The sequence below is a fragment of the Nymphaea colorata genome, chromosome 6 (assembly GCF_008831285.2).
Source record: "Nymphaea colorata isolate Beijing-Zhang1983 chromosome 6, ASM883128v2, whole genome shotgun sequence".
Classification (NCBI taxonomy): Eukaryota; Viridiplantae; Streptophyta; class Magnoliopsida; order Nymphaeales; family Nymphaeaceae; genus Nymphaea; species Nymphaea colorata.
This window is the reverse complement of record NC_045143.1, coordinates 5,067,601-5,122,899: the sequence shown is the minus strand read 5'-3', so window position 1 is coordinate 5,122,899 and position 55,299 is coordinate 5,067,601. Positions and strand designations below refer to the sequence as shown.

The window sequence follows — 55,299 nt, the reverse complement described above, 5'->3', positions numbered from 1 at the left end:
TGCATTAATGAAGAAAATGGAAGAATGAAATATACAGAAAGGAAAATAAGTCTACTAACCTTATTAATTATTGTACTGCTTTTAGTATCTTTATAATTTCATCTATCATTGTTCATTGTTATATCCATTGTTTCATCTTCTAACCTTAAGTTGAAATTGTATAACTTTCAATTCATCAGGAAACATTTCCAGTGGGCGTCAATATCCAAACCAAACCTGAGAAACCACATAGCAATGGAGCTGAAGAAAACCGGGGGAGCTTCAACTAGAGAGTAACCAACCTCTGGAGCCACCTCCATTGATTGTTCAATGAAGAATGCTGGGATCCATTGGTTGCTTTCTCTCTAGTTGGAGAGGTTGATAGGCTCTCCTAGTTTTCTTCGGCTCCACTGCTACGTGGTTTACCAAGTCTGGTTCGGATATTGACGCAGATAGTAAATGGTTTCTAATGGAATGAAAGGCATTGTCACCTTCCGGTCATGAAAAGATAACGAAAAATGAATGAAACAAAGAAAGAAAAATGAAATAAGTGTACTAAAAACAATATAAAAACTACCATGGTCAGAATCCCAGGAGCTAACTTTATATATATTGCTTGCAGGAACTCATCTGCTAGAAGTTTTGCCTTCGTAATTGCATTAATGAAAAATGAAAGTGAACTATAGGAAAAGGAAAATAAATGGATCTAATCTATATTAGATAGCTCCTGGGCTTCTATCTTTAATAATTATTATACTGTTTTTAATAAATTCATTTTTCATTGTTCTTTATTACATACTTTGTTTTTGTATCAATCAACTTGAAGCTGATAATGTTCTACATACATTGTTTTTTTTTTTCAATTAACTTGAAGCTGATAATGTTCTTCCAATACATCGGAAACAATTTGTAAGGGGCATCAATATCTGAAGCAAACCTGGAAAACCACGTAGGGGTTGAGCCGAAGAAAACTAGTGGAGCCCATTGACCTCTTCAACTAAAGAGGAAGCAACCAATGGAACCACCAACTTCCTCTCTAGTTGAAGAGGTCGATGGTCTCCCATGGTCTTTCGCGGCTTCACCGTTACATGGTTTCAGTTCTGATTCAGATATTGATGAAGATAGGAAATATGATTCCTGATAAGAATGGAAGGGCACTGCCAACTTCAGGTGAGGAGATAAAGATCATTGAATGCAACAAAGAACAATGAAAGATGAAATAAAGATATATACTAAAAACAGTATAAGAATTATTAAGGTCAGAAGCTTAAGAACTATCATTACATATATTGCCTGCACGAAATCACCTGACGGAGGCTTTGCCTTCGGAATTGCTTGAACTAAAAAATGAAACTGAGCTACATAGAAAGGAAAACAAACTGAGCTAATCTGTATTAAATAGCTCCTAGGCTTCTAACCTTAATAATTCTTATATTACTTTTACTATGTTTATTTCATCCTTCATTATTCTTTGTTACATCTATTGTTCTGTATCTTCTTACCTGAAGCTGACAATTGTCTTTCTTTGAGGTTAAACCTTAGCAGAATCTTTAGCCACTGTGTGGGAAAGCTCATTCTACCCATTCCATTTCATTATCATTTAAGCACTGGCGGAGGCAGGGATCTTTTGTTGAGGGGGTAAGAAATTTAGATTTTAGGGGGCCCCAACATATACAAATGAACAAATTGTAAGAAATTTCGAGAAACTGATGTGGGCGAATGCCCATACCAGCCCACATGTGGTTCCACCACTACATTTAGAGCTTAAGCATAGAGGTAAAGTTGGCTCGTTGCGTTAGCCTCGGATCTCATATTCTAATAAGCTCATTTGAGGTGCCTTTCATGTGGGGCCTACAGGTAAGCAAACACCATATTTCACTATTTCGGATCTAAAATCCTCAGTAATCTTGGATTCTATGTTTGTTAGTCTTAGATACCAGATCTGGGGCTGCCTTGAAAGTTGAAACTAACACACTTTATGGAACTCTATATCTAGACGAAGAGTAGACTTGTGTATTTTAGACCAACATTAAATAGTTAAAAACGTCAACCTAAAGGTCTGAACGAAGGGAGGGACAGACATTAAGTTGTAAAACCATCAAATGTAAGGTACTCACCTAAAGGGAGGGAGGGAGAGGAGGGGAACCAATTCATTGCTTGAGCAGAGTCGAGGTGACATGAAATATTTGGTTTTGGGGTTTCCATTATTTGATTTTAATTGAAGAGATGCACCCATTTGCAATTCTTGTATTTTCAATTCTTCCTTTTTCCTCTTCTTGCTAGGAATCTATGCAGACGAGGAGTACTTTGAGTGATAATAAAGGGGCGTTTGTTAACTTGATACTAAATTCAAAATCTGTCAATTGCCCACATAAATTCATGGCCTTGCTCTCTGAGTTTGACCCCTCAGAGTTCTGATTTCTTTATTATTTGAATGCTAATTCATAATGCTGTTGGGACAAAATGTTCGATGTCAATGGTTCTGAAGTTCTTCTCGAAGCCCATCCGAAACCGAACAGTCCAAATGGCGATCTTTTTCCACCGTTTATCTTGGTCGATAAACGGCAATAACAGCATCCTTGGTGTTCCCCAAGAGATCATCCCAACTCAACCACTCCTAATGTTTGCAACGAGACTCTTGATTCCTACAAATTCTATTCATTCCATTGACACAAAAAGCTAGATTATAGCCACCCAGATCGGAGAAGTAGACACCCTAAGAGATCCAAGGTCAACCTCTTTAGATTAAAGAACACCCACAGATTAAAGAAATTACAAGTAAATACTGCATAATTGTAGATTGTAGAATGTCACAAATGCAAGCATAAGGTTTCACATATATGCGAAAAAAATTCTGGTGCACTATGCATTTTTAGTTTCATCCCGCAAAGAGTTGTTTCCTTATTATTTCCTTCCTTTTTGCTATGTTGCCTACATAAAATGAATGTGTTCTTGTGTTTATCTTCATAACTGGGTTCCATTTCATGTTTTGAATTTGAATCTTCTTTTGTCTTGTTCATATTTTCTGATATCTTGGCTCTTATTGGTTATAAGAAGAAAATCATTATTTGCCATGAGAAGCTGAAAAAGTATTTGCAGGTAAAGAAGGGGTTGGCTTCCTTGAGATTTCTGGTCTGATCAATCCTCACTTCTTAAAATGACCCTTGGATAAACATAAGAGATACCTTTGCGTATATTGCTTGCAGGAACTCACCTGCTGGAGATTTCGCCTTTGGAATTGCATTAATGAAAAAGAATGAAAGAATGAACTACACAAAGGAACTCACCTGTTTTATAGGTTTATTCAAGAGAATGTCATTTGGATCAGATGATATAAATCCAGTCTCCTTCTAAATCCAAAATCAAAAGGTATCACTTTTGCAAGGCATGTCTGAAGTTTGAACAGCAAAGTTTTACAAGCCTGATGACTAAGGGAAAGCACTTAACATTCCATCGTTAAACATAGGAATGGAACAAACCACTATCCAATTTCATATTGCAGCTATGATGATCCACTTGTCCTTCCAACTTCCTTATCCAATAAAAAAAGGAGAAGAACTGAGCTTTTCCAGTGTACCACAAAAGCATTTCGAAGAAACCTGCATTGACTAGCATACCTCTAAGCAAGAGAAGGCGAACTCTGTGGTTTTGAAAAAGCACATTTGGTCGGTCGCTCTCCATCATGAACTAAAAAAGGAGGATAATTTCATCCACTTTTAAGTCAATTTATGATAACACTAAAAGTTAGAAGCTTATTCTTCTACTATTTCACATTTAAGGGAGTCTACTTAGCTATGTGCAGGAGTGCTACTTACACTTCCTGTTTCAGATGAAAAAGTTCGGGACAGAATTAGAACAGGAAATACTCCTTTACTTCAGAAAATAACAATCCTAAGAAAAGATCCTAGAGGCACTAAAGAAAATAAAAAACCATACAGAACTACTTAAACGTCAAAGTACCCAGGTTTCAGGACGAATAACTACAGATGTAGCAAGGTCACGATAGCAATCAACACTGACAAAGTATTGCAAATTTAGCATGCAAGAAGTTATAAGTTCAAACAGGAATAATGGTGATTATGATTTCACCAGCGAATGTACAATGTGGAACAAACTACAGTCAGAGTCAGCTATGAACTTTTTAATGGTTCGTCAAAGGGATGAAGAATATGAAAGTACAGCAAATAAATGTGGGAACAAATTTGGAGCACGGAGTCTATTTATTTCGACCTCTTTCAAGATAATGTTTGCTCCTTACATGTGTGCAAAGGAAAAAGATGGCTGGATGGTCGGAATATCCATAAATGAGCTTATGCCTTTGATAGCATGCTATGATAGAAAGAGGAAACATCAACAATGGAAGAAAGAAGGAACAACTTAAGAAAGTGAAGATTATTTCTTTACCATGAATATATTCAACCACAGCCGCGCTGGGATTAAAATGAACATGTCTGTCATTAATCAGATTGACATGAGAGTTTTCTAGCGCCTACCCAGGTGGCAGAACATAAAGAACAGAAAACTGCCTTCCATTTTATGTTGAGCTACCTTTTACATATTCAAGAGAAGTCTACTGCAATTCGACATGCAGAGCGCAATGGACAGTAGAACCATTCAGCATTATGAAATTACAAACTTGTAGACACTGGAACCATTCACCATTGTGAAATCACAAACTTCCCCATGAATGACATCTTCAACTTGATGCAGCAGGAAGAAGAATCGAGTTGGCAAAAGAAGCCGTCCCATTGTTCGGTGCCACCTTTAAATTAAGAATAGAAGCAATCAAGTTATAGATCTCAATGTTTTCGAACGATGGCACCTTGCGGCCCCTTGCAAATTGAGGTCCATGACCAATAAAGATCGTTCTCATAGAAAAGAATTCATTATCATATCCATGAGCACCACCACACTCCTGGCGGTTGGAACGCTTTTGCTCCACTTTGTACCCTTCTGCAACTAATCCAATAATCGGAGGAATTCGGTAGCTGTCTACATAATGCAGCCTACTGGGCAAATTCTCCTTAAGGAAAATCTTTAAGTACTCCCCATTCTTAACCTTTCCAGAGCTCAGTCCTTCATTCATCTTCGCAACGACGTCGGCCGGCGAGGATCCAGGAGGAGGCCTTATCGCAAGCAGGGGGCTATAAGATTGAACCCAATCGTGCTGAACTTCAATCCAAGGGGCCAGGTCGTCTAAAAAGATCAGCTTCCCGTCACATGTACCCACCATACCGTGATCCCCAACCATGATAGTCGTCACATCCTCAAACACTCCTCTCTTCTCCAGCCCTGCAATCAATCTCCCGATCATCCGATCAATCCTAGCGACTGCTTCCGTGATCAAGGGATCATCGGGCCCAACTTGGTGGCCCTGGTGATCTGGGTCCTCAAAGTATAGAGTCATGAATACAGGCCTCTCCTCATCAGGGAGATCAAAGTAGCTCAAAACGGTATCAACCCTCTCTTCAAAAGGCACAGAGCCATCATAATTCTTACAGTACTTTGGTGGGCAGTCCCACTTCCCCTTATGGACTTCTGATCCAGGCCAAAAATAGGTAGCTGCCTTCAAACCATTGTTCACCACAGTCTCCCAAATCGGTTCACCCAACCACCACTTGGGCTCATGGCTTTGCATGTTAAAACTATCGTTTGTAACAGGATCCTTAAAATGGTTGTTGATTATGCCATGCCATGCAGGGTAGAGTCCAGTAGCAATGGAATAATGATTGGGAAATGTCAAAGTGGGGAAGACCGATATCAAACCTGTTACTGCTTCAGTGCCATTAGAGATAAGCCTGTGGATGTTTGGAGTTGGGGTCTTGAATTGATACCCAAATCGGAACCCATCTGAGGAAATAAGAATCACAGCCGGCTTCTGAAGCTTCTGTAGGGGTCTGGAGTTCTCTAGAGGCTGCTGGACAGGATGGTGGTTGGTGTTGGTGGGGGAGACGAAGAAGAGGAACCCGAAGGCGATGGCAGTTGACACAGAGATGCAAGTCGTGATTACCATGAAGATGAAGAAGGCTCCAGCCGGCCTCTTGGGGCCTGGGGATGAGGAGTGGTGGTGGATCGGGAGGTTGAGGCTTACAGAGGCGTCGTCTTGGAGAAGGGCAGAAGTTGGGGAAAGCTCGGAAGAGTCAGGAGGTAGGATGGAGAGGGAAGGCGGCCCCATCTTGTCTAAGAATCAGTGACGGAATGGGTTTCAGAAATTTTAGAAGGGGAGAAGAAGGTATGCGGGCAGTAAAGAAGGTGATTGAGAAGAGGAGAACGGTGATAGAGGTTTCCTAGCCTCAAGAAAGAGATCTCGGAGTATTCGAGTCACTTGTGGGTGTTCCGTTCTCTGATCAAAGCAGAAAGATCTTGGAGTATTCGAGTGTCTTTCGATGGGTGTAACGTGTTCCTACTCTGGTTTCGGTGGATAAACAGCAAAAGTAATCTAGTTTGCTGAGTCAATGAAATGGGTAGGAGGATTTACAGGAATCAAAAATCTCGCTGCATATGCTCGGAGTGGTTGAGTTGGGATCACGTCAGCGTCGCCGTTTATGGGCCAAGATAAACGGTGGAAAACGATCGTCATTTGGACCACTTGGTTTCAGATGGGTTCCGACAAAAAACTTCAAGCCATTGGTTAATGAACATTTTCATTTTGTTCCAATTGTATTGCGAATCCCTCTTCAAATAAGACAGAAATCGAAACTCTGAGATGTCAAACTCAGGGAGCAGGCTGTGAATTTTAAGTGGCTGTTGACAGATCTTGAATTTGTAATCAAGGTAACAAACGCGTCTCTATTATCTCTCCAAGTTCTCAAATACAGATTTCTACCAAGAAGAGGAAACAGAAACCTTAAAACCTGTGGATTGCCAATACAAGAATTGTACACGGTGCATCTCTCAAACAGGAACTATATACAGTGGAAAAAACAAATTACGGTGAAAGACTTTGACATTGCTGGTCTTTCAATTTTGCAGGAGAAGAACGAGCTCGCAATTTAAAATTTTTTGGAATGGCTGATTGGCATATTAGAACGCAAATTATTTCATAATTGAATGCACGATGATGACCTATTCCTATTCGCCCATAGGAATCGCCTTCACTTTTACAACATCCAGTCAGAATTGCTGCCCTGGTTGACCCATCTTGCGCATCTGTCGCCAAAGAAAAGGTGAACTTAGACCTACGCACGAAAACTTTGAAGAAGGCTCAATCAAATGTCGCCGTCAATCAAGTCTCCTTTTGTCCTTAACAGTTTTTTAGTTGTTCAAACGACACAGATTCAGGTTTTCAGAAATCAAGTTCTTTCCATGAAAATCTTGAAGAAGCTTGGGAAAGGGGAGGCCGATGAAGAATCATGTTTTTCCTTATAATCTGGCTTTTGGAGAGGGGGTTAACAGTAAAGCCTTCCCTTTCAGTTGAGACCTTCCCTTTCCGTTGAGACCCTTAAGGGCGGTTTAGCATTAGGAACAACATGTAATTCCCTTTTCGTTGAGACCCTTAACGAGCCGTTTGGTATTAGGAACAAAATGTAAGTGCTTGAAAAATCTATCTCAAGACTGATATGGATTAATGCATTAGGAACAACATGTAAGTGCTTGAAAAATCTATCTCAAGACTGATATGGATTAATGCATTAGGAACAACATGTAAGTGCTTGAAAAATCTATCTCAAAACTGATATGGATTAATGGGACATTTGTTCAAGTGTTTTATGAATCTATCCTAATTTTGATGCAAGACATTCACACCTTGCGCATCAGCTCCTTAGATGTAACTCAACTATTTTAAAAGTTATTCATTTGGCTGCCGGTGCGCTTTCATTTACATGACAGCACCTTTGACCTCATCAATTGAATACTTTTGAATAACCTAACAGCTTAAACAAACTGCTATCATATCTCAAGTTTTACTTAGTTCATCCCTAGGCTTGTCCATTAGATAGGTTTATGGCATCTAAATTATTACTATTTGGATGAAACCATCCATACTTGAGAGACTTTATTGCCCTTTGAGAGCCAATGCCATTCTTCAGCCCTAATGATCATCTTGACATGCATTGGCTTGTATAAGGGGAGGTGCCTTCCTGGATTTGAGCAGCAACTAGCTGCCTATCAGCTCCTGGCCCAGACCTCTTGGGGCTTATAGCATATAAACATTGAAAATTATGGTTCTACAAACTTTTCTTTAATTATCTTTTAAAATAAATATTTCGATTCGATGGCCGACTATGGTGCTGCCTGTCAGCTTTTAATTATCTTTAAAAAATACCAATTTTTATTATTTTAATTATTTTTGTAGAAAAATACTTTTGAAACATTTTTCTCTGATTCACAATATTGAGTTACCAATTGCCAATTACCATGGAAATTGTCTTAATGAGCCAATGGAGCCCTGCATCCTTCATTGAATCGCCAAGGAAGGAGGCTCCATTGGTTACTTCCTCTCTAGTTGGAGAGGTCGATGGGCTCCGTTGGTTTTCTCTGCTCCACCTGTAGATGGTTTCCCAGCTTTGGTTCGGAAATGAATGCCCATTGAAAATGGTTTTTGATGGATTGAAAGAGCATTGTAAGTTTTAAGTTAATAGAAAAAGAACAATGGAAGATGAAATAAAGATGCCAAAAACCATATAGCAATTATTATCGCCAGAGCAATCTAATATAGATTAGCTCCGTTTGTCTCCATTTTGCATAGTTCACTTTCATTTTTTTCATTAATGTAATTCTAGAGGCAAAACCACCAGTATGTGATTTCCTGCAAGCAATAAATGAACAGATAGCTCTTAGGCTTCTGACCTGAATAATTTCCATATTGTTTTAATATCTTTATTTCAAATTTCATTGTTCATTGTTGCACCCATTGATCTTTGTCTCCTCACCGGAAGCTGACAGTGTCCTTTCATTCTATAAGGAACCATTTCCTATCTGCGTCAATATCCGAACCAGACCTGAGAAACCATGTAGTATATTGACTCCCATTAGAAATGGTTACTGATGGGCTGAAAGTGCATTGTCAGCTTCAAGTTAGAAGATAAAGAACCATGGATGTAACAAAGAACAATGAAATAAAGATACTAGTATTTGAAGTATTAAGGTTAGAAGCACAAGAGCTATCTAATACATAGAAGTTGCAAAGTGGGTGGGGTTAGGGGTCGGTGTGGTTGAATATGGCGTATTCAATCAGGTAAAACATTTTTACCTTTCATACTGCAAGATGTCTGTGAAAATAAGGAAATATATCTTTTGGGAGTTTTCTGAAATCGGCTTCCAATTATGAGGTTCCTGAATGCCTTGCAGCTATTGGAGAACTATTTCAATTCTCTCAATTTTTTAAAAATAGGAACCTTTCTTTCCGAATTCTTATCGGAAACATGAAACTTTGACTAGTCCAGAGGCACAACCTATTCCATTCCAAAAAGTTCTGTAAGTTTTGATTATATGTAACATCTGTTTGGTTTCATTTGCTAACTTGCCTCGTCTTTCAGGGCAGTAACTGCAACTGTTTACTGTAGTATTTTGTCTGGTAATTCAAAAATCAATTACAATTTATAAGTGGAGAGCGAGATTCATTTAACTAGCAAAGCATCAAAATCTCATCAAGTGCCACTCATCAATTGCGCATTTAGGAGCTCTATGAAACTGTTAATATTATTATTCAACTTCTTCTCCTTTCTTTTCCTTTCCTTGTCCGTTCAAGCGAGATGGTAGTAGGAATTCACGGTCTCTAATATTTGTAACAGGCACGGGAAGAGAGACGTGAATCAAACCAGCTGCTAAGATATTATGTTATTACTTTAGAGTAGGTGAATGAAAGTGATTTAGGGAGGTAGTATGAGAAAGAGAATTAAACAAATCATTAAGTGAGGGATCAGGTTTCCTGGTAACCGTGGGATGAATAATAACCTTGATTTTTCTGGGGCATGAGAGTGAGTTTTATTGATTAGCTTCAATGCTAAGAAGACTGTTGAAATTAGTTAGAAAGTGCATCCTAGGAGCTACAATCCTTGCAACGCAAATAATTTTATTTCTGTCTTCATCACTTTGGAGTTGACATCCAAGGGTTTGTCAGACCAAGATTCGCTTCATTGCTCGTTAATTATAAACATTAATTTAAGTTACTATGCCTTCCTAGATTACTTCACCACAAGAAAATGAATGTTTCAATTTGTGCTAAGGATTATGTATGAAATACCTGGCAGCTGGTGGGGTGGAATACAAAAAAGGAAGTAAAAAATCGTAATCCTCAATCCACATTTTCTCTGGTCAGTTTGGATTTGATCCAAATTATGTTTGGGGCCAAAATTTTGTGCTTGCATTTGGTTTTGGTTGCGGGTTAGGTCAACTTTTCCAGTGTAAGTTCAATTAATTGTGGGCATGGTAGTCTCTTTACTTGGTAGTCAAGAATAATGTACTTGTTGAGAGTTGTGAAGTAGCTAAGGATGCCTCCTCTTCTTCTCCTACCACAGTACGTCAAAAAACTTACTATGGATGTTCAATTCTTCGTAATTGGTGCTTTTATGTCAAAAGAGCTGGCTCTTATATGTTCTTTTTTCACTGTTTTTTAATGTTTATTTAGGGAACAGGGCTTTCGGCATAACACCCATAAATTTAGACTCTTATGGTTTTAAGATTTTGACTTAATTTTGAGACTTTATGGTTATAAGATTTTGACTTATTTCGGAACTTGAGTAGACTTATGGTACACTGATTAAAGTGTTGCCCTTGACACTGTTTGCAACTCATAGGAATAACAAGAGATTCAGACCTTGGATCCCTTTAGTGTGTGAGCAGCTTTACTTTTCCGGCTGCACTACATCGTCTGAAGCTGGCTCGTGTGTGTAACTTACTGATTAAAAAGAATGTGGTAATTTTTGAATTCCAAACATAAATTATGTACAATATAAATTGGATGCCAATGTTTTTTATTACAAGTCAAATCACTTTCAAATTAGCTTGCGTTGGTGAGGGCATGATCTAGGACTCCTATCTCAAAAACAGATTCTCTACTATCGAATAGCCGTTGTGAATATATTAGATATTGACATATTGATAAAGTCAAGCATCTACCGACCATATTCTTCAAGCTTTCCTGACTAAATCTTTTACAAACTCTTCATACGCTATTAAAATTATAAAGTGAAATTGGACATATACCTTTTTGGCATTTTCCTTATTTTAAAAAATTTTAAAATAATTTTAAGTTACATTAAATGTGAAAAAAAGAAGATTAAACTGGAAGGGATCCGATCGTCTGTATCATGTCCTAGAACGATTCATTTTCAATACCATATTGACCACACGAGCGACCCAATAAGAAGGTCGGATTGTAAGTTGGAAAATCAACCCATGAACCGAAACCAGAGAGAGATTTGGGGAGACTGAGAAGACCGGAGAAACACCGACCACCACCGTCACTGCCGAAGGGAGTTGGGACTCGAGAAACACAGGGCAGCAAGTGGGTGGCAGAGAGAGATTGAGAAGGGGAGAGAGAGAATGGCGTACTTGAGCATGGGGGAGGCTCATAGAAGGATAACCCAATATCTCAACCGCTTCTGTGATGCCATTACCAACCAGGACGGCCCCTCCCTCCGATCCCTTCTCTCCCTCTCCTCCAACTTCCTCTCCCTGGCCGACGCCCTCAACGTCTTCCAGGTCTCTCTCTCTCTCTCTCTCTCTCTCTCCCTAATAAGATGAAGTTCCTTAGCACCAATTTCTGCTGGTGGGTCACCCATAATTTCTTTTCTGTCTTCATTATCTGAACTGTTAAGTTTTTGGCACAAGGACGCCAACAGATTGGTCAGGCAGAACGACAAGTACGTGCAGTTCGCCGAGATTCTGGTGAACCATCTTAGATGCTTGCAAAGCTTCCGGAACGATCACTTCGTTGATGCGTATAATGCGTTTGAGAAGTCGGCAAAGTACGGGGAGACGCAACCTTCCCAGTTTTTGTTATTTTTCTTTTGGTTAGTTTTAATTAACTTGGAATTTTCAGTGCTTTTCTGCAGGAATTTCGAAATTGGGAATCTGCGTGGGCCCTGGAAGCTCTGTATGTGATAGTGTTCGATATTCGGGGGCTTGCCGAACAGGTGATATTAGGTTAATTTTCGGTTTGTTTGTTTGTTTTCTTATGTTCTAGGAGTGTAGGCCGTGAAAAGGTGGAAGCTGAATGACCATGATTTATGAACAGTTCATTGTTAAGTTGAGTCATTACTTAACGGTAATTGGTTTCAAGAATTATGGTTTTTGACTCTGGTTTAATCTGCGTGCAGGCTGATAGAGAGTTGGTTGCCGTTGGGAAGAATCCTGATAAATTGAAGGCAGCTGGTTCCTTTCTAATGAAAGTGTTTGGCGCACTTGCTGTATATCTCCTATACTTATTTGATGTTTCTTCTGACCTTTACTTGAATGTGGTGGACTAATTTTTCTTGGGCTTAGAATATAATATACTGAACTCACAAATGCACCTATCTTGCTTTTGTTAAAAAGAAAAATCTCAGCGCTCTTTGAACCAGTTAAATGTTTATGGATGAATTGTTTTCTGGTGATGGACGACAATCAACTACAGAAATGCATATTGTTACTCTGTTATCTTGATCTGTTCAAGTTCTTCCTTTAATGTTCTTAAAAAATTTTGGGAGCATCTCACACTTGCATAACAATGCTTACCGTCTGACTTACTTACCAGTCTAGTAGTTTCCTGGTATAATAGATGATGCTAGGAATCGTAGATGGAATTTGTGGGGGGGAATGGGTAATTGGCTCAATTTGTCACCCTTGATGCATTTGAGTTTCTCATATTTTTCTACTATTTCGTTCCTTCCAGCTGTCCTTATTATATGAATATTCTTTATAGAATTATATCATACGAAAGAGGTTCGACCAGTGTTCTATCCATCATGGATACAAACAGTAGAAGTGAACTGGAAAATGAATTAAGTTCTAAGCTAAGTATCTGTGATGACTTGATCTTCTTGAAAGACAGAGAAAAAAAAAAGATTATTTATTCTACCCCGAGAACAGAAAGACAGGATCTTTGGTTGATCTTTTATTAGTATCTGTATCCTCCTTCCTTTCTTTGATTCAGACATATGAATCGAGAATCCGGTGTGGTTACAAATAATTGTTGTTCATTTAGAATTTTAAAGGAAGTCAGGATTGTCTACATATGCCGATTGTTTGACAGGTATTGGCATAAGAGGAGGTAACCTGGAAGGAGCAGCTGAACAATTTGTATCAGGGAGTTCATTGTGGAACTAATATACTTGTTTTGCATCCTAACCATAGCACAGGAGGCCAAAACCCTCTCTCAAACATGACACGAAAATTTTGGAATTCAACCCTTTTTGGAAGCCCAAATTCTAAATAAGCAAACGTTGCTTCACTTTATGGTCAGAAATCCAATTGACATGATTTCCCTTGTTGAAGCTCCTGACCAACCTAGCTCCTTGTTGACCGATCTTTTTTGCTTAACAGCTTGTTTCTTCTTTCTCAATCTTTTTTTGTTTTCCTTCCATATTCTTGCCATTAATTTTCTTGAAGTACCAGAATTTTTTTGAATGACGAAGGAAAATTTATATGTTTGATGTGTTAAGTGCCACATCATTTGATCTTATGCAGTTTCACTTGAATTACTTGAAATCTATAGTCTATTATTTTCCTTAGAAATGCCTGTATGGGCTTTTTTTATCTTGAAGAAATGAGTCAACGATTGGGACACCTAACTCCCATTTGCCTTCTTATTGAAGGGTAAAAATCCAAAACGTGTTGGAGCACTGTATGTCACATGCCAATTATTCAAAATATATTTCAAGGTTGGTACTGTTACTTTTTCCTGTCTTCTCTTTTGAGTCAACTTTGATTCTTGAACTTTTGGAGAATATCATGAGCATTATGAAGTAAAAAAAAGTTGAGCTTGCATTGTGCTTCTAGTGCAGCTTGGCACTGTTCACCTCTGTAGGAGTGTGATAAGAAGTATTGAGACTGCACGTATTTTTGATTTTGAAGAGTTTCCTACAAGAGACAAGGTATTATCAATATTTAGTTTTTACTTTCCCCTTTCTTAGATTAGAAATTTTATTTTTATTTTCTTTATCTATTATTCATGAAGTCCGACCTATTTCTATGGTTGAATATTGCAGGTTACATACATGTACTATACTGGTCGTTTAGAAGTTTTTAATGAGAATTTCATCGCTGTAAGTAACAGCAATATCATAAGATCTACAAAAGTTTTAGACTTGTTGAATTGTGACTTAGAAGGTAGAAATTGGAACCATAATATTTTCTTTACTCTATATATGCCAATGCTGTTGCGACAATACCTGACACCTTCTTTCCAAACAGTTGGGAGAAGTAGTAATTCTCTATTGGTCTTGAATAAAGGAAAAAGTGAAAGGATGAAACAGAAAAAAGGAAAAGCAGTTTAATCTATTTAGATGAGCTTTCAAAGTAAATATCTACTTATCTATTGTATGTAATGAAACTGATTCTTTTGAATGGTTTTTTGCCATGTCTTAGAAGAAAAGAAATATAAATTATAAGCAACAAAGTAGACGAAATGATATAAATTTGGTATTACTTGTAAAAATGCTAATCTTTTGTATATTATAATTTATAAATTTGTCTTGACTCGTATTACTTGTTAAATAGTTTATCTGTTTAAGGGTATGGTTTACATGGTTTATAGGAAATTGGAAATATGTGGTAATGACAGAAATATTTGTCAACTAACTGGATGGAATACCTTGTATGACTATGGTTGCTTAAAAGTCTGGAGTTGCCAATATTTGGATTCTTCATGTGAAATATCTCTTCCATAATAAACATCGACCAAGCTAGGAGGACAAAGGAAAGTGAGCAGCAATATCAACGAAGATATTGATTGTTCCTTGCTATGTGTTAGCAAAATTTGGACATATTTGGCTGGACTATTTCCTGGGCCATAGGGATTAATGAATTAAGAAAAAAAGAAAAAAACACTACGGAAGTTGAGCACTTGGATCTCCAAGTTGCTTGGTGATTATATAGCACGTCGAGGTGATTCTTGTTCTAGAAAACCCCACAATATGTTTTTTATGTTAGGGTGGTGAATCATAAAATTTGGTTTCTCTTCTCAGGCTGAAGAAAAGCTCATGTATGCCTTAAAACGCTGTCATCCTCAAAAGCAAGCAAATATAAGGTATTGGTTGGTTACTCCATTCCATTGCTATCCATTACCGTACATTTCACGTAGTAAGTGGATATGTGCATGATAGTTACGATGATGGTCCAATGTGAAAGAATTTTGTCTCTTATGTTTAGACATAAAATCATTTTATGTCTTCTCAATTGTGAGAACAGGCTGATACTAAAGTACCTGATACCTGTGAAGCTCTCACTTGGTATACTACCCAAGAAATGGCTTTTGGAGAAGTATAATTTGCTTGAGGTGAGTAGTAAGTGATTTTCTTTATAGGAGCTATCTAGTTTGATTCTATTGTATGTTGATGAATATTTCTTTGATGCTCTTCTTTAGGCATTTGACAAGGGTAGGTTTGCTTTCTTCAACCTTGAGGTTTCCATGTTTGCTGATATTGATTTCATGGAGCCAGAGACATGCTTTAAATAATCTAGCCTGGGAAATTTATTAGCAGATATAAATATGCAAGACTTTACGTGAACACTGTACCCTTTCTCGTATGGGCTGTCATTGGGTATTTACCCATATGACTGTAACAGTGACCTTAGTATTTATCACCAGGGGTTTCAATAGGCCAATTGACCTAGGCCTTTCTTTAACCAGCAATAAAGGAGGATATTGAATCCATAGAGTGCAATTAGTGTATGGCCAGCATTAGTTTGTGGAGTTTCATTTCCAGACCAGGGTCTAATTGGAGTTCTGATTAGGATCTATAATTTTCCAAAGCAGAAAAAAAAATAATGAAAAGAAAGCATTGTTTTGCTGGCATGGACTGGTTTCAGTTACAAAGTACTTAATTACTAACAAAATCCAGGTTGGCATCCCGGTTGACCTGCATCTGCACTCATTACCTGCACGTTAAGGTTTCATATGGATCTGAATAGCAAACTGGACTTGGGTCTGCACCCACATCTAGTTCTTATGGAAGTCTGACACGTTGCCACCTATTTATCACACTTAATGCAACGAATGTTCCTGAGAAAAAAATGGTCTGCTTTGAATACATTTCCCAACATGAGAGATAACATAGCACCAAATGGAGCATGAATTGTATATGGTTGTTGCAGTTTATTTTTCTATTCTGTACTTTTTCAGAAATAGTACTCGTTTAAATGTTTCAGTATGCTGATGTGATTCAAGCATTACGTACTGGTGATCTTCGACTTCTTAGGAATGCCCTTCAAAAGCATGAGGATAGGTACTCCTGAATTGTTCAAATTGGTTCCAAATTCTGTTCCACCTCTTAGATCCAGTTCTGATGCTTGAATGTTGTTGAAATTACTTGCTTTTTCCAGGTTCTTAAGATCTGGTGTTTATCTTGTTCTTGAGAAGTTAGAGCTCCAAGTTTATCAACGATTGACGAAGAAGATGTGAGAATTAGTGTCTACCTGTATAGACTTCTTTTGCCTCATCTTATACTTTTGTGTATAGTTGAGCGTTAATGCTTTCCTTGCAGATACATCATCCAAAAGCAGAAGGATGCAAGCAAGGCGCACCAAGTAAAATTGGAAATCATAGTAAAAGCTTTTAAATGGCTTGAGATGGATATGGACATTGATGAGGTAATCGGGGGAAGCAAAATATTGTCTCTTGCATTTTCAAATTGTCACTGATTCAGATTTTGCAGGTTGAATGTATAATGGCGATACTCATTCACAAGAATCTTATGAAAGGATATTTCGCACACAAGAGCAAAGTGGTAGTTCTTAGCAAGCAAGATCCCTTCCCAAAACTGAATGGCAGACCAGTAAATTCGTAAACTCTTGTTTTATCATTGTAACTTGTTGAATTGGCCCCTGCTGATATGGATAAAAATTTTGTAATGCCCCTCTACTGGGGACCATGTTCCTCGTTCAATTACTGATATGTATGTGAGTCAATGTCTCTCTCCACCTTCATGGAGCCAATCTGGTGCCTTCAGCTTTGAGTAAGCAGTATCTCCCACTTGGTAAATAATATAAAAACACAGAAACAAACAGGTTCAAGTTGTTTAGAGAAAAAATTTTGGAAGCTAAGCTCTCTTCTAGTCTGTCATTATGCCTTGTTCCCATTTTCCAATCCGGCAGCTGCTTTGTTGATCTATTAGACTAATTATCGTTAGGTGTTGGTCTCGATTCGGCTACATGCTGCATTGCTTCTTGTTGCAAATCTCTGACCTGATGGCCGCTTGATTTTCGCCAGATATACAAGACGAGCGTCTTACCCTCTTTTGCATTTTGGCGGTATATATTTTTAACCTTTTGACGTCAAAAGGAAATTAATAGTTTTAGCTTGTGCTCTATTCTGGTTTTGCTTGCTCAGAGTACCACTCGAACCGATCGGTTGAGGTTTCTGTAGAAGGGAGAGCTAACATGCTTCTTGAAATTAAAAAGAAAAGTTACTTTTGGAGAGCTGTGTCCTTACAAAGGCAATTGGTAATAAGAACACTATGTTCTTTAAATTACAAAGGCATTTGATAACATGAACACTGTTTTTTGAAAATACTAGGGGGAATGCTGCATTTTTCGGAACACCCAATTCCTGATACTAACAACCTCCATAGCAATTGAAGTCATCTTAGAGTGCCATTCAATCTTACAGCAGATGTTGCCCCTCAATCCTTCGTGCTGAACAAAAGAAAACAGTGTTAGTTTCTGTGTCAAATACCTTAATAATCTGAAACATCACTCTGCTTTCTGGCATTTTTCTTATTTCCGAACATTTATAAAATATCTTGGGAACCTTTAATTTGTGGTGGACCATCAAGTAACGCATTAAGTTTTTAAAATAGTTAAGTAGATACGTCTAGCAATTCTAGATATAATTAAAAGAACATATCAACAATAATTGAAGTATCTTAAATACAGGTTAGCATTGATTATAATTAAGGAGATCGATGAAAAACAATAGACAAAAAAAATTATCAGGCCATGTTATTCGTTTTCATTTTAACATAGTGGACGAGTAAATTTCAGTCCAAGTTAGAAGCATTGTATGCAGGGGTTAACCACTTAGACCCCGGCCAAGCCCCGACCATGACGAGTCTGGTTAAGGAAAATACAATGAGACTCCATCTTTCAGTGCCTCACACATAAGGGCATGCACATGTGCCCCCACTTTATGCCAAATGCCTGAGTGCTTTTTTTTTCTTATTATTTGGTAAGATGTTTTAAAAAAATTATCTTTTAAAAGGGAAAAAAGATATACATTATCCCTCATACTTCTACATTACGTAGTATGTACATAGCTGATGTAACAAGATAACATTTATCAAGATAACACTATTCGTGAATAGGGCTGAGCATTGGGCATGCTCGAAGAATTTGTTGGTAGCTCAAGCTTGGGCTGATTAGTTAGAAGATTGAGTTGAGACTAATCATGATCTTCATGTTTGTCGGATACCCGATTTGATGCCTACTCTTATTTAAAATTCTTAATATTTTCTTTCATAATAACTTATAAACATCTGATGAAACATGAAGAGTTCTCAAGAAAGCTACTCGATGAAGTACCAAGAGTTTTTTAGGTTACACACCAAAAATTTTTAAGGAAACTAACTGCTTTTATATATATATATATATATATACCAACATGGCCCAACAAATTTCTTCTACTAAGCTGCTTCAGATGTCCAATAATAAGCTCAAACTCGACCCATCGTAGGCCAAATACCCAACCATGCTCATTGCTCATTGCTCAATGCCCAGTTGCCCACCCTTGTTATGAAACGCCTTTTTTTTTCGGCACATTAATCGAAGATCTCCCGAGTCTTCTTTTGTAATATGGTAGGCAAAGCAGGGGCTGTTTTTGCAAAAAAACAGAGTTTTTGCAAAAAAACAGAGGGGAAGAGAACAGGGCGTGGCCCGGGGAAGGGAACCAGCGGGGCGCGTGCAGTGCACGCACTTGGCCAGTCGAGATTTAAACTACCTGTGACTCGATGCAGGCCAGTCATGAAAGATGAAAGAGAGTGTAACTTGGATCAACCGATCCCGGTAAACACGGTGAATAGCTCGCTCGGATATAGATGAAAGATGAACGAGAGTGTAACTTTTGCAACGGAGCCCGGTAAACACGGTGAAGAGCCCGCTCGTATATCCGTTCTTCTCAAGGACCATCTTCTTTGCTGCTTCTTCCACCCACGTTGTGGTGAGTGGGATGGCTAAGTCTCCCACTACCTCGTCTTCCCCCTCCCCTTGGTCTCCCGCCGACTCAGATGTTGCTGTTCGCAGCAAGCGCATCCGATCATCTAAACTGTACTTTGATATCCCGTCTGCCAAGGTAGGCGTTAGTGCAGGAAACGTCTCCAGTTGGCTTTTAGAATTCCAAATCGAGTTTGGAGGTCATTTGGTGTTGCACCCGTAAGTTTCTTAAGAGGCTATTTAGAAAATTCTTGTTTTGAAAAATTTTCTAAAATAGCCTCTTAAGAAACTTACGGATGTAACGTTTGAATTGTGAACCTGGTGTAGATGTTATGTTAGTCTTCAGTGGCTCGGGTGTTAGATATATGGACAATCCGCCATGTGGGTAGGCTTCAATTTCAGTGTTGTGGATTTTTTTTTGCGTGCGTAACATTTTTTTGGGGTGTTGAAATTTGTGGTCGACTTGTTTTTTGTTTCCTTGCTCTAAGTGTTTTTGAGCAAATGTTTGCTTCAGTGTCTTATATCACACAACTTGGTACTAATTTTGCTGCACATTTTGAATGTAGGTTCCCCTCATCTATTCGAAGTCCTATGATATATCCTTCCTAGGCATCGAGAAACTGTGAGCTGCAGCTTTACTCTGTTTTCTTTTTCTTCACCTGTACTGCTTTCTATAATCTTTGATGATTACTACTCTGGGTGATGTAAGTCAATTTATCTTCTCCATGCAAGCGATTTACAGTTGCATTAGACGGAAACTCTTTCAGTTTTAGCACTGCATGCCTGACTTCGTGTCTAAGGTCTTGTGCTTTGGCGTGCTTGTACATATGAAGTTTTCGTAAATTAGTGTTATTGAGTACATATTCGTTTCTTTCTTGTTAATTATTTCTGGGAAAGGTCCATAAGAATTTTCCAGAATTAGTGGTCTGCTATAGCCATTACATTGAATAATTGAATTTGCAAGTTTTTGTGTTCATTACTTTGTAATAGATGCTTACTGTAAAAAATGCGAAAATACACAAGAATTTTTAATATGTTATATGAATGTAATACATGTGTCATAACACTAGAGCGAAACATTTGGTGGTACAGAGTAGCCAATGTACTCCTGCTCAGTGTCCCTATGCCTCAGCTTTTTGAAATTGCTCCTTGTTTGTTTCTGCACATGCACCCATGTGGCATAACATGCTACCTTCAGGTTATAATCGCCAATTCAAACACTGTTTGCTTTTGGCAGACTCACTTTTGTGGCTAATTTCACAAATCCATAGTGTAGTCCGTACTGTAGTTTGTGTAGCTTAGACTTAAAAGAATTCTTCCATGACCAACCTTTTCTGGAATCTTATTTCTGTTGTTTCTAGCAACTTCCATCATTCAAGGGACCTCTGTAGCACTTGTTGGTGGAAGAAAGTTCCTATTTTCTATTATATGTTTTTGTTAGGATCTTCTGTTAGTTGTATCCTTTTGCCTGAACTTCTGGTATTGAACTGAGACTGATTGTTTGAAATTTCTCATGTTTTTTTATATTAACTCATTTTATTTTTTATTTTATCAAGGCACCCGTTCGATTCTTCAAAGTGGGGTCGCATATGTGAATTCCTTATTTCAGAAGGAATACTGAACAAAAATCAAATAGTGGAGCCAGTAGAGGCTTCAAAAGATGATCTTCTGGTGGTAAGATTTACTTGGTATTCCATACTTTTCTGAGCTGGGCCTGAAGAAGGTATAGTTGTTCAACATTCTCTTGCTTACATGCTTCATCTTCACAACCTTGAGAAATGCTGCCTGCGGAGCTTTCATGAATATCAAAATTTAAACAACTAGTTACTTATTTCGCTATTGCTAACAAGTCAGGCTTAGACAATTTGGGCCACCAAACATTGCGACTGATGAAAAGGGCCAAAATCGAACTCAAGCGAGACTGGATAGTGAGAGTTGAATAATGTATTTCTTGTTGTCAGGAAACCATTGTGTCATTCCTAGCTTGAAGCATTTATGTATGAGGTTAATGTATCTGATCCATTTTGGTTTGAATTGGATGACATGAAAAGTGACCACAGCTTGTAATTGCAGCGACATTTTTTAGTTGTACATACCTTTATAATTTATGATGTAACAACTTGATTAGGTGCACACAGAAGAATACCTTGCAAGCCTCAAGAGCAGTTTGACTGTGGCCATTATAATTGAGGTAATCTTACTTCCCTTTGGATACACATGTGACATTTCAGACCAGTATCTCCTTTTAGCCCTTAAGCATGTGAGGTTTCTTCTCTATGGCTGATCATTCAAATTCTACTATAGATCATTAGTTCTTTCAATGCTAGCTAAATCGTTTGTTAAGTTTATTGAATTATGGGGTTTTTGTATTTTTGTTGTCTGATGACATCTTTTTAGGGGACATCGCATTGACTGATGTGAATTAATTTTTTTATTTGATGTATCAGGTTCCACCTGTTGCTCTTCTTCCAAACTGTCTTATTCAGAAAAAGGTTCTTTTCCCATTCCGCAAGCAGGTTAAACACTTTCACATCTGTGCTTTGTTCACTTGACTAGGTGGAAGTATTAAACCTGAGTCAACACAGGTAGGAGGGTCTGTCTTGGGAGGGAAGCTTGCAAAAGAACGAGGATGGTCCATCAACGTTGGTGGTGGATTTCACCACTGTTCCTCAAGAAAAGGAGGTGGATTTTGTGCATATGCAGACATTTCACTATGCATACATTATGCATTTGAATGTCTTAATGTTAGAAGGTACCTTTATTTCTGCAGTTGTATATTGATGTGGAATATGTTTCACACTGTGTATTTTGCCAATTGTTTTGCAATATTAATGTCATTATTTCAACTTTGGAATTGTCTGTTCTTACTTCTTATCAAGGGTGATGATTATAGACCTTGATGCTCATCAAGGGAATGGTCATGAGATAGACTTTGCTAATGATGGTAATTTCTTGTTCTTTATGATGTTTCTCTCTAGCATTAACAAATTATCTTATTATTAGCCTGGGATAATCATTTCTTTTTCTTTTTAAATAGGAAGGGTTTATATCCTTGATATGTACAATAGAAGCATATACCCTCAAGTAAGCTAACTTGTACTAAGAAATTTTCGTAGATATGTCTTAAGCTTTAGCATCATTCGACTAAATGTTTTTGGTTGTATGCTTCAGGATTTTGAGGCAAGGGCACATATAACCCAGAAGGTTGAATTGGTGGTAAGTCCTGCTTCCTTGATAGATAACATATTAAAGTCAAGGACATATGTTTTCAGGGCCTTATGGAGTTTTAGCTGTGAGAAACTCTAGGATATTGGCATAAACAAGAGAAAGTAGATCAAGAGAAAAATGTGGATCTGTATGCTAGAGGATGTCATATATATATATATATATATATATATATATATATATATATATAGTGTGTACTTTAACTCTGATACCAGTACTTTGTGTGTTTTACTAATGTGACACTGGATCCAAAATATTCAGAGTGGAACTTCCACGGAGGTTTATTTGAAGTATTTGGAGGATGCACTTCAGGTAGTCTGATTCTTTTCCTCCATTTGTTGTTTCTCTCAGGCAATCAATTGAGCATGCTTTACTTTTCCCCATGGCATATTTCCATCTTTGTTGTTGTTTGCTTCTGTCTTCTTGGTGATGTACAGGTGGCATGTTGCAAATTACCTTTTGTCAGTTTTGTTGTTAGTGCATCTTGAACCACAATGAATTATGATGATGGACCAAATCATAGACGAGTAATTTGAGTTATTTATTGTGTACTGAACTGTGAATGTTCATAATTTGTTCCATGCTTGATGCATTATGGAAATAATCTAGCTGATCCAAGATTTATTTTGCTGGTTAGAATGACCCTTTAAAGTTCATATTATTAAATGAATGGATTACTGGGACCGCTGATTGATGCAAAGATAGGGTTTGCTTGTGCTTCCTTTTCTTGAAAGGGAAACTTTTGTGGCAGATGGAGAGCACAATGATGTGATGTCACCATTTACCATGAATATTCTGTATAGAAATAGGCATATGGATGTGTGTGAAGGTAGGTTTTCGATGTTGAAAATGGTAACTCTTTAATGGTCTATCCATGTCAAATCCCGGTCTTTGCAAGTTGAGTAGCACACAAAGGATAGTTTTCTTTAAGCTTTGACATGCAAGTGTGAACTAGTTATAGTGGTATTGTGAAGTTGACTGTTATTCCTCTCCAACTGCATGTGCTTAAAGCATGCACCAGCACCAGCTACTAGATTAACCCAGCAAGTTTTCTGTACACTGGAATCCAGTAAGAACAGAGTTACAGAAAACAAAGGAGGAAATGAAGTGAAATTTTCTTACCATTGATATTGAAGTCCCTTAGGAAATCATGATTCCTGAGGGAATTACTAACATGCAACCCAGGATTCTCATGGAAGGAAATCAGGACTCTTGAGGGAACAACTCAGCAAAGATTTCCAATCATGAGTAGGACTTCAATGACTAGAAATTAGATTATCGTATCAATGGGATTGAAGATCTGCCTCTCACCAGAATTGAGCTTTCCATGATTTGGAGTTGTGGGCAATGTTGGTTTTTGACTTCTTCCACTGATTTCCATTTCATTCAAGGAATTTTTGTTAACAATATGTAACACAAGATTCTACTTTCTATACATGTCTTTTCAGTCGTGGTTGAGATGGCATGATCCATACCCTCCAGGATGTCATCATTCATGTTGGTGAATAGTGATTTCTTTAGGAAAACACCACAGTGAAGATGTCAGATCTCCTTTGGATACACACTGCTCTCTAAGCATCTATCAATGTCCCTTGTCCTCACCGGCCATCCAGCAAGCAGCTTCCCATGTGAAGGCAACCACTGCCGACTGACTGACCATCACTTGCAAACACTAGAGGTCAAGACTTGAAGTGACTTAAGCAACACACAGTAGGATGAGGAATCGATATATTTTACCCGCTTCAGTAAAACTTTCTGCTTTTGAAATGAACAATGGTGAGCCTTTATGTACATAATACACAAACAACCATTACATAATTTACATTTTGAAACTCAAGTCTCTGCTTTTATAGAGACACAATATCGGCCATTGCATTATTTATATTTTGAAACTGAACTCCTGTACTTTTATACTTGTATTCATGTGTGTTTGCGTGTTTCTAAAAGTTGATAAACTTTTGTAGGTCGCCAAAAGAGCATTTGATCCTGAATTGGTTGTTTATAATGCTGGAACAGATATCCTCGATGGGGATCCTTTGGGTAGATTGAAGGTATTTCCATTTTTATAGTTTTTCACTATGTTGTACGGTGATATGTATTTGTGCCCTGTTTCTTATAATTTCTACTACTCCTGTTCCAATTGGAGTTCCTAGCTTCTATATCATTCTTAAACAGTATTCAAGATTATGCAAACCTTAGTGTTATTGGTATCTCCTGTTGTGTGGAACATAGGTGGTATCAACAGATCTGGAAAGTCATATAAAGAAGCATACTAATCGGAACAGAGAATTGTAAAATATGACCCCATTTTCGTACTCAATGACAGATGGAGAGTAGCTCATTTTTTTCTTCCTCTGTTCTGAAAAAACAGCCACCTAGGATGATATACTCAACCAAATTCCTTACACATTACGTGGAGCGAACTGCTGCATTTGTGCATGCTTGTGAGACACTTTGTCTTGTGAACCTTATAACGAAGTTGCCTTTCGTTTAACATTTATAGCAGGTAAGTACGTAGATTCATACCAATTGGCTGAATCTTTCATGATTTCCATGTGCAGGTCTCTCCTCAAGGGGTTATTGCCAGAGATGAGAAGGTGTTTCAATTTGCAAGACAGAGAAACATACCTCTTCTTATGCTTACTTCAGGTTATCTAGATTTTCTCCTCAAGTTTATATGGTCCTGTAGACTGAAAAACATCTAAAACTGTTTTTTGTTGTAGGTGGTTATATGAAGTCAAGCGCTCGGGTGATTGCAGATTCAATAAAAAATCTAAGCATGAAACGTTTGATTGACTTGGACATGTCAAATCTTTAGAACTTATAAGCTCCAGAGTTTACCACTGAAGCTACAGGGAAAGCACTTCACAATATTCCGGATTATGATTTATCCTTAAGTGTTAAATTAAGTTATGGTCTAATGTACATTCTCTTAGGGATCTCTACAGAGACGAGAAACTCTCTAGCTGTGCTATGTTCTACGTCCTCTTTGTGTATATCTTTAGTATGCCTGCAATTTGTTTCTCCAGTGAGTAGTCTGGCAATTTGAAGAATTCCAATCCTAGACTATGCCTTATCATGAAGTATTGCGAAAGAAATTACAGTCTAATATGTTTTGATTTGGTTGAGTTCTACAGGGATAAGAGATTCTGTTGCTGCACGGTGCATTCTGTATCTCTTGTATATGCGTTTGGCATGTAAATTGTAATTTGCTCATGCCCTTGGATTGGCCAGGTGAAGTGCAATGTCATCTGCGTACTGTTCTATGTGGTTCAGTCAGATACTCTGCCTGGTGCATGTATACTTGCTGGTTGTGGTAATATAACCTCTCTCAAGTTTTTTTCTTTTTTCTTTTAAATTGAGGGTGGGCCTTCAACAGCAAGTTTTTGGACATCACCAGCAAGTTTTTGGGCATCGCTAAACGAAATAGTTGACTTGAAACTTGGTAGAAGGTCTTCAACTTGACATCCTTCACATTCCCTTCGTACCATCTGCCCACCACTTGTACTGGCATAGTTTTTCTTTAACTTATGAAGGCGGCCTTAAGAACAAATTTAGAGGTTTGAGTTCCTCATCGATAAATTCTTGAGGTAACTTTAACAAAGAAGGGGTATAACCTAGCTTCAATGTTATTGCACCCAATGCTATAGACTTGGCTTGTGTATTTCAAACTTATGATGTGCAGTCAGTTTCACATATTCATAAACCTTCTATTCAGTTTTGGAGTTTTTTTGAATTATAAGAATATTGATTTATAAATTATCCAACCTTGGTCAATGTTAGTAAAAACCTTAGTGAGGAATCAACTGCCATTCATGGATGTTCAGTTGGTTGTTGCTTAGTTCTAGCCATTCTTTAAGTTTTGACTTCATGGGTGAATTCGAAGAATCCAAAACTATGAGTTTAAAAAAGTGCCGAAATTCAATCCATATATTAGATTTCATGATTCCATAATATATTTTTTATCAGTATTTAATGTTAAAATCTTCATGAAATTTTATATGTCCAGCTGATTTCCATTTTTTTTCTCCCAACTCAATATATTTCAGCAGTTTGAACTCCTTCTCGGAAACAGAAGAAAAAAAAATTCAGCCAGTTAGATAAGATGTTGTGATCGTCCTCAGGGGGATCTCTGAAGTGATTCCATCCATGCAATGGAAGCAACCGATTTCCAGCAAACAAACAGAAGCCAAATGGTAGCTCATTCGTATTCGGTGAGCACTTAACTGACCGAAGCTGAACCTGAGTCCTAAAACTAACAAAATCTGATTCACTTGTAAATTAGACCCTATGCCCATCCAATTCAGATTTTATTTCAAAACTTTAACTTGGAGACTGAATCATAATCTAGGTTTGGTTAAGGGAGATCAAGATTTGGTACATGAAGGATTTGTCAGGTCTCGAACGGTTTTTATCAGTCAAATCCTTGAGGGCTCATGAGAGAAAGGAATACGTCAGGATACACCATTTCTTCGAAGTCATGCTTTTTTGGAGAACCATATTGAACCCCATCCAAACGAGGGAAGCAAACTGAGTTCGTGCTTGATCAAGTCTTCCAAAGACTTGGCTCTAGCTTGACTCCAACTCAAGTCAAGTTCAAGTTCCACAATTTGAAATTGAATCAACTTAATTTGCTTGAGCTCGGGTAGGCTAGGCTAGGCTCGGCTCAAGTTTAAGCTCGACTCAGTTAAACTCTACATAGCCACAAATTGGAATATTCTTTTGTTTTGAAATCAACGGGCGATTTGAAATGAATAACTCTGTTTAGCACAGCAAATGGGACAATTAGTACATCAACGATATTGTCCTTATATGTTTTAAACAAGCACGCTGGAGCCCAAATAATCCGCGGTCATCTAGCTTCGCTCGTACAATTAGAAGAGTTTAATTCTTGGCTCGAGCGACAGGTTGTGCACCCACTCGCGTCGAGTCAGAGTGATGCGGCATAAAGGTAGGTCTCGAGGAGGAAGGAAGCCAGAGTCCAGACTCGCTTTGCGTTGTCGCACCAAGGCGGGAACTTCCTTTCTTGAACCTTCGAACACGGGGATGAGGGCGGATGATGTGGTTCATGGCGGGCAGGATTGCAGGAACTCCCTTTGTTCGATACTAGTCGTGGAAAGGCCGATAATATGAAATGGTTTCTTTGTTTCGTTGAGAAGGTTGGCAGGTGAGTGGTTGTCCAGAATCGCCTCTCTGGTAACAGTCTTGTTCTGTGTTTCTTTGCCTCTTACATATTGGGTCAGTCTCATATGCGAGCATTTGAGATTATGCGTCCATGGCAATCTGGACATTGACGCCTATCCATATCAAGTTTTCTGCATTGGGTGGTTGTACCCATGATTTTTCTACTTCGCTTTCAGAGAAAAGCTGGTCTTATTTTTTGTTTGGTTGCTTTCCATAAACTCTTTAATGCTTATCCTGTTCCGTTGTTTGTATGATGTATAACAGTGGAAAAGAATAATGCCGAAGATAATTGTTACAGAGTCTACTTGGTTGCTTGAACAAAAGGATTCGACAAACAGTGGTAGATTCCTTTGGTACGACATAATGGTGAAGGAACTAAGAGAAACGGTTATGTCTTAGCCTCTAATTGGATCTCCACATGTGCTTTGGACCATTCCTGCTTGTAATAAATGGCGTATCGATCAATGTTTCAATCCATCAGTGTGTCTGCGGCTTGGGCCTCCGCATATCTAGTTTGATGCGTTATGTTGAAAACTTGGCGAGCTTTCGTCTGGTGATGAACCATTTCCTATCAATCCATGTTCCCAGGGGTCCTATATGAGCATTGTTTCAGAAATAACAAGCCTTCTCAAACTTTTAGCTTCTCAACTTAAAGAAAGGGAAAGCTACGAAAGTTACAGGTCTGGAAGTTTAGATGCCTCAACAACCGATGAATTTTCTCTTCAGTGTACTTCCTCGTTAAACAGGTCTTTGAATTTCACTGGAAGATCTGAACTGTTGGATGCTGCACTTTCTATTTTGTGCTACCAAGCATCTGATGTAAGTGTTTCTCATTCCTCATGCACTTGTTTTTCAGCTGCTCAGTGTTGTTGATTATATAGATGCTCCAGGTGTACTCCTCAACAAGTAAATTCTTGGTGGACACCCTTGTTGCCGTTCTGAGATCATCAATTTCCTGCAAGTCTTTATCTCTACGGCCACATTATAGCTTGAACAGTAGGGAACCCACTATTGAACTTCAGGATTTGCAGAATAATGTGGGTATATCCAAACCGAGTGCTGGAGTACGATGTTCTTACGAAAAGTCATGCTTGCCTAAAGAAGAGATTTTACAGATCGGGTTATCCATATCGGCTGATGATTTTATTAGAATGGTTGAAGCGTGCCTGGAAATTCTTCTTAGTCTTGATCATCATGGTAAGTTTTCCAGCTGTTTATACATTTTTCTGCTCCTCTAATTTTGAGTTCCCGGTTAGCTGGCAGATGCCTTGTGTTGAGTTTCAAAGTGTTAATGGCCTATGCCTTCTACGAAACAAATCCTCATAGAGCAACTTGTTGGCAAGATGTAGCATTTTTAGCATTTCATAGTTTCACTACCAGTAGAACATTAGAAAAACTGAAAATATTTTTTGGAAGCATGAAAGAGAACCTATGCTACATTTTGAAATAAATGCCTTAGTACAACTCAAAATTAGACCTGGAGATTAATGCACTATTAATCACCAGGCTACGCAACAAACTCAAAGTTTTGCTGAAAATATACTTGTTAATTGTTAATTTTGTTGTTTGTGGATAATGCACTATGTCAAACATGTGCAAAGATGCAGGTGTATTATATATATATATATATATATATATATATATATATATATATATATATATATATATATATATATATATATATATATATATATATATATATATATATATATATATATAATACACCTGCATCTTTGCACATGTTTGACATAGTGCATTAATCATAGCCTGGTGATTAATAGGATAGTTAGCTGATTAGTTTTACTTTTACCAAGAAGCTAGACTTGGATAATATCAGCAAAATGCAGTTGGCTGCTAGCTTTATAATTTATATATTAGTTTGGTAGCTCTTTGATTAAAATAACAGTCTGTGATGATGATAATGGTTAGTGTTAAATTAGATGGGTTTACTTAAAGGTCATAATGGAGAAATAAATGCCTTAGTACAACAAATTCAATCTCTGTGAAACTGATCCTATTCTGATTGGTCAAATTTGGTTGCTTAAAGAAGATTGAAATTCTTTTAAATTTGACATGCAAGTGCGAGTCCATAAGGTGTCCTCAATCGAGCCTCATAGTACTTGAGGTAAGAGAAGGCCCTCACCTTTTCTAGAGCCTGAAATCTGTAAGTGGAGTTAAGGCCAGATGGTAAGAGTGGTTGAGTGGGAAGTTATGTCATCGAGTTTAGAGAGCCCTGCTCTGTGTCAGATGGGTGTCTCGTTTCATCAGCTGATGGAAACTCAAAAAGCTATTATCTTCTTTCTCACAAGCAGGAATGGTCGATGCTTGCTTGTTCGGCTTTACTTTGCTTTGAATGATTTGGAGCTCATTCTGTTTTGCGAGTGCTTTGAACTTGCATCTTGGAGGGCTGTCTTTTGCTGGCTAGTGGGTATGGCCTGAGACATGAAGTTTCTAGATGGGTTCTGATGAGTATTCATGAGTTCTACGCTCTCTTGCATTGGAGCCTCCATGCTTTGTAATGAGATTGACATATTGCAAGAGATTGAAAGCTGATGGCCTGTTGCTTTAGCATTTCAAATCTGGTTGAGGCATGGTACTATGATTTGTTATGCTAAATTGGTTAACTAGGTGAGACAGCAAGGTTGGCACATGGAAAGGTGATCTAGAGTCTGTGGAAACTACAGGTGTAGACAGTTGGGGATGACAGGCTGCTCTTAACCATTAATATGAGCTTTGAGCTCTAATATTAGATTCTTAATGTTGTATTTAGTTTTATTTTTCTTGTTCTCTTAATTGAATGGACAGGATCTTGCATATGCTCTTGAATGATCTCATATTTTTCTCTTGGATATTTGTTTCTCAATTCTACGCCAAATCCTTCTGATACTAGTTGTAACATGATACTCTCAAACTCTTATGTGGCATATTTTTCTCTTGGACTTTTCTACTTCATAATGTCACACTATGTTTTTCTGATACTTTCTAATCTGTTGCAGTCTTGTCATGAAAACTTGCAGGAGATTTTTCACATTTGTTGTTTCATGCTATTTTAAAAGTGGCAACATCAGTTTCATGTTATAAGATTCAATTTCCATCATCAACCTTCATCTATGAAAGGTTAAAGAACGAAGGAACTGTTTCAGTTTCAAGCCTGCAACAAATTCTTAGAAATTGGAGTCTAAAGGAAAACTACAACACGGAATGCAGGTTACGTCCTCACCAGCCACTTTAATACCTTCGTCATGGTCTATGTTGGGAAATTATAGCCAATCACATTCTAGACCTTGGCACGTTTAGTCCTAAGAGTTATATTGTTATATTGTTCTTTTTGTTGACCATATCCAAATTCATTCTCATGGTTTTTGCATTAGTTATTAAGGATGGGGATCCGTTGAAATTGCCTAGCATGGATAACTTGGATAGGTTACTTGAACCTTCTCGAAGGTGTTGTCCACCTTCATTGTATGTTCGAGTCTATGTCACATGGGTGCAGGTATCGATGTGGACTCAATATATGCGTGGACATGGGAGCCAAGCGATTTCAAAAGAACTTGGGTATGAGACACTGCAACAACAAGATTTAAGTATATAAAAGATATACTTGTTGTTCAATAATAAACAAAAAATACCACAATATACAAAAAAAGACCAATTATCATTCTGCGAATCTGCCATATCCAGGCTGTTCCTTGTATCTGCACCCTTGTACATGGGTGTGGTGCTCTTCCAGGCGAGTCCATGTCACATAGGTTCAAGTCTGAGTCAATTTTCAGATCCAAGCTCAAGCATTTCTGGAATTTACTTGATTTGTGAATCTGACAACATTAATTGGTTAAATGACATCTTCACCCATAAACTGCAAGAGCCAGCCACTTGGCAAAGACCTATGTTGTATAGGATAGACAGGTTATCTTGGTTTCTGGTAATGCTAGTTTTTGTGTCTGGTGCTAAGGGATTGACAGTTATTTTTTTCTTCAGTTCAATATTTTAAATAATACCCAGTTACCAAGTTAATCTCAGTTTTTCTTTGTCTTGGTAAAAGAAAGAGTATACTGAAAATAAAAATGAAATTTGATCTCACAAGTGAGGGTGCTCAAAAATGAACTACGAGTTCATGCTTTGTAAAAGGGAAAAGAACAAAAAGTTATTGGGAAGTTGCTAACAAAGACATTCACAATAGAATTGAATTATCACACACTTGTCCTAAGTTTTGCAACTAATGCTTGCAAGTAAAATTTAATTGCCAGAAAGAGAAAATCAGTTAACATGTTGTAGACTGAACAGAGTACATTGATCACATTTTTAAGTGTATTATATTTTAAATGATCTACATATCCATCTAAATCCTTATAACCACTTGGAAGAATTTCATCTGTTTAGTCAATTTTCTAAAGTAAACATGAACTTCTTTCTCTATCCATGTTCATGCCTACAATTTTCCATATCTAGTTGTTATTTTCGTCAGTGGAAAAAATTTTCATTGTTATGTCATCTTGTGCATGCTTTTTTATGGTGATCGAGTAGTGGTGACTGTTTCTGTAAATGCTCTTATTTTCCTGATTGCATACAGAATGTGACATATGGAGAAGTGGAATATTTTTAAGCATTGGAATTTCTTTAAGACAGGTTTTGTTTTGTTCACATGTTAATTATTTGGGTAATTTTCCATATGGAATGGTTCTCAAGATTATCAGTTAGTTATGTACAAATGCAGTTAGCTTCAGATGCTGTTTCTTGTATATTATTTTTGTATCTTTTGGTTTCCTTGTCCTTTCTTACTTCTGTTTTCTCCTGACCCACAGGCAACTAGTTTGGTATCTGGATCCATTGTCTCTGAGAGAAGAAATTTCATCAATCCTGAGGCATGCTGTGAAAAGACCTTTCCTGTCTTTGAGGAAAGCACTACATGAAAAAGAAGAATGGCGTTCTGTAGTGTTGACCTTGGTTTCATGTCCTGTTATGTTCATTGAGACAAGGTCTTTGTTGAATAACTGGTTTCTTCTCACGTACGTAATTCCTCTCATTTGCATGGTTTTTGTTTGTTCCTTCTTGCATTTTGTGTTTCTCACGCAAGGAGATCCTGGTGACATGCTAGCAATTAAAGCACAGAATAACACAAAAGACCAAATATTTTAAACAAAAAAAGGAAAAGGAGAAGCAAATGCAAGGGATTGGAAAGTAAAGATCTCATAGTCCACATTTAACATGCCTCAATATTGTCATAAAATCTGCCTGCGGACACATGGGATCCAAAGGAATACCTATCTTGCATCCAGATGTCACAGGTGGATTTGGGTTGTCTTGTCATGACAACTGGCATCTAGTAGGTCTAGCTTTGAATCTGAATCTGGAGTTAGATCCATATATATAATGCCCAGTTTTGAAGTTCGTTTCTTCCATTCATCAGCATCTTTTCTTGCAGCCATTTTCTTAGCTGTAGCACATTTACATATACACTTAATTGACCGGTATTCTGCAACTTCACACACTGGTTCAGTGCTCTCTTAGTGAAGCTCAATATCATGACTTAATTTATGCCCTAGATTGGCATATTGTTGGTGTGACTTGCTTAATCTGAGTTTGCTCGAAGCAAATAAAACATGAACTTACCGATATTGTTCCCTGTGAGTACTCTTACTGAATGCAGCTGGCTTCCTCCCTATAACCTTGGCCATGATACACAAAATATCTGTGGCCTGCATTAATGTAGATCAATGGCAAACATTCCTCTAGAAAGGTACTAACTTTAACCTGTAACTTGGGATGCCCTCACTGTCCCAAGGATGAACAAGTGCATTCCACTGGCTGCTGGCTGAGGTTTCTTCATGGGAACACAATCAAGTTCTTCATGCTTTCCAAAAGTGACAGAGAGATCACTGCTTAGAAGTGAGATCTGTTTGAATATGGTCTATTGTTATCAGTGGATTACATTTCTTCGACCACTAAGTTTTAACATTTAGGGCAAGAATTATATTAAATTGGTGGCATTCTCCAAGGGCTGTGAAGGTTTTCAACACCATCCATATAGATTTTAGGATTCTTCCAAATATGTACGTAAAGCATGAGTTTCAAGTACTCGATGTTGGAGGCTTGGAGCTTTGATGTTAATGATTTAATGCATTTGAACAGGGGATTAAATTCAGTCTTATTGCTTCGCATCCAATTGGTTTCTTCCTTACTGGACATGCTTGCAAGGCCGACATTCTGGGGCTTACCTATGGACCTGGGGCTCATGTTGCCATTTGCTTGGGCTTTCTTCCCTGGGAAACAGAAAAGGATGGTGGCGTTATTAGCTGGTCCTGTTTCATGTAAACATTTTCAAGAAATAGTTCATCTTATTGGACATGCTAATGCCTCAACATACTTTGATTCCTCTGGTACTGCTATCCTTGTGGCAGATGATTCAATGGCAATGGATCATAGTTCAGCTTGGTGAGTTCTGCTCTTAAATGATGACTCTATTGCTGCCTTTCAATTTTTTCCTTGAAATTTATGACAGTATTTCACTACTTTCATTATTTTCCTTGCAGGTCTATGTTACTGGATTTTCCTATTTGGTTCCATTTTGCAGCCATGTTACTTTTCAGATTGGAACAATGTCAAGATAAACTTGGACCACTAGAATTTGATTCAGAGATGAATATATCTGAGCAATATGTCTCTGAATTACGTTGTTCTGCTGCCATCTACCTTGGTTGGGTACTCAGCCCAACTAATTCAACATGTCGGAATATGATGGTACTGTTATTGAAGGAAGCATCGGTTTCATGGATGAAACATCGCAAATTCAACACCGATGTGTTGTATGTCTGTGCAGGTTCCAGACATCCAAGTTTGGAAAGGAAATCAGGAGCTGGGGATTTTGATAAAGTTTGTATGGCTTCAGCAAATAAAAAGAGTATGATGTCAATCAATTCTTGGCTCAAGGAATTCCAAACTCTGTGTATAAATTGTTATAATAGGTCTGGATTTTCTGGTTTTTCTAGTACCAATGAAGAATTGCATGCATTTCTTAGGAAGATACTATTAGGCATTTTCACTGGAAATATAAGTACTTTGGACTGCAGCGAATGTGAGGTACTGTTTCATTACGTTTCTAGTGGCCAAATCCTTGCTGCAGAGGAAGTGATTGCAGGTGACAAAATTGTGGTGGGGAGGCTAGAAGACCATGAACATATTCAAAGAAAATGCTCTTGGGAGAAAATTAAAGTGAGGCATGTTAACTGGATTCAAATTACTGTTTTCATGTTTGATTTATTTGACATTCTTGAAGACATGATTCCTGAACTATTGGAGTACGAAAATGGAGTCAAATATATTTCTCAGGCCAAGGCAAAGTCTGTCAGATACTTGACGAATTGTATCAGCAAGATATTGCAGGCCAATGATCTGCATGAAGTTGAAATGCTTATTGACCTCAAAGATCGATTCTTGGGGTGGATGCAACAAGGAAGTGAGTTGTTTGATGGGTATGATGAATGCAATGAACTAGCTCTGATCTTGGACTGCAAAATATCTTCTATGCAGCAAGTATAGTATAAGATGAGTAAATACATATTTATCTTCTCTCCAATCCATAAATTTTGTCCAATTCATGCCAGTGGATTTTGAAACAACATGAAGAAGGGTGGTTATGTCAAGCAGGCATCGAGTGGTTTTTTGGACCATTTGATGCCAAGTCTTCTTGTTTTGGTTAGCCTTTTGGTTTCAGTGTAACCACTGTTGTACATAGCTCAGCAATTATCTGGAGAAAGAAAAACAAGCACGTACCTGCTTGGCTAGTCTGGAAACAAAAAGTCAGGTGTTAGTTCCTTTTATTGCGTCGCACAAAGGGTCCACTTACTGGCATGGAAGGATTACATATACTTTTGTTATGTGCAGGGGGAGTAGTCCTTGATCTCAGTTTCAGTACAAGCCTAGAAGGCTGGCTAAATGATTGATGGTTCTATGTTGTCCACATGTGTTCGGACTGAATCAGTATATGGTTATTGGTGTTGTACGCCTTCATAAGTTCATTGTTGTTATCATTTGGAGTGGGACTGCTGCAGCTTGGGTTGGTCAAAGATGATTTATGTTGACTGCTTCTAGCAAGTTCTGTTCCGAAGACTCCAAACTTGCTTTACATGTTATTGAACTTGTATTTGGGCAAATGATCACAGCCAACCTGCTCCGTTTGTATGTTGAGTTGGAGACAGTGACAAGGGAGGTTATCCGCTCCATTTAGTCATGCATTTAGGAGTTTGTTGAAGTCCACTTCTGCAGAAGATGATTACAAGAAGACATGCTACTACAGCAGTTCATCTAGTTTGGGGTCACAGACGATTGTGGCTTCTCAGGGTTGTGCTTGAAACGGGGATGGGCACCTCTAGGCTCGGTGCCGAAGCAAATGCGAAACGTACCAATCTGTGAGGGATGTAGACGATTTTTTACACAAGAAATAGATGAATGAAAGTATAAATGCACATTTCTTTTGATGCTTGAGGAAACTGGTGGATTCCATCATCATCAAAGGAATGCAAACTAACCGTGCTACCACATTTTCTTCTTGAGTTTCACAAATCTTGGAACTTACGGATATCAACTCGGATTTCTTGTCGCCAGCACAAATCCAGAACCTTGTTCGGATGTGGCCACTGAGGTTTGGGAATGAGAATAGGATCTGGTTAACAGTTGGGTCTAAGCTTGATATGTAAATGAGCACCCAATTTGAGTTTTGAGAAATTTGAATTAACTTAAGACTGAATCCCATTACATTTAAAAGTAAACCTGCTAACATGATCCGGCACCGTATTAAAAGGCTCCCACCATGCGTTGAACTTGTAGTGGCCCGATCGAACATGTCCTCAAACAACGTGTTTCCTTTCTCATATAAAACTCCAAGCTTCGAAAACTGGTGGAAGACAATTCTTAAACTGTATTTCAGTTGATACTCTTACGGAACTGATCTAGAATCCAAGCTGAGGAAAACATATGATTCTCTTTTGAGAAGGGCAATAGCTTTGTAAATTTGATTGGTAAGTGCTGCTAACTGTTAGTGTAGTGCTGAATCACCCGAGGAATGCATTCTTGGTTAATCTGTGAAATGACTTGCATCCGTGGCTTGTCTTCTCTAGTAAAAATGTTTGATTTTGAAACCCACCTCTATAAGCTTGTTAATAGTAATCTGGGACACATCTAACAATGTGGCTTATATGTTTACGTTAAAATTTATTATTTTATTAAAAAGTTCAAAAAATATTAATAGATTTTTTTTTAGAAATACACTCATGTCGAGGGGGTCGTGACCATTTGGGCTTGGTTCGTTATATAATGTTTATAAGCAGTAATCAATAAGTCAGTAGCTTCTAAATAAGGTTGGGTACTGGGTAGGGCTGCCGCGGGTACCTGATACCCGGCCTAACTCGGGCCCAGGCCCGAGCCCAGAAAAAAGTCATTGGCCGGTCTGAAATATTATCAGGCCTGCTTGAGTGGACCCGATAACTGTTGTTACTATATATATATATATATATATATATATATATATATATATATATATATATATATATATATATATATATATATATATATACTATATTTTATAATTTAATCCGGCCAAGCGTAGGTTGTGGGTGTCGGGCCAGCCCAAGCCGGGTTCTTATCGGGCCGGCCCCTATGCCCATGCTTACTTTTAAGGATATAATACAACTGGTTGAGTGGTGCTAGAGACCTTATGTTGTCAGTTTGATTTTCAATGTTGTCAATTTGATTTTCACGTGTGCTTGCTAATGAGGTGGAAGAGTTGTACTAGCTAACATGTATTAATTCTACATCAAATACTAGCTAATATATATTGGTTTTACTTCAGGTACTAATGCAGTCTTGGATCCTATGAAAAGTATTTGGTCTTTGACAATCTCATGTCAACGATTAGATTAAATACTCCGCAATGAAATATTCCTTTTACCCAATTCAGGATTTTCACATGTAATTTATGTGATCGGATTCCGTTAGCTATGAAACTGTGATGTCCATGAAATTGCGTAAGAAAAATCTTAGACCAAATTCGTATCCAATTACTAATTACATCTGGATTTCATCGAGTTTTGGGTTTGAATTAGATTATTTAGTATATCCGAACCGTTAACGTCCCTACAGCAGGACTCTTTAAGAACAAATTCCGTGGGAGCCTTTCTTTTGGTATTCTGATTCGACGAAGCCTTGCTTCCCAATTTTATATAGTTCGAAAAGCAGACTGTCAAAGAAGATCGCAGGCTCCAACTGAAGGCGAGAGAGAAAGAGAGGTGGTCATGGCGGAGAAACCCCAGCCTCTGCGCGTGGTCTACTGCGGCGTCTGTGGACTGCCGCCCGAATACTGCGAGTTCGGCCCGGATTTCGAGAAATGCAAGCCTTGGCTCATTGCTAACGCCCCTGATGTTTATCCCGATCTCATCAAAGGTAAAGCACACAAACTTAAGCTGTCACTTGATTTCCCCATTTTTTTGTTTCGTTTTTGGGGTTCTTATCGGAGTCTCTCTGATTTTGTCTGTGTATTTCGATTTGCAGAAGCAAACGAGAAGGAGGTGGCTAAAGCGGCGGAGCAGCTGCGGTCGACTGGAATCTCCGGAGAAGGAGATAATTCGGCCGCTGCTTCTGGTAAGATTCTTTTGGCGTCTCGAATTCGTTTCTCACCGAAAGATGGTAACTTGGTGCTTCGTCTTGCTGTGCTTATTGTGGTAGAGATCGATGCTTGCATTTTATTTTTGTTTTTCGTTGATGTTGTGAGTGATTGCTATTCGTTGAAGTACGTATTTCCGGTGAGATATTCTTCATTGTTTTTAATCTGGAAAATGTCCGGTGGTTTATCGGCTAGCGGGACAACCGACTAGGGATCAACTTTTCTGTAACAATTGTTGGCAGTTTGTTTGGGATCATCATTCTGCCGGTTGGTGCTTTGCTTGGTGATGAGTCTTCATGATGAGCTTTCCTTCATAGTAAATGGGAGAACGGACTTTCCATGGATGATTCTCAAATTCTTAGTTCGGTTCCATTTCCCGTCATCCATTGCGCTGCTATAGCAAGTAATGACGCCGGCCCTTATGCTTCCAACCATGAGAGCCCTTGTGATTGCTTTATGTAAACCTCAAGCTGTGAAACACGAGATATTTGGCCTGAACCAATTTGCTCCAAGGTTTTCTCTCAGGACTTGAGACCGCTGCTTATCGCATCATACTAAGAAGAGACAAATCCATATCAAATACTCGATGTACTCTTTAGGCCTTTAGGTTTATTACAAGCATAACACCCGTTGAGTAAATTCTGCTTTCCCAAAGTAACTTGGATACAATCACGTAGATATCTTGATCACCTTTGGCCATCTTGATGGTTTGAAACAGATCATCCGTTTTTTCACAAAGAATATCTCTAGTTTTGGAGTATCATTTTGGTCCTTAATACCAAGTATTGCTTCTTCCTTCTGATGTAAATATGCAAGTGCCCCATGTAGATGTCTTGAGTAGTTTTGGTCATCTTGAAAGAAGCTGACAGACCAGTTATTTACCAAATGGTATCTCTAATTTTGGAGTTCTTAGTTGGTCCTTAAATATCATGTGTTGCATCTTACTTTTGAATTTTGATATAAATCTGCAAGTTCCCATTTACCAATGTAATCCATGCTACTTTGTTCTCTGGGATGCTGGTTATGGTTCATCTTTTACATTTCATGTCTGCATATATCTGCAGCATTTATTGTGCTGATCCATGGGCTTTGTATACAACAACAAGTACGTTAAATGTGAGAGGAGTCTCAATTCGGAAGTTTTGTATAATTTGATACCAGTGACAACTGCTTCTAGATATTTTTTATTATTGCAGGTAGTGTCTCTGCACCCAAGCAAGAAGAAGTAAAGCGTCTTCCTGGTGGTAAAATCAAGAAAAAGGCTAGTACAACAACTTTTCTTTCATATGTTTCACCTCTTATTTTGTTTGGATAATTTGTAAGGTCAAAATCACTAATCACCTTCACATTCTAAGAATCTAATTACAGGTTTGTAAAGTTTCAGATTTTAATTTTTCAACATTCACTAATGGCATTGACATATCAAAGTAATCATAACATACAAAATAATAAAGAGCCATGTAAGCAGCACATACTAAAAGTGGATCATACTAGAATGACTGTCTTCATTTTTTGGTTCGTAGACAGATATACATGAAAATGCGATGCAAGATGGGAGATGGTAACATTTTTGGAGGAGAGTTCTCCAGAATGACTTGTTTAGTGTGGCATTTCTCTGTTCATTTGTTTGTTGATATAAGAATCTGTAACTAGGTAAAATGATGAAGATGAACATTGTTAACTTATTTTGGGGCAGCTGCTTGGATATGCATTTTTTCTTTTCCTGTTTTTTTTTTTAGATATTGTTTGTTTAAGAAACTTTCCACAAATCATTATATTCTTTCTCTTGTCACTTTTCACTTTATTGTGCCAAGGCTTCTAGCAACTGTTTTATCCATGATTACTTCCACTATGAACTAAAACGAAATTTTGCCCATGTTATTTGAAGGTTCTCACTATTCTGGAAATTTTTATGCATTTGTATTCATGACCGGCCCTGTTTGCTGATTATTTATACTTAGTATCATTGGAGTGCTAAAATCATTCATCAAGCAATTATATATTAAAACTGTTCCTTTGCAGGAGAAGCAAGAAATCATCATTGAGAAAGTGGTTCGTAACAAACGGAAATGTGTGACGATTGTGAAAGGCCTTGAGCTCTTTGGTAGGTGGTTTAATCTTCATTATTTTTCCCCGCTCCTTGAATAACCCTCTCTACACTTTGCTAGTTTTGTTGCTTTGTATTTATAGAATAAATTGATGGATGATTAGGTGTCAAACTGAGTGATGCTTCAAAGAAACTTGGGAAAAAGTTTGCTACTGGAGCCTCTGTTGTTAAGGTATATTGAATTATTTCATTGCATAAATTCTAAACAAAGCTTGACCTACGAATTCTCATGCTCTTTGTGTTTACCCATCTCAGGGGCCAACTGAAAAGGACCAAATTGACGTCCAAGGAGATATATCCTATGATATTGTTGAGTTCATAACTGAGACGTGGCCAGATGTAGGTGGCTTTTCTTTTTTGTCCTTACATCTATTCATGTGCAATCGAAGAATTAAGTTTGTTTAGTGATTGAAACAAGGCTCTCATATTTCATAAGCATATAAATGGCTCCAAATGAGATTGGGACTTGGTCCAGGCACCAGAGTCAGTGTAGTTCAAAGGGTAGGCTTAATTTGAGCCAAATTATATGGCTTCCCTGCGTAGTCCAATCTTGGGAAATTTTTTTCCTAAAGTATATTGATTTGCTAAAGCACTGCACATGCTTGGGCGTTTCGTTGTTAGGCTCTGACCTTGGAGTTCAAACTTTCTCTTGGGCTCCAGGCCTACCAGTCACACTAATAGGTAAACCAGTACGAACTTGATGGGATCAACCTGTTTCTAATTTTTCTCAGTTGAATCAAATCAGTCTAGGCTGCTTGGTAACCAACCTCACCTAGTGTTTGTGATCTCCCTTGTTTACTTCTTTATCTGCACATTTACCCTTCTATCTCTCTTCATGTTGGAACCTTTAACGGATCACCTCTTTTCAACGGTAAAGATATGAGTATGCTCTTTTTTAACTGGAAATCAAATGGGATTAGGATTAACTGTTGTCTGCCTTTTTTTTGTTTTTCCTCTTGCTCCTGCTTGGTTGGGTCTCCATGGGTAAGGACTATTGATGCACTGTAGGTTTAATATATACAGAGAGTCCTGTATGAAAATGGCAGGTGCCATGCTGTGAACCTTGTTTGAATATCCAGTGGCGACAGTAGTGTCATCCTGTACTAGGCATTTGCCTTGACAAAGTATTCTTGCTTATACTTGCAATTCATCCAAGTTTAGCTGATTCCTGGATTGAAAATCTGCTGAACTTTTATGTCTGACTGCTTCTAGTATCACAGAGATACCTGCTTCTCCTTGTGTCCTTTAATTGTCTTATACATGCTGTCTCTCATTGATGTTCATATTTCATCCTAAAGTGGATTTGGAATATTATTGCTCAACTTGTTGCACTCTATTTACCTGCTTTACATCTAGAAAAGAATTTAACAACTTGCACGCTGTTGTGTTGCTTTATTAATCTGCAACAGGTTCCAGAAACTGCAATTTATTTTATTGAAGATGGGAAAAAGGTTCCTGCTGCTTGATTACTCTATTGCATGCATGGTGGTGGGTGAGAGTTACACCGTTCAGATATTTCTCCTAAACAAGGGAGGGGATATGTTCAATTTTGTGCTGTTGCGACATGTTACAACAGAGGTGGTTTCGGACTTCTGTGATGCCTGCCTATCTCTGTAACTATACTTTTCACTGCCATTGTAGATTAATGAGCTATCTCCCCTTTTCTTATGTCATAGTTATAGATAACTCTTTGTGTAGTGCTCAGGCATGCCAGTGTCTAGCACAAGTTCTTGCACTACAGTTTCGAGAAAAGCCAACAATTTCATCTCTAAATTCGTGAGTTCCAATTTCAATTTTGGATTTTCAAATTGAAGGGTCAAGAGTGGGCGCCTGTTGAGGCCGCTATACTGCCTACTCAGGTGCAGGGCCGGTAAGAAATAAAGGTTTGAAGAAGCTCTGGTGCACTATGATCGCATTATCACTTGAGGCCTTGTTGAAGCGTAACATGGCCAAGGTGTGCTCCGTGGTCGGTCGCTCTTCTGATTCAATGGAAGTGTAATCTCTCAAATCTAAGTTCTTGGCAAGTCACTTGACGAGACGGAAGACGGAAAAATCTCTGCTTTCTTCCAGTCAGTCCCGCGTAACAAAATTACTAATAGCCGTCCGCCCTCAAGCCAGCCGGTTTCGCCCCAGCCAAAATTGCCCAGTATAAAAATAAATTGAAATAAAAAAAAGAAAACCGTATCGTGTTAGAATTAGTGGAACGCCGAGACGTTTCGCTCCCTTGTTCTGCCTCATCTCTTTCCAGGAGATCCTCAGGAACAGCATCGGCTGTCAAGATTTTATCTTGTCATGCATCATGTAAGAACCAACGAACTTCTTCTTATATATTTTATTTGGAGGAAACCACCTTGTCAGATGCAAAACCTTGAAGGGCTATTCTTCCACTCCGTTGGTCTTCGCATGCGTGGGCATCGGCTTTAGCAAGAAGTAGGCGGCGTTAAGGTTTAAAGCAGCGACTGGCTTGTCTACAAGCTACTGACCCAACCAGTTGACTCAGTTGATTGTCGTCTCTTTAGGAAGGCAAGACTTATGCAACCTGAGGGAATCTGTGTAGCGATCACACAAGAACCGGTTAAGAAATTCTTGGTTCCAATGGTAGTAAAAAGAAACCTCCGGTTGGACATGATCTCAAGGGTAAGATTGAGTTGGTGTGCAGCAACAAATATGAAATTTATAAAAATATGTACATTTTAATCTGTTAATATTGTTGTAATTCTCTTTTTGTCTTTTTAAAAGTATCTATTTTTTTTTACTTTAATGGAGCATTGTAGTCGTTACACTCCCCTGTGCATGCACAGGGGTGTGCACGTAACCAGTTTTGATGATCTCCAGTCCCTTTACAGTGCAGGACGTGCACGATCTGATCGTGCACAGCCCTAAAATAATAGAAGAATTTGCAATAACTTAACCTTAAACATTCAACTTTAGTCTGTCAAGGGACATTCGAGTGACAATTTTACAGCCACAATCAGAGTAGCTTCGACAATCAAAATGCTAGAAATACGTATCTTCTGACAAAATTGTCATGTTACATGTTTTGATAACTGTATACAACACAATATAAAAATAATGCGAAAAACGGCAAAGTGGAACAAATAAATGCGTGGGACTGCATGAACTTGGGTCAAGTGTTATGGTTGGAGCACCAATACCACTCATGGTGTCCTGATTGCAATCAAAGGAAGCTACCAGGACAAAGCTTCCGTATCAGTATCATGCATCTCCATGTTTAGGTTTCTCGCTTTCATCTTTTCTTCTGTCAATGTTTACTTCATAGACTGCGTCTGCGACCGAAACCAACTATGATCGGGCAGCTGCTGAATTGGCCCGACACAAGAAATGGCAATATCCTGGACACCGTATCATGAATGAGAGAAATGATGCACCATAACGGCCAGAATGATCAAACAGGCAAACACAATGCATGGCAACGGGTAGTATCATCCTCTTGGAAATTACTTATCCTTTTGACATGATTAAGAATCTGGGTTCATCAAGTAAGGCAGGATAAAAATGGACCTTACCTTGTCAACAATGAACTGCATTGCTGTCTGTTTAACAGTGTCTACATCCACAGCATCAATTCTTGCAAAAAGTTCCATAAATGGGAGTACTCTTCCATAAGTCAGTATCTGCACCCAAATACCACCGCAGATGTCCACCACTTACTAAAACGGGGGGAAGAAGTAGCAGTTTCATAATTCCTTAGTATCTCCGATCTTTTTGTTATCTTGTAACTTGTGAATTCATGATATGGGATAAGTAGGTAAGGTGGATGATTAGCACAAGCAACTATGAGATGTTTAACTGAGTCAACATCAACAGGATACCATGACAACGTGTTCAGGTCACTAATTTGCGTGATATCATGAGAACAGGAAGAAGAAAGAAAATGACCTCCGTTAAGCTCTATTAAGCAAATTCCTGACAAGTTCCTTTTGAAATGATTATCATGTGCATATTGGTGATGTAAATTCTCCACTACTTTCCGCTAAAATTTGGAGCAATTCTAAAACTTGCTACACCGTAATAGTTAACTCTTTTCCCAAAGCCCATGGCACCAATACCACAGATTTCTAGGATTCTTCCTTCTCATGTGCACACTTTTCTTTATTAATTGGATTTATTGCTGCATCATGAGAAGCAATTGCTCACCTGCCGTCCATTGTTTTCTGCAACTGCACTCGTTCCATCAATATGGAGAAGAAGGGACGACTTCAACTGCATAGGAAGGAAATGGATTATGATTCATACCATTCAAAAGAGCCTGACCACTCACCAGCTAGAGACAGAAGAACTACAAATACTAAAAAAACTAGCAGGAACCATAAAATATATGATGTGATAACAGAATTCACAGTTGCAAAAGTAAAAAACTGCTTCATGTTGGTTGATAGTTAATAAATGCAGCTCTCTGAGGAAAGCCAGCCGTAAATCAACCACAACAATCCAGGTGCAAGAACATTATAGCAAAATGAAATCAAACATTTAGACTTAAAGGGTAAGTATCTAGAAACACAAGCTAGTAGCAACTTTAGAAGAAAAGGAGGTTATTGACCACAAATTAGGTTAATGGCATCTATCCATTTCCTTAGAACTATGAAGTCAGCAGTTGTATCCAGGGTACAGCTCCATAGCCATAGTGAGCTCCATATCATCTTAACTATCCTTATCAGTATTTCTATTGGCCACGGTTTATTTATGTTTTTTTCGATATGCTTTGCAACATATTTGCATATCTGTAAATTTTTCTGAAGAATGTCCCATACGACAACAGAATGTCAGAAACATACAATACCTTATTCAGTGATTAATGGGGACAACAAGCTTTTAGTGATTTCACATGATTACCATGCTATACAAGAAATGTGTCAGAAAACCATAGAGCCGTGTATACCTCACAAAGCTCGCAATATTAATGGCCAAATAACAACATCACCCTGACAATCCCATCTAGACAATGGACAGCAGTTTGCCAGTGCAAACTTATTTTGGATAGTTCCAGTTGTGGGAAAAGACGAGAACTACACATTTATAATCAAGAAGATAACCTTGTATTAATTTGATGATAAACCCAGCTGCATACCTGATTCCGAGCCCTTACTACTTCATCCTCTGAGACCTCATGAGCTATTCTAGAGAACTCATCCATTATGGTGCAAGATAAATCATGCAATCTGTCAGGCTGCAACCAAAAGCACAACATTGAGTGAGACAGTGGACAAGCATAAGTAAAAGAAGAGATCATCAACCATTCAAATTAGAAGATTGGATGAGGATCCCATGGTCATTATGAAATGTTATACGGATCTGGAAACAATCATCATAGAGTAAGCTCACCAACAGTAATCCTCATAAATGAAGGAAACAATATGCCAGAAAAGAAAGTACCAATGGGTCCACGACCTGATGCAGAACTTCATGCCCAAAACTAGTCATAGTTATACATGCACATGCACACAGTAACACACACAGAAGCCACATATCCGTCCTTTAAATATAAACAGATACATTTGTTTGTTTCCCCTTTCTTCAACTTGCCAAGCTATCAGAGTTGTTCATATCCTAAGAGCAGTATGCAGGTGCGGAAAAAATGCTGATGCGTTTACATGCAGTGTAGTAACAGCAAACAGTGTCTCAGGGAAGTGTAAACATGTAATAATTGTGTTGTGTATGAAACATAAAACAGAAACTGACCAGTGCTGTAGCATAGACACCAAATAACCCAGTATCAGCATAGTTGGTGTTGAAGGACAGTATACTCTCAGCCAAGTCTCCTCTGCCTACCTTCCGAGCAAGTTCTGACCTATTCATTATGAAAAAGACATTGTTATGAACATCAAAGCTGATTGCACGGAAACCATAAGAATTAAGTACCATCATCAAGCATCTCTAAGGAAAGAAAACAGATAGCACAACTACTAGCATGCATGGAAATTAAGATAAACAAGGGCAAACTTTAAAATTTGGATCAAGTTGAAATGATACCCAGAAAGGTTACCAACACCTGCACTCCTGTTCCAAGATCCCAAGATACTTTGTATCACCATCACAGGTATGGAATTTGGATCAGTCCATGAAGCCCCCTCTAGTGCAATGGCAAAATGTGCAAGAGGCATGTCATCGTTCATTACTCGTACCTGGAATAATGAGTATATATAGGCAAGTGAAGATTGTAGCAATAATAAAACTCAACATATGCTATCAATTGCATGACGTCATTTAGGCTGAAGGACCTAATCAAATGACCTCTGATCCAGTGAAAGCAGCAGGATATTCTTGAACAAGCATAGATGCTGTGGTTGGGTCATTAGACAGCCTTCTAAACAGTTTACTGACTTGATCCACCATATAGTCATGTGTAACAGCACCGGCAGCAGATACAACCTAAAATCACATATTCGACCACTTAGATGGCTTGGGGTGAAAATTGACAAGCCAAATCCCAACCTTGTCTTACTTGTGTGAAGAAAAGCAAATACAAAACAATAGATATCTTCGGTTTGAGGCTTTGAGCTTACCATCCTATGCCCAGTGTAATGCGTAGTTATATATTCGTATAAATCAAATTTCGATATGGTTTTGATATTCTCAGCAGGTCCCAGAATAGTGTTACCCAATGGATGATTTGGGAATGCAGCCATGTGCAAATAATCAAAAATCACCTCCTCAGTCTGTCCTTGCACCTACAAAGGTTAAGATTCCCAATTAGAAAAGTAAACAAGTGAAGAAAAGGGAAAATTCTCAAACTATAATCATCATTCGGATCACCATTGAATAATCTCAGAGCTTCAGTGACATAGCACTACAGAGCTTCAGTGACATAGCACTACAGGAAAAACAAACTTACATTTCTTAAATAAAAAGAGAAGCTGTTCTAACTTAGGAACAAAAGTATTGGCTATATTTGTCCTGCTAATCTACGAAAATGATGCCGAGAAACTTGATCAAACAAAAATTGACACGCAAATATCAACGTTCTGGTGGATGAACAGCTCATAACACTTACTGAGTAAGAATGACCAATCTTTTTAATCATCAACACAGATAAAACCATGGAAGTAACTCCATGCGCTACAAGAAGATTAAAAATTTAAGAAGAAATGATTGTTAATTTGTCTTCCTCAACGTTAACAAAACGTGACTATTCAATGAAACAGAACCACCAAAACCAATTAGGGAATACAAGAAGAACCGAGAAGGGAAGATATTTTTTCTTCACCTCCTCCATTTCTCTGAGAATCACGCTCCTCTCCCTCGTGATGGCGCTTTCATGAAACCGCGAGTTCTGCAAGATGTCGGCAAGAACGTCGACGGCGAGCCCTACGTCTTCCCTGAGCACGTTGGCATAGTACGTTGTTTGCTCCCTGGAAGTATAGGCGTTGAGCCTGGCGCCGGCGTTCTCGATCTCCTCCTCGAGCCCTCTAGCCGTCCGTCGCCGGGTACCCTTGAAGATCATGTGCTCCAGGAAGTGAGCAGTGCCATTCGTCTCCGGCGTCTCGAATCGGCTCCCAGCGTCAATCCACACACCCACGGTAGCGGTGCGGGCGGCGAGAGACGACTGGGTGACCACGCGGACGCCATTCGCGAGCTCGGAGATGCGGGTCTCAGGGAAGAGGAGGAACGGAGCTTCGTCTTCCAATCCTCTCGAAAAGCCAACATTCCCCTCCGAGGGGGACTGGTGGTTGGGGAGAGCCGCGGAAAGGGAAGAGATGGTGGCTTTGCTGGACAGGGCTTTGGAGCGCCTCAGCCTGGCCAGGCGACAGACAACTGAAGAAAAGGTGGGCATGGCTTCAGGAACTGTCTGCTACAGAGAGGGGTCGATGGCGATACCGGGGAAGCTACCGCCGGCGTTGGCGGGAAAGAAGGGCCCGAAGCGAAGAGATTCAGGTGGGGAAACCAGGCCGTTTCCCATATCGACCCGAATATCGGCGCTTCTTTTCCTTTTTCTCGGGAAAAGTCTCGCAAAATTATCGCGATTATAACTTAGTCTAACGGATCTCATATTGGATCAATAATTGGACTGGACTCTCATGTTAAGGGTAAATTTACACCGGTTAAAGCCGTAGCTGATTTGGTAGACTCCATTCCGTATTGTGTATCGAATTGGATTTAAATCTATCTTTTTAGATAAGGATGTCGTCATGGTTGATTTGAACCAGATATCCGATTGAACTGTTTAAAAAAATAAAATAAAAAAAAATCCGATATGAAAAAATTAATATTTGAATAAGAAATAGAATTAGATTCAAAACAACTGATTGGGTTTCACTTGGTTCATATAAACATAAATTTTCAATCTTATTCAGATCAAATTTAGTTTTCAATAAATATCTTATAACCAATGCTCTTATAATTTGAAAATCAACCGTTTCGGTTCAAAATTTGGATTCAGATATGAATTTAAAAATCGTATTCAATAGAATTAGATTGTGAATGGGATTTTGGGTTAGACTTGGACTTATATGATTTTTTTTTTTTTTTGGGTTCATAATGAATTCGAGTTTGAATCCAAATATGCGGGGTTTGAGCCCAAGTGTAGCTGGTGGCTTGAATTGGATCAGCTCATACGGTTGTTTCGATTCGGTCCAATAAATTAATAAACATGAATCATCTTGTTAGAATTAAAGAGGTGTTTGATTGCCTTTGTTCTACTGTGATATAAGACCTTCAGGATTTGAAATCCTTGAATTTAAGATCAAATTCTCGCTTCGTCGTGAAAACAAAATTTCCTAAATAAAGCATGGATTTCAAATTCATAAAATTGCAAACACCAAAAAATTGTTTGTCATATTCCATGTGGTTGCTTGTAGTTTTGGTATTTCAAATGTTCAATAACGTTGTTTCTTAAAACACGCATTAAATATTTATGGTACATCAAAATATTGCATTATTTGTAAAGGTATTGAATTCTCATAACAGAACACACTTTAAAGTAATATCAGATTTCTATTGTAAAGCATACTCACATAAAGAAGATACCAATTTCCATTCTTGCTTAGAAACTTTTCCAAGTGCATCCGAATGCTCATATTTTACAAACTCAGCTGGTTTCACAAATTATAAAATTCTTTTATTTGTATTAGAGCTGCTATAGTCTAGGTAGTTATCTAAGATTGATTATAATACCACATCAAAAAATTATTAAATCACTTAATATAGTAAAAAGTCATCTTAATCACAGACTTATGGTTACTTGGCTTTTGATCCCATGTACAAAATAAAAATATTAACATAAGATATCATAGAAAAATTTAGGTGTGTAGATTTTATTGACTGAATGATCTATTAAATCTTTTGTCAATCGATGGAAAACATGATCCATATGGATCACCAAGTGCATATATGCGCAAATATAATACACAATCATCAACACGTTTCAAATGCTAAACTTTTTTGAAAAATGTGATATTTTCTCGTTTCCAATTCTATGCCAAAATAATTAATAACACTGGAAATCACATGGATCTCGATGTGAGAATATTGTCAAATTCTTTTAGTCTACTTCTACGGCTGCAGTAGCCAAGCCAACTTGGGCTCGACTCTAACTAGCTCAAAAAAAGTTGGCTTGTACTCGACTCAATTATAAATGAGCTGAGTTCGAGCTTACAAATATACTCGAAACGATAAATGAGCCGAGTTCAAGTTTTAGGAACTCGACTCAGTTGATGCTCGACTCGACTCACATCGACACTTTATATAATATTGCCAAAACCGATTTACCAAATCATCAATTTTAACTTTTAAGATAAAAACATTTTCATAAGTTACACGAGTTTACGCTTATACGAGTTAAAAAAGTTAATGCTTACACGAATTAATGCCTAAACAAATTAAATGGGTTAAATGAGTCGAGTTCGAGCTCGATTTTGTGTAATCGAGTCGAACTCTAGCTTGCTATAAGGAGCTCGACTCGAATTCGAACCGAGCTTGAGCTCAAGTTTTTTTGAGCCAAGTCAAGCTCGAGCTTGACGCGGCTCGTGTGCAGCTCTAGCTACTTCAGCTTGAAGGTCTTAAGCTTAACATCTTTACTGGGTGGATGCAATTTCTTGTTACTTCTCCAAAATAGAGTCCCTTGACAGCACGACCAGATTTACACTGGACTGCTCATTCAAACCAATATCCCAAAAGAAATTATCTATATCCATGAATTAGAGGTTCAAAGGATACAAAAGCCATATTATACTAGATATGCATCTTTGAACACAAGATCTAAGATTATCGATTTGAAATTCTGAGAATTACCATCTTAGGCTTTCATCACCTTGGTTCTAAGACCTGAGAGGTAATCAAACATCCCTAATTAATATTCTGCTGCATCAAGTCTCTCATGGCTGCTAGAGTTTAGATTTAAGTAACCCAGAAGGATGACATTTCTTAGAGTGAACCCTACAGTAATCTGCTAGAGAGTAGGAATGTACAACGAGCAAGAACTCAGCTCGGTTAGTTCGAGTTCAACTCGAGTTACATATTGCTCGGCTCAAGTTCGATTCATTTAAGCTTGTGTCACTTGAATTTTATATATATATATATATATATATATATATATATATATATATATATATATATATATATATATATATATATATATATATATATATATATATATATATATAGAGAGAGAGAGAGAGAGAGAGAGAGAGATATTAAAGGAAATAAAAACCGCACAACTGCACAAGAAGTGATTGTTCGCAATTTGCAGAGTGCACCAAGGTGGCAGATGGGCAAGGAAGAGCTAGCAGCTCACGTGGAACAGCGAACGAAGGGGCCGATGCAGGATTGACATCTTGTCACCATATCTACAAGCTAAAAGTTTAACAACATGATATAAAATGAGTGGCCGGCCTTACCGTTCGTACGTGCAACGAATTTATATGGGAACTCATCATTTAATAGAGTCTGACATCCTTCATGCGTCCACTGTATTGATTGATCTATTGGGGACCAACATATCTAGCTATATGCACACTCACATTCTAGAAATCAAGCATGATCATTGTCTCAATTGGCAGTCAGTTTTGATAAGAATCCAATGGCTATAATATATATATATATATATGAAAGGGTGTAATTGGACGTGGGTGATGGGTTGGCCTATATAAATATAAGCATATGTTTCCCGGCAACGATCCTTGGGGCGCCGCAATGCGGCTCCATCACGGCTTGTTGGGCTGCCTTTTATGGAGATCTATCAGTCAGCCGGCACCTACTTAATTAGTGGCCAGGCAGCGAGTGTGGGTGTAGATTTGAAGTATATATAGTGCTCTCAATCATTGTTGGAGATATTGCAGACCTACTGAGCCCGGACAAGTTCTGGCTGCCCAATCCGGACCAGCCTTGTTTTAACTCGTCGGATTTAAGAGTTAAGTTCTGGAATACAATTAAATGAAGTCCATTAGTTAGGTCTAGCTTCCCTTTTAAGCACTTGAACCCATCATCGTTCATGCATGGTTGGTTGCATGTCAAGGGTCTTGACTACCATCAGTTCGATTCTTCTGGGCATTATGCATTTACGATAAGTGAGTTATTTCTCAGGCCCGCATTGGCCGACCGAGAGGGATATGTCGTGCAGGGGTTGGCGGATAGCTACTTCACTACTCAAATCTATGTAACTGTACTCATATGTACTTAATAAGGGTTGGTGTAATGGAGTGGGCCACGGCGCCAGGGACCAAGTCATAACAGTGTCTCAATTCCCATAGACATCTTTCTTTGTGCAAGTCATACCTGGGAGTACCTCTTTAAGTAGCCCCGATAGACTTTCGAAAACAAAGTTATATGAACTCGTTTGGCATCAAACATTTTGAATCCTATCAAAAAATTTCCGTCTGAGTTGGGACTCATTGTTCTTCAATGTTTAGATTTTTGTTGTTTGGAATTCTTGACAATCCGTTGGTAGTGTGTGGATGATCAGCCTGATAATCTAGAGAATATTCCAAAGTTTTTCATTATTTTTTAGTTTGAATCTAATCTAGATTCATTTAATTAATTACTAAAGAACAGCATATAGAAGTGATTCGATGCGGAGGAGACATAGTTTTTCCTTTGCCTGAAAAAGAAAAGAAGAAGAACAAGAGACAAGAATCAGGCTGCAGGAAAAATTAGTTCTCTACAATGGTTTGGATCATTCACAGCTCGTCGATGACCAAACCTTAGGAACACGGGCTGCATTAATGAAGGTCCCATCACTGTGAGGAGGAGTCAAGGGACGGCGAATTTCACCATAGTACCACGTTTGGTATCATTGTCTGACCTTTACGCAAGAGGCAAACAGATACTTCTCAAGAGAAAATTTGGTATAACTTGACCAATGGACCACACTTGCTAATGATCAAACCTGTTACAACTTCAAGCTTTTTCGTCGTGCACTCTGCTTTTTACTGTACGTTGGTTTTTACTGTTTCTCTCTGACCTCTCTCCCTCTAGTAGAGCAAGATAAGGAAATTATTCAACCAAGAAAGTAACTACATGGCGTATGCATGAGTGAGAGTGAAGCAATTTAATTTCAAACACACGACTAGTTCTTATTAATGGGTTTACCGCAGTTTCTTATTGGAAGAACCACGTGACAAATAGAGTAGTACATGGTAAAAAAGAGAACCACATTCTGGTTTCCTACGTAGCGTCGATCCAGATATCAAGGTTCAGCCATGAACAAGACCACAGGAAAGGGCCATTAGCAAGATGGCAGCTTGCTCCTCATCTTCAGGGAACACTCTCTTGAAAGGCACGGGCTTGCTCATTTCCACCGAGAAATCAAGCTGCTTGGGTGTTTCAGGATACTGCAGGTTGTCATCTTGATCTATTGGACAGTTCAGGTCCAAATCTAAGCACAGGCCCCTCCTCCTACGTGGGGTGGTGAAGAGCTTGCTTCTCTTCTTAACGTTGGTGGCTGATTTAGTCTGTTCCGACCTTTTCTCCTTCTTCAGCTTGGCTTTAACCGGTGATGAATAGCAATTTTCTCCCGTTTGAGCAGCAGCTGCAGCAGCAGCAGCCGCTGCTGCTGCTGCTGCTCGAGCTCGCCTTGCCTTGTGGTGCCTGATCCCACAAGCATTGCATAGAGACTGCATTTTTGTTTAGAACATAGACATAAGAACAACTACATCAAGATTCAGAAAAATCACTTCATATGTATGTGATAAACGCCAAACTGGTTACTTGGTAGTGAATGAATCAACAAGGCTGTATCCTGAAAGTAGAAATATCTGAGATAATATTGCAATTATCCTTGATTCCAACAGGATTGAGAAGATAAATATCATATAGTATTTGAAACTCATAGCTAACAGAGGGTGATCGAAAGAACAGTATTGCACCAGATCCTCTCATATGACCTTGAATTAAATCACCTTAATTGTAAAACAGAATTAAAGATGGAAGGTTGGCATCCTACAAGATGCTGTTTTGCTGCAATCCCATATCTCATCAATGAAAACAGGCCCCAATATGAAACAGTAGATAGGTAATATAATAAACAGATTATCTTGAGATCATTGGGATGAAACAAAGTAGATGGTGATGATAATACCTTGGGTCCAAGGGGACCGCTTCTCCAGAGAGGCGTCTTGGTTGTGTTACAGTCCACGCATGTTCTTATCGGATGGTTATAGCTGTTGCACTCTCTAGATAACCTCTGTTGATCAAGATGGTTGTCGCGATGGCGATCACAACGGCGAGGATGGTCATCTTGCTCATGCTGACTGTAATCACTCTGGTGATCATGATGACCATCTGTTATGTGGGTTTTACTTGAAGAATCATCCAAGTTGATTCCATGATCACAAGTTGTTGGATGATCACTCGAGCCGGCACCTGCGGCATGTTGTACTCCCACCTGCACTCAACATCAACTGCAAGTGAGTCATGATAGAAAAGGAGGAGACCACAAATAGCACCATGGAAAAGAGGATGCACATGATATATAAATTAATACGGGAATAGACACCATGGAAACCTGATCTTGGATATCATAGTGGTGTTCATGTTGGCTGAAGAAGATGGGAGCACATGGGTGTTGAGAGCGGGCGGTGGGTTCAAAAAGAAGGAGCTCTTTTGGAATGAAGCGTTGATGATCGTGTTCTGCCGTGAAATCTCTCCCATCTCCCCAGAAGAAGTCACGACCTACAGGTCCCAGCATCATACCCCCTTCTCCTCTTCCACCTCCCTCTATTGCCTCGCGACCTTCACCGATTGCAGCGTGGAGATAGATCGAAGACATGAACCACCTGAGGTTTCAGGCTACAGGGCAAGGTACAAAGAAAACTTTAAGATGACGAAACAAGGGAATAAATTGAAGCCAATAAATAAGGTCTAAGAGGACAATCTCAGATTTTTTTTAAAAAACTGTTTATTCTGTCTCTCTCTCTCTCGAAGTAAAAAAAAAAAGGAAGGAAACCCCAAGATGGAAAAAGAGAGAAAAAAAAAGTAGAGGCTGACATTCACGTGATAGTGCAAAGAAATCCAAGAGACAAGTGTTCTACTGGTGTGAGGAGTAGAGGGAGAATGCTACTTGACATCCCAAAATGACAAAAGATTGTAGGAATATTACTGCACCAACATTAAATTCCCCAAGCTGGTGACAGTCATGGGGATTTAGGAGCTTCATCTTTTTGGGTTTGTGATACCTGGTGCCACCTTAGTGTTGCCAAGAACATTGATTGCCTTGGTTCAGACCAGCTGACAGAAGACAGCCCTATCTGCCCTTTTGTAGCCCATCCCCAACCCCAACCCCTTTGTCCATTTCCCCATTTGCTTTTTGGTTCCTTCGTTCCTGTCTCTCTTCCCTTTTCATAATTTACTTTTCCCAACTTGTTGATTTCTATCAGCCTCTCTTTCTCTTCACTGCTGCCTCCTACAT

The 55,299-nt window shown here is 38.5% G+C and overlaps 7 protein-coding genes across 9 annotated transcripts; 4 read left to right on the top strand and 3 right to left on the bottom strand.

Annotated features, from left to right (window-relative positions):
• Positions 1–4,356: 4,356 nt before the first annotated feature.
• On the bottom strand, positions 4,357–6,451 carry LOC116256814 (uncharacterized). Its single transcript, XM_031633306.2, has one exon. It carries the CDS (start codon positions 6,152–6,154, stop codon positions 4,676–4,678), a length of 1,479 nt encoding a protein of 492 aa, XP_031489166.1. The 5' UTR covers positions 6,155–6,451; the 3' UTR covers positions 4,357–4,675.
• A 4,849-nt stretch (positions 6,452–11,300) lies between these two features.
• On the top strand, positions 11,301–17,031 carry LOC116256854 (enhanced ethylene response protein 5). Of its 2 annotated transcripts, none has more exons than XM_031633373.2 (13): positions 11,301–11,625; positions 11,766–11,891; positions 11,966–12,059; positions 12,243–12,332; positions 13,719–13,784; positions 13,908–13,997; positions 14,112–14,168; positions 15,090–15,151; positions 15,313–15,400; positions 16,273–16,349; positions 16,447–16,521; positions 16,608–16,713; positions 16,779–17,031. In XM_031633373.2, exons 1-13 carry the CDS (start codon positions 11,531–11,533, stop codon positions 16,908–16,910), a joined length of 1,158 nt encoding a protein of 385 aa, XP_031489233.1. In that variant the 5' UTR covers positions 11,301–11,530; the 3' UTR covers positions 16,911–17,031. The 2 variants fall into 2 exon arrangements, with proteins under 2 accessions (XP_031489233.1, XP_031489232.1); XM_031633372.2 differs by having other exon boundaries at positions 11,303–11,625; positions 11,755–11,891.
• A 1,969-nt stretch (positions 17,032–19,000) lies between these two features.
• LOC116256897 (histone deacetylase 2) lies at positions 19,001–25,841 on the top strand. Its single transcript, XM_031633438.2, has 13 exons — positions 19,001–19,408; positions 19,836–19,891; positions 20,826–20,943; positions 21,398–21,460; positions 21,717–21,785; positions 21,855–22,021; positions 22,149–22,213; positions 22,307–22,353; positions 22,441–22,485; positions 22,756–22,806; positions 24,459–24,545; positions 25,056–25,143; positions 25,218–25,841. The coding sequence occupies exons 1-13, from the start codon at positions 19,286–19,288 to the stop codon at positions 25,310–25,312; spliced, it is 1,074 nt and encodes a 357-aa protein (XP_031489298.1). The 5' UTR covers positions 19,001–19,285; the 3' UTR covers positions 25,313–25,841.
• Positions 25,842–27,443: 1,602 nt separating this feature from the next.
• LOC116255496 (uncharacterized) lies at positions 27,444–36,325 on the top strand. Its single transcript, XM_031631340.2, has 7 exons — positions 27,444–27,661; positions 27,943–28,497; positions 28,569–28,875; positions 30,696–30,885; positions 32,481–32,684; positions 33,808–34,110; positions 34,209–36,325. The coding sequence occupies exons 2-7, from the start codon at positions 28,276–28,278 to the stop codon at positions 35,212–35,214; spliced, it is 2,232 nt and encodes a 743-aa protein (XP_031487200.1). The 5' UTR covers positions 27,444–27,661; positions 27,943–28,275; the 3' UTR covers positions 35,215–36,325.
• Positions 36,326–37,850: 1,525 nt separating this feature from the next.
• Positions 37,851–42,212, top strand: LOC116255396 (translation machinery-associated protein 22). 2 transcript variants are annotated; one of them, XM_031631196.2, is made up of 7 exons: positions 37,851–38,112; positions 38,221–38,310; positions 39,529–39,593; positions 40,355–40,436; positions 40,544–40,611; positions 40,695–40,778; positions 41,849–42,212. In XM_031631196.2, the coding sequence occupies exons 1-7, from the start codon at positions 37,965–37,967 to the stop codon at positions 41,903–41,905; spliced, it is 594 nt and encodes a 197-aa protein (XP_031487056.1). In that variant the 5' UTR covers positions 37,851–37,964; the 3' UTR covers positions 41,906–42,212. The 2 variants fall into 2 exon arrangements, with proteins under 2 accessions (XP_031487056.1, XP_031487057.1); XM_031631197.2 differs by lacking the exons at positions 37,851–38,112; positions 38,221–38,310 and adding an exon at positions 38,398–39,437 and having other exon boundaries at positions 39,510–39,593.
• A 1,123-nt stretch (positions 42,213–43,335) lies between these two features.
• LOC116255540 (probable mitochondrial-processing peptidase subunit beta, mitochondrial) lies at positions 43,336–48,370 on the bottom strand. The gene is made up of 9 exons (XM_031631402.1): positions 47,665–48,370; positions 46,964–47,128; positions 46,692–46,829; positions 46,431–46,582; positions 46,140–46,248; positions 45,529–45,627; positions 44,598–44,663; positions 43,967–44,074; positions 43,336–43,792 (listed from the first exon to the last, which is right to left on the bottom strand). Exons 1-9 carry the CDS (start codon positions 48,229–48,231, stop codon positions 43,709–43,711), a joined length of 1,488 nt encoding a protein of 495 aa, XP_031487262.1. The 5' UTR covers positions 48,232–48,370; the 3' UTR covers positions 43,336–43,708.
• Positions 48,371–52,940: 4,570 nt separating this feature from the next.
• LOC116256386 (GATA transcription factor 21-like) lies at positions 52,941–54,723 on the bottom strand. Its single transcript, XM_031632744.2, has 3 exons — positions 54,397–54,723; positions 53,971–54,276; positions 52,941–53,506 (listed from the first exon to the last, which is right to left on the bottom strand). The coding sequence occupies exons 1-3, from the start codon at positions 54,658–54,660 to the stop codon at positions 53,087–53,089; spliced, it is 990 nt and encodes a 329-aa protein (XP_031488604.1). The 5' UTR covers positions 54,661–54,723; the 3' UTR covers positions 52,941–53,086.
• Positions 54,724–55,299: the final 576 nt, after the last annotated feature.

Excerpts from the sequence above, each read along its gene's own strand:
- LOC116256814 (XM_031633306.2), bottom strand. The coding sequence starts at position 6,154 with ATGGGGCCGCCTTCCCTCTCCATCCTACCTCCTGACTCTTCCGAGCTT.
- LOC116256854 (XM_031633372.2), top strand. The coding sequence starts at position 11,467 with ATGGCGTACTTGAGCATGGGGGAGGCTCATAGAAGGATAACCCAATAT. Across the intron at positions 13,785-13,907 it reads TATTCAAAATATATTTCAAG|CTTGGCACTGTTCACCTCTG; the intron begins GTTGGTACTGTT and ends CTTCTAGTGCAG. Across the intron at positions 15,152-15,312 it reads CAAAAGCAAGCAAATATAAG|GCTGATACTAAAGTACCTGA; the intron begins GTATTGGTTGGT and ends TTGTGAGAACAG.
- LOC116256897 (XM_031633438.2), top strand. The coding sequence starts at position 19,286 with ATGGCTAAGTCTCCCACTACCTCGTCTTCCCCCTCCCCTTGGTCTCCC. Across the intron at positions 22,807-24,458 it reads ATTTGGAGGATGCACTTCAG|GTCGCCAAAAGAGCATTTGA; the intron begins GTAGTCTGATTC and ends AAACTTTTGTAG. Across the intron at positions 24,546-25,055 it reads ATCCTTTGGGTAGATTGAAG|GTCTCTCCTCAAGGGGTTAT; the intron begins GTATTTCCATTT and ends TTCCATGTGCAG.
- LOC116255496 (XM_031631340.2), top strand. The coding sequence starts at position 28,276 with ATGAGCATTGTTTCAGAAATAACAAGCCTTCTCAAACTTTTAGCTTCT. Across the intron at positions 28,498-28,568 it reads TGTGCTACCAAGCATCTGAT|GTGTACTCCTCAACAAGTAA; the intron begins GTAAGTGTTTCT and ends TAGATGCTCCAG. Across the intron at positions 28,876-30,695 it reads TCTTAGTCTTGATCATCATG|GAGATTTTTCACATTTGTTG; the intron begins GTAAGTTTTCCA and ends GAAAACTTGCAG.
- LOC116255396 (XM_031631196.2), top strand. The coding sequence starts at position 37,965 with ATGGCGGAGAAACCCCAGCCTCTGCGCGTGGTCTACTGCGGCGTCTGT. Across the intron at positions 38,113-38,220 it reads TTATCCCGATCTCATCAAAG|AAGCAAACGAGAAGGAGGTG; the intron begins GTAAAGCACACA and ends TTCGATTTGCAG. Across the intron at positions 40,779-41,848 it reads TAACTGAGACGTGGCCAGAT|GTTCCAGAAACTGCAATTTA; the intron begins GTAGGTGGCTTT and ends AATCTGCAACAG.
- LOC116255540 (XM_031631402.1), bottom strand. The coding sequence starts at position 48,231 with ATGCCCACCTTTTCTTCAGTTGTCTGTCGCCTGGCCAGGCTGAGGCGC. Across the intron at positions 47,129-47,664 it reads TTCTCAGAGAAATGGAGGAG|GTGCAAGGACAGACTGAGGA; the intron begins GTGAAGAAAAAA and ends TAACCTTTGTAG. Across the intron at positions 46,830-46,963 it reads ATTACACTGGGCATAGGATG|GTTGTATCTGCTGCCGGTGC; the intron begins GTAAGCTCAAAG and ends ATGTGATTTTAG.
- LOC116256386 (XM_031632744.2), bottom strand. The coding sequence starts at position 54,660 with ATGTCTTCGATCTATCTCCACGCTGCAATCGGTGAAGGTCGCGAGGCA. Across the intron at positions 54,277-54,396 it reads ACTATGATATCCAAGATCAG|GTGGGAGTACAACATGCCGC; the intron begins GTTTCCATGGTG and ends TGTTGAGTGCAG. Across the intron at positions 53,507-53,970 it reads GCGGTCCCCTTGGACCCAAG|TCTCTATGCAATGCTTGTGG; the intron begins GTATTATCATCA and ends ACAAAAATGCAG.